This window comes from Archocentrus centrarchus, chromosome 11 (assembly GCF_007364275.1).
Source record: "Archocentrus centrarchus isolate MPI-CPG fArcCen1 chromosome 11, fArcCen1, whole genome shotgun sequence".
Classification (NCBI taxonomy): Eukaryota; Metazoa; Chordata; class Actinopteri; order Cichliformes; family Cichlidae; genus Archocentrus; species Archocentrus centrarchus.
This window is the reverse complement of record NC_044356.1, coordinates 25548461-25618632: the sequence shown is the minus strand read 5'-3', so window position 1 is coordinate 25618632 and position 70172 is coordinate 25548461. Positions and strand designations below refer to the sequence as shown.

At 41.7% G+C, this 70172-nt stretch overlaps 5 protein-coding genes across 7 annotated transcripts; 2 read left to right on the top strand and 3 right to left on the bottom strand.

Moving 5' to 3' along the window:
• Positions 1-10250: 10250 nt before the first annotated feature.
• Positions 10251-11950, bottom strand: LOC115788695 (uncharacterized). The gene is made up of 5 exons (XM_030741831.1): positions 11947-11950; positions 11782-11801; positions 11581-11695; positions 11313-11480; positions 10251-10945 (listed from the first exon to the last, which is right to left on the bottom strand). The coding sequence occupies exons 1-5, from the start codon at positions 11947-11949 to the stop codon at positions 10307-10309; spliced, it is 945 nt and encodes a 314-aa protein (XP_030597691.1). The 5' UTR covers position 11950; the 3' UTR covers positions 10251-10306.
• A 5071-nt stretch (positions 11951-17021) lies between these two features.
• On the bottom strand, positions 17022-18539 carry LOC115788738 (uncharacterized). The gene is made up of 4 exons (XM_030741895.1): positions 18526-18539; positions 18328-18439; positions 18060-18227; positions 17022-17693 (listed from the first exon to the last, which is right to left on the bottom strand). The coding sequence occupies exons 2-4, from the start codon at positions 18379-18381 to the stop codon at positions 17022-17024; spliced, it is 894 nt and encodes a 297-aa protein (XP_030597755.1). The 5' UTR covers positions 18382-18439; positions 18526-18539.
• Positions 18540-28829: 10290 nt separating this feature from the next.
• rpl14 (ribosomal protein L14) lies at positions 28830-31754 on the top strand. The gene is made up of 6 exons (XM_030741329.1): positions 28830-28889; positions 29432-29533; positions 29621-29715; positions 29912-30011; positions 31325-31378; positions 31659-31754. The coding sequence occupies exons 1-6, from the start codon at positions 28887-28889 to the stop codon at positions 31716-31718; spliced, it is 414 nt and encodes a 137-aa protein (XP_030597189.1). The 5' UTR covers positions 28830-28886; the 3' UTR covers positions 31719-31754.
• Positions 31755-34406: 2652 nt separating this feature from the next.
• On the top strand, positions 34407-51114 carry LOC115788329 (SNF-related serine/threonine-protein kinase-like). The gene is made up of 8 exons (XM_030741307.1): positions 34407-34636; positions 37851-38214; positions 38618-38836; positions 39572-39818; positions 44521-44662; positions 46203-46415; positions 46730-46864; positions 48379-51114. Exons 2-8 carry the CDS (start codon positions 38092-38094, stop codon positions 49709-49711), a joined length of 2412 nt encoding a protein of 803 aa, XP_030597167.1. The 5' UTR covers positions 34407-34636; positions 37851-38091; the 3' UTR covers positions 49712-51114.
• Positions 51115-60550: 9436 nt separating this feature from the next.
• abhd5b (abhydrolase domain containing 5, lysophosphatidic acid acyltransferase b) lies at positions 60551-65145 on the bottom strand. 3 transcript variants are annotated; one of them, XM_030741485.1, is made up of 8 exons: positions 65025-65145; positions 64262-64344; positions 63723-64131; positions 63213-63364; positions 62214-62325; positions 61940-62120; positions 61474-61589; positions 60551-61020 (listed from the first exon to the last, which is right to left on the bottom strand). In XM_030741485.1, exons 1-8 carry the CDS (start codon positions 65066-65068, stop codon positions 60987-60989), a joined length of 1131 nt encoding a protein of 376 aa, XP_030597345.1. In that variant the 5' UTR covers positions 65069-65145; the 3' UTR covers positions 60551-60986. The 3 variants fall into 3 exon arrangements, with proteins under 3 accessions (XP_030597345.1, XP_030597344.1, XP_030597346.1); XM_030741484.1 differs by having other exon boundaries at positions 61490-61589; XM_030741486.1 differs by lacking the exons at positions 60551-61020; positions 61474-61589 and adding an exon at positions 61600-61714.
• Positions 65146-70172: the final 5027 nt, after the last annotated feature.

Sequence of the window (70172 nt, the reverse complement as noted above, 5' to 3'; positions counted from 1 at the left end):
TCTCGGTTTCCCGAATAAAACATTTAAATAACTCTGGTGTAACTAGAAGGTCTTACATTCCCCAACGTCTGTGAAGGCAACATAAGACCATGACGTAAAGTTTTTACGCACTGATCAAGATACTGTGTTTTATTGGAGAAAAAAAACCCCCACAAAAAACATGTTTTATTCAACAGGAACTGGACTGACTGTGAATGGACAACACTGACAGGACAAACTGGTGCAAACGTTAGGAGAGGACTGTGGGGGATGTTAGGATGTGATTGTGTGTGATGTGTATTGTATGAGAGGGAGTGCTGTGTGAGTGAGTTAAACTTTGATCAGTCCTGGATCAAAGAGAGAAAAAAGAGACATAAAATCAACATGTCCATGTATAGCTTCTTTTTTTTTTTTTTAATTAAGGGTTACATAAAAAGACTGCACGTGTAGTAAATCATTGAAAGCTGCATGCTGTTTATATTGATCACTAACACATAATCTGACCAAAATGCAACCCAAGCTGTACTGTAATTTTTTTAGTTTGTAAAATTCAGTTTGCCAAATTAACCATCAAATGTTATACTTTACTGTGGAACAATTGAAGTACTGACAACTGGCACTAAGTTACATTAAGAAAGCTTAAAAACCAGAGGATTCAAATGCAGATTTTAAGAACACCCATCCATTGAAAGCATGTGCAGCTATAATGCCAAAACTATTCATCCATCCAAATAATTGACTTCAGGTGTTCCAATCACTTCCATGGCAACAGGTGTATCAAACCAAGCACCTGGACATGCAGACTGCTTCTACAAACATCTGTTAAAGAACGGGTCGCTCCCAGGAGCTCAGTGAATTCCAGCTGAGCTTCAAGAGTAGAGCTGCCTGAGAGAGTGTGAGCCTGCTGCAGCACTGACCAAGCAGACGCTCACACCTGGCTGCTTTGTTGGGTTCTACAGACACAGATAGCTGAATTTACAAGTGAGAAATTTAATTGCATGTGTGGCAATTATTGCCTTTGCTCACGAAACTGAATTATTTGCTCATGATTATGTTTTATCTTGCGCAGGACCTTTTGATATATCATTCCATAGAAGACATCCAGGATTATTGATGAGTCCCAGAGCTTCGTCCATCCATGCAGGATGTTGTGAGTGGAGAAGTTGTTAATTTCTGACTTCTATAAGAAGGAATAAAATGCTGCTCTGAACTCTTTGACAGCTGACTCCAATCAGCAATTAGGCCAAAAGTGCAAAAGCTTGTCCCTGGTGGCAGATGCAGTGAGTGTTACCTGTTGAATGTACCACTTCCCAGTTAAGTTAGGTGAGTGTCCAGCTGAGCTTTGAGTTCTTCCTTCGGACACTCCTTCTGTTGTTTTGCCTTTTTTTTTATTTTTGGAGTAATCCTGGGTGGGGATAAATTCCCTGTTGGGGGTAGGCAATTCAGAGCTCCGGCTGCTGAAGTTTTGCCTTTCAAGTCGCCTCGAACCCGGCACGCTCCAGAAGATAGTTAGGTAGTTTGGTGTGATTTGGGGAAGTGTGTATTGGGTGTGTTCTTGTGTAGTTCACTGTTTGTCACTGTGGGTCAGTTGTGTTAAGCTGTATAATGTGTTGGTGCACAGGTGGCTCCTGCACATTTGATGTAAAAACATTTGCTTGGTTACAGTTTTTGTTATAAGTGGATCGTGAGATTTATTTCACTGTAGCAGCTGCAGTCCACTGGCCACAGAATATGTGGGCCACTATGGTGCAGTGTAGGCTAAAGATATCAATATTTATATCTCTGTAAAAGATGGTTGAGGCTATAAGCTTAAAGTTGCCATCTCATGGGCATATCAACTTATGCCTGAAGCCTACAGGCAGCATTTGAGGGCTCAGTTGAGGGCTCAGGAGGACATCTAGCCAAACATACATGGAGTTTGCCAGTGGAAGAATTTAAAAACTTTGTGTCTGAGAATATGAGGGTTTATTTAAATGAGCAAAGGGCATCCACTTCAGAGCAGAGAAATTTACTCCAACTCAAAATAAATGCTCACTGTGACCTTAAACTCCTCCTGTGATTCCTTGGAAAATACTGGTAATGCAAAGATCACGTAGGCTGCAAGTGGTGATGCTCTAACAATTCTAGATACGGGGGATAAAGCACAAATGTCCCTGATAACAAACTTCCAAGTAATTTTCGGTCAATGCCCTTTTTGTCAAGTTGTAATGTCCTCAATTTCCTTTAAACTTCTTACATTTTTTTTCTTCTGAATTCTGTAAAGAACAGGGTGGGATATTAAAAGAATAAATCACTGAATCAAGATGGAAAGAAAACATACAAGTGGGCTACAAGAGCAAGTGCAAAGATATTCAACAAAAACACAATCACCATACACGTTACAGTTCACATTGATTTTTGGCTTAAAATTCTCCATGAGTGCACTCATCTCTATTCTTTCAGTAACACCAGGCTCAGTGTAACCAGAGATCTCCTTATTTCCCATGTTTAGTGATGGCAAAATGACTTTTTGAAAATCTGAACCTTTTTGAGCCGTTGTCAAAAACTGGTTCATTACTTTTTCATTCGGTACACTTGGGGGACATCTACTGGCAACAATGGTTGCTGCACAGCCAAATGAAGCCCAGCAAATGTGATGCACCTTTCACGTGTATAATCAAATCAGCATTTGCAGGATTATGAAAGCAAAGTGTTTTGAACTGTGGATGAAGCAAAGTTGCCAGTGTATTCACACTTATGGTCTCAGCACCAGACAGTTAATCAGTATTCTGCTTAGTCTGTCCAAGTTGTTTTGCCATGTCATTTGTGGACTGGCTTAACATTTCATTCAGTGCATGTCTGAGCATGTGGATCAGTGGGGGGGACTTTAAAGCTTGACACTCTTTGTTCTTGGGAAAGCTCAACAGTGGCTCCTTGAGATGGTGACCTTTTTATAAATTGTGCTGTGGCCTCATTCATTGGCTGTCAGAGAAGCCAAATCTGTATTTCCAGAGCTGTTGCCAATGCTTCCCTCTGCTCATGGAGGTGTTGTAGCATCTCATAAGTCCTGTCCCACCACATTTCCTTATCTAGTATCAATTTCATGACCTGGTGGCCCATTTGCACCTGCTGAAGTCACTCCTTTGCTGTGATGCTTGTGTTAAAGTAGGTTACAATTTTCCACTTACTTGACCTGATGCCAATACCAGGAGTTGCATCAATGTACCTGTGTTTTTTAAAAAAATATAAAAAAAAATAAAAAACAGGGTTAGAGAGGGTGCTATGCAGACAGCATGCCTAACTTTTACTATTTTGTCAGTGACATTATTTTATTTTTTATTTTTTTGGGCTGCATCTGTCAGCAAGCTTCTCATCTTTCCAAATTCCTCCATCAGCTCCTGCTGCAATATTTTCAGCGGTGTGACTGCTGGGGAAAGGACAGACCCCCAATAAGGTGGTTTAAAGTTGTTCATCAGTGCCAACAAAATAGCAGGTAACAGCCAGATATGCATCCATATTAATGCAGGTCCACATATCTTCTGTGAGGCTGACACTGTCAGTGGTCAGTAATTCAACCTTCTCCTTTTCCTCCTCTCCACCATGGCCTTAACAGCATTCCTACACGGGATGCGGTGCATGGGATCCAGTTTTGCCACAAATGCTCTGAATCCAGGATCAGTAACCACAGGGAGCATCTGAGAATCCTTCATTGTCCACAAGAGCCTCATCAAGCTCTTGCTTCCTGGTTTCTAAAATAGTGTATAAATAAAGAGGCTTAGCTTTCATTGTAAGCTTGGTGTTAAGCTGTATAATTTTAGTGCACAGGTGGCTCCTGCACATTTGATAAATTTTAAAAGATTTGCTTGGTTCCAGTTTGTTATAAGTGGATTGTCAGATTTATTTCACTGTATTTAGTTGTACTGTAGCAGCTACAGTTCACTGGCCACAGGATGTGTGGGCTGCTATGGTGCAGTGTAGGCTAAAGATATCAATATTTATATCTCTAAAGGACAATAGAGGCTATGAGCTTAAAGTTGCCATCTCACGGACATATCGACTAATCCCTGAAGCCTACAGGCAGCATTTGAGGGCTCTGGAGGATATCTCGCCAAACATACATGGAGTTTGCCATTGAGATGAGAAGGTGCTTTGATAGGTGGTTCTCTGAAAGGAAGGCTGGTTCAGCATTTAAAGACTGTCTGAGAATATGAGGCTTTATTTCAATGGGCAAAGGGTATCTACTTCACAGCAGAGAAATTTACTGCAAACTCAAAATAAATGCTCAATTTGACCTTAAACTCCCCCTGTGATTCCTTGAAAAATACTGGTAATGCAAAGTGTCACATGGGCTGCAAGTGGTGATGCTCTTGTCACAAATCTGGCCACTTTGTTGCTAATTGTGTGACGCAAAAATTAATGCGTCCAGATCTAGTGGAATATAGTGCGAATATCCCTGAATTTGCTTCCCAAGTAATTTTCAGTCAGTGCCCTCATGAGCGGCAACGAAAAAGATGTGAGCTGGAATTTTTACTATTTCTTTTAATTTTTTTTTTTTTTTTTTTTAATAATTTTACAGAACAGACAGGGATACAAAAACATCAAAAGAATAACTCAGTTAAGAAGGAAAAAACTTGGCTTCGACAGTAAGTGCAGAGAGAAACACAATCGCCGTACACGTGACAATTCACATTGATCATTTTTGGCTTAAAAGTCACCATGAATGCACTCTTAGTACAGCAGTAAAAACCAGGCTCAGTGTAACCAGAGATCTTATTGTTCTTTGTGGAGAGTAGAAATTATTTTTATTTTTTTTTTTCCCATTTTCATCTCGTCAGTTCACGTTGATGTTGGTCATGCCTGCTCTTCAATGTGTTTCTCACTTTTAAATGGGCTGTTCAGCCTTTCAGCTTTAGCACAGTGGCCTTTTCCAAAGATCAAGTGGCACATGACTGGTGAGGAGGCATTTCTCTTCCACAAATCAGGCTAAATGCTTCACACCTGACATTCTCAGGTAGTTTGATGGTTCCATCAATGTGTCGCTTCTGAAATGGACAAAATCACAAACTTGCTTCTTTTGGAAAATTGAAAATTATCTCTGGATAAATTGTCTCTAAATGATTTCTCTCTTTCCCAAAGAGGATCACACCACTTGTTTAGTGGTTCAAAATGTATCCCACTCAAAGTTCATCTCAGCCAGTATTCCTCTAAGATCTTATCTCTTGCATCCCCCACCTTATTCCACAATTGAGGTGCTTTCAGTTTTGCTCAAACTTTCAACTTCAGCACAGTTGCCATAGGGATAACCACATTGCTTGCCAGTTGTTTGCAATGAAAACAAAGTTGCACATGACTTGCAAGGAGACATTTGTACTCCATCAGTGAGGCTAAATGCTTCACACCTGACATCAGCGGGTAGTTTAATGGTTCCATCAATGTTCTCATCCTTATTTTTCCTTATTTCTTTGTTGTAGTTTGGAAGGTAGGTCATCGCTGCACCGGCTACATATTCATGCCAGTGACCCAAGCAGGAGGCAGCAATCATGATTTCCTGAGCTTTAGGACTAGCTTTACCTGGAAAAGTGGGCATGGAGACTCCGTAGTACCTGACAGACTGTGCAGGACCATAAAAGCTTTTTTGTAGGTGCATTTCTTCAGCTTTAAGATGAGCTCTTGCCGTCCACCGGTTATTTCCTCTTAATTCTTTTGTTCAATCAGGTGATCGATCTGCAAACAATCATTATCAAACTGTTACTGTCCCAACAATTCCAAGGATTTACTCAGTGATGCTTTGCATTTTTGAAATACATCAATTACAAACCGTAATATCTGAGAGTGTTTAGGTGAAGTTACAAGTCTGTAGTTGAGTTTTTTTTTTTTTTTTTTTTTTTTGCATTATGTAGAGCTACAGTACTGTCACGGTAAGGACTATGTGGTGGGAAGGGGAGGACCCAAACACAGAATGCGAGACAAACTAAACTCAAAACAGTTTGATTTGCTGAAGGCCCGAAGGATACAAAACACAAAAACTCGAAATCTCAACCAAGGCTGAACAAAAAGGCAGAACGCCAAGCCTGGGAGAAAAGGGGGGGACAAATCTTTAAACTGGACCACACAGCTAGGGAGGGAAACACTGATGCTGCAACAAAGAACAGAGAAAACCTGAGGGCTTAAATACACACAAGGAAATCAGGGAGAGTGGAAACAGCAGGGAAGAACAGGTGAACCAAATGAAACTAACAGAGGGGAAGCAAATCTAAGCACAGGGAACACGAGACTGTCAAAATAAAACAGGAAGTGACTCGCCACGATGCACACGCAGACTTAACAGAACACGAGGACTAGGATAGACAGAAAGGGAACCCAAATACCAAAGACAAGGAACCCACCTGAAGGGAGACTAAAACACAGAGGGGACAAAACACCAGAAAAACATACAAATAACTAAAAAACAGAATACCTAACCATAACAGACTGAGGATCTAGACTGTGAGAAAAGCCAAGAAACACAATACAACAAAACAGAACTTCACAAAACTCAAAACACTGGGCATTATTACCAGAATCTTTTGGCTTCATGGTCACTCTTCCTGCTATGCAGATTTTTTTTTTTTTTTTTTTTTTTTTTAGGCTTTTAAATACAGACAGCTGTTTGCAGCACTCATGTACTGTGATAACTTTGAAAAGTCCATAAATTATGAAGACTCAAACACTGAAAACATATTTGAGTAACAGTACTATCCAGAAATTTCCAGTAAACATTTCCTGTATTTACAAATGATACAATGGCTTCGTAGTTGTTGCAGTTTACCTGTGGGATATTAAATTCATAATAGTATAATATTTTTTTTTAAAATCAATGCAGTTTTGTTCATCACATTGTACAAATGACACAAACATCTGAAATGACCAAAATCACAAACTTACCTCTTTTTTGAAAAATTAAAAATGACCTCTGGATAAATTGTGTGTCTGAACGATTTCTCTTTCCCAAAGAGGATCACAACACTTGTGTTGTGGTTCATAATGTAAATAGTGTTCCCCAAATTAGGTTGACTAGCACAGTGGTGCAGGAGATACTCAATGATCATCTGCCTGTGAGGGTTTCCACCCGTTTGGTCCTGTGGACTTATTGCTTTCTTTTTTGCTGGACTATTCCTTATTTCAGTTTGTTCAGCTCCAACCTTTGAATCTGCATTTTGGTCTGCACGTTCCTCATCCTGTGATAAGTACCAACTGCTGCACAGAGCTTTTCTTTTCACACTCACAGCACAGATTTGTCTGCTGCAACTGTTGCATTTTTATCTTCCTTTATTAAACCAGCGTTCAGTATATTTACATATCCATGTTTGTGATTGGTCACTTGCTGCCAGCACCTGCACATCATGTGAACCTGCAGGGGGAGCCCCAGTTCAATTTAGTGAGTTGATAGACAGCTTCATGTGATTGCTTATCCTGACTGCCAGTTTCAGAGTGAATTCAGAAACAGAAAGATACCTGGGATATGTTCAACTTCCTTCATAGTTAAGGGCTCTGGTCTGCTGCACCATATACCCACAGATGGACAGCATACAGCCCCAGCACCAAGTGCTCCTTGCCATTTGGTCATCAGGGTCTGAGATGTGCATCAGGAGTTGTGTGGCCCAGCAAGTCAGAATGTGCCTTTAGAAAGTAGATAGTGCCAAATCTATGGAAGCTGTTTGTAAGACACTGGTACCTTGGTACGGGTTCTCAGCTATTAGCTTGGCTGTTTTGAAGAAAAAGTCAAACTATTGTCGGTGTCTGTTCCACAAAAACGTTAACATTGGTTGTGACATGAAAATGTGACCTAGAATTTTTTTTTTTTTTTTATTTAACCTTTATTTATACAGGTAATCCCATTGAGACTCAGTGTCTCATTTGCAAGAGAGACCTGTTTCCAAAACCTACTAAATTTACAACAATAAAATAAAACAATAAATAGTAAATAAAGTGCCAAATGTTTACATAGTCATACAAAACAAGAACAGGGTCCCAGTGATGATGTGACAAAATCGTTTACAAGTATTTTAAAGTCAGTGGGTGAGATCATTTCTGTAGTGTGTTCCATAAAGAGAGAGCAGAAAAGGAGAGAGCCTTTTTTCCCAGCTCTGTACGAACTGATGGAACAATGAAGGTAATACGTTTCTGGGAACGTAGATTGTGACTACTTTGTTTACATAGCATGTAGTTTGATAAATAGAAAGGGACTAAACCAAAAACAGATTTATAGATAAAATAAAACCAATGAACCATCCTGCGTGAGGTCAATAAGGACCAGTTGACCAGTGAATATAAGGTACAGTGGTGTGTTAGGGGTTTACAACCAGTTATGAATCTTAATGCCCCATGATAAACTGAGTCCAGCTGGCGGAGAGAATGAACAGGGGCATTCATATAAATGATATCACCATAGTCCAGGTGGGGTAAAAAAAGTGGCAGCAACAAGTCTTTTCCTTGCAGCAAAAGGAAAACAAGATCTGTTTCTGAACAAGAACCCCAATTTCAGCCTCAGTTTCTTTCAGCCTGGAGTGGTGGCCTAGGGGAGAAGAAGAGGGTTCGTCACTGAGAGGACCCTGGTTCAAATCATCGGGTTGGCATCACTGTGGCTCCCTGAGCAAGCCCACCCCCCCCAGGTTGCTCCCCGGGCGCCCTTTGGCTGCCCCCTGCTCCATGCTGTGCTGTGTGTACTACATACTCCATGTGTGTGATGGGTTAAATGCAGAGAATGAATTTCACTGCATGTAAATGTATGTGACAAATAAATAAAGCTCTTTAACAGGTGGTCAATATGTGACTTGAAGCAAAGACTATTATCAATCACAATACCTAAGTAGTTATAAGAGGTCACGGTTTCAATAATAGTACCCTGCAATGATACAAGAGAGGGAAGAACCGCCGGCACCCTCTTTCTGTTTGAGAACAACATGACCTTGGTTTTCTGTGTTTAAAACCAACCTGAGCTGAAAGAGCTGCGACTGAATACTGTTAAAGGCTAACTGCAAATTTTCAAAAACTTTTTCAATGGTACGAGCACAGCAATAAATAATTGTCGTCTGCGTAAAAAATGGGTAGATGCATTTAGATTTTGTCCCACACCATTGAGATAAATGTTAAATAATGTAGGTCCTAAGATGGAACCCTGTGGAACCCCATTTGTGACATTTAAAAATCCAGAAGAGGAACCATTAAATTGCAGACACTGCTTACGATCAGAAAGGTAATTAGAAAAACAACCAACTGCTTGCTCTGAAAGACCTATTTCCAACAGCCTCTGGCATAGGATGCCATGGTCAACAGTGTCAAAGGCCTTTGATAGATCAATAAAAAGAGCAGCACAGTATTCTTTTGCATCCAGTGCTTCATAAATGTCATTGAGAACTTTTAATGAAGCAATTGCAGTACTGTGCAGTTTCCGAAAACCTGATTGAAAGGGTGATAAAATATTATTTTGATCCAAATAGCTCTTAAGTTGTTTGTTAACCAACTTTTCCATAACCTTGGCTAAAATACAGAGTTTGGAGATTGGTCTGTAATTATTGACCAATGAGGAATCACCACCTTTCAGCAGGGGGAGTACGAAAGCACACTTCCAGATCTCTGGTAAAACATTCTGTTGTATTGACAGATTAAAAATATAAGACACTGGCTCTGCGATGATATTTGCAGCCAGGCGCAAGAAGATGGGAGACAGACTGTCCGGTCCTGCTGACTTTTTAATGTCCAGGCTTTTTAAGGCTTTACAGACCTCTTCCACCGTGAAAGGTCTAAAAGAAAAAGCATTACTAACCCAGGGACTATTGTTGGGTTGTATGCAAAAGGTTTACCATCCGCTACTGTGTCGAACAAAGAACAGGAAGTGACGAAGTGTTTGTTATTCAAATTCATATTCAAATTCACACTATAGATACATCTTCTAAGAAGTTTGAATCTGGGTGACCTTGACCTAAAGGTAAAGTTCATATGTCAAGTTTTCTGAAATTCTTGTGAATTCTATAACTCCAGAATGATGTGACCTAGGATGTTCAAATTCTGGACGTTTAGCCGAGGGTTCATAACACAGTAGCAGTAGGTTTTTGAAGGACCTCGTTTACTGAATCCAGAAAGAACTGCATGTGTGGCAAAAAAGGGTTAAAAAGGACGTTCACATCAACCTAATGTTTTTTTGGTTTTAGCATGAACAGAACAAACTGAGATGCACAGAATATCAACAGAATAAGCTATTTAATAAAAGAAATGGACACAAGCAGTTACAACAATTTAACTGCAGAGGATTGTTTTTGTTTTTTTGTTTTTTAAAAAAGGAACCAAAGGAGCAGAATGATGACTGTGACTAGTTAGTTTTCCTTGCACTTTTTGGCTCGTAGAAGTTTTCATCCCATTTAAAGTCCACAGTGTCCAGCAATCTCTTAAGCTCTTTCAAAACAACTCTTTTTCTCTTATCCTTATTCATCTCCGTCCACGACTCTGATGCTGGCCGTGCTCGCTGTTTGACTCGTCTGTTACTTTTGAACAAGTTGCTCAGACTTTCAACTTCAGCACAGTTGCCGTAGGGATATTTCCCAGTATCAGTGTTGTTCATGGGCAAAGAAAACAATGTGACACATGACCTGCAAGGAGGCATTGCTTTTGGATCACTGAGGCTAAATGCTTCACACCTCACATTCTCAGGTAGTCTGATGGTTCCATCAATGTTTTTGTGTTTGTTTGGAAAATATGTCATCACTGCACCAGCTACATATTCATCCCAGGCACTACAGCAGGAGGCAGCAACCATGATTCTCCCAGCATCACGACCAGACGTGGACATGGAGACTCCGTAGTACCTGACTGAATTCTCGGTGGCCTGAGAGATGCAGATGGTGAAGGAGAATAAACACTTTGATTTGGTATCTTTCCTCAGGTAACTGATGAGCACTTGCAGTGCACGTTTTATGTCCTCTTCCTTCTTGTGTCCAATCAGATGAACAAACTGCAGAGAGTCAAAGATTAAGCTGTTGTTAACCCCCCAAAACCCAATTATTTACTGAGTCATGAATTTCATATCCACAAACTGTAACATTTGATGTATTTTTCCTGAAGATTTATTTTTTGTATTCAGGCTTCATTTGATAGCACAGCATGTAGACAGTGGACAGGAAAGCAGGGGGAATGTGAGGGAATGACACACAGGAAATAGTCTGGAGTGGACTCTGTACGGGGCACCTGCAGGAGCCTTCAGCATATGGGCCACCAAATGCTGAAGGCATAAGCTAACAAGGTGAGCTATAGCAGGGCCCCACATTTGAGTGGGTTTAGGTGAAGTAGCAATTGTTCAACATTACAAACTAAATTCTTACCATGTCGAGCACACATGAAAATGGACTCCGCCTGGGTAGCTGAGAGGAACAGCGCTTAAAAGGCTCGGGGTAAAGCGCTCTCACTTCATCTGTTCTATCACCCAAAATCCTTTCTGGGGAAATAGGTGGCTTGTTGATCTTTCCCAAGAAGAAGATGCTGTGAAGAATCTGTTCAAACAAAGAGACTGTTTTCTATGTTGTATAAGAAGAATTATGTATTCAAGCTCACTGACAGCACCACATATTATGTCCCCATCAGATACAGTACCTCATCCACTAACACTGTAGTATCTTCTTGAGTCTTTTGCTTGCTCATTTCCAGCATTTCATCAATAATTATGTATGCGTTCCTTCTGAAAACTTTGCTTTCTTCAAGTTTTTCACTAAAATAATATCAGTTAATTAATTACAGGAAAAAAACAGAATGCAGTAATAAATTCTTGAGTTTCAGTAGATCAGTTGACTTTACCTTATGATACCTTCAGCAGCCTGAAGCAATTAAACATAATTATAAAATGACACGTCAGTGACAACAGAAACAGCAATGTGTAAAATATGAATAGAAAATATTCAATATGAAGATATACATAAAAAACTGAATGAAAAAGTAAACCGCTTGAAAGCATCCACTCACCATTGTAAATGCACAAGAAATGAAACTGACAATTCAGTCCCCTCCCCTTTAGTCAAAGCTTCCTGTCTCACTGGTTTCTTTGTCGTGACGTAAACTCAAAGATCATCTTTCACAACAGTATGGTGGTTTAGTGTTTTATACAAATGTAGTACTACTTTACTCACAGATAGTCAGAGCAGGAAGTCACTCTGGTTGTGTAACGCTGTAAGGTGTGGTTACAGAAACAAAACAGCAAAAAGAAAGTAAACCCTCTTTCATTCACAGGTTTTACACATCAGGACATAAAAAGTAATCTGGTTCTTAGCAGCTCTTAAAATTAAAGACAACCTCAGACGAACCAGAAAACAATAATATATTACATTGTCATTTATTCAACAAAAAAATAAGCTGACATCCAGAAGCAGTGGGTGAAACACTAAGTACATCTGATGAGTCAACAGCTTGTAGAGCCAACAGCAGCAATAACTTGAAGTAAGCATTTCCTGTGTGACTTTATCAGGCTCTCACATCACTGTGGAGTAATTGTGGCCCACTCTTCATTACAACGTAGCTTCAGTTCATTGAGGTTTGCAGGCATTCATTTATGCACAGCTCACAACAGCATCTCAATTGGGTTGGTATCTGAACTGGATCATTGAAACACCTTTTTATTTTTATTTTTCAGCCATTCTAATTTAGATTTGATGCTGCTGCTGTGTCCAGTTGCCATGTTCTTTGTAGAGAGAGACTTTCTTCTGGTAATCTGTCGTTGTCTAATTGTTCAGTCATGAACTTCAACATTTAACATGCTGAGGCTGTAAAATCTGAAATTTAGCTCCTGGGTCAGCTCAGCTTCTCTAAACAAGGCACGCTCTGACTTTGTGTTGAAGTTGCTGGGACGTCCACTCCAGTGAAGGTTGGCAGCTGCCTTGAATGTTTTCCACTTGTGAATCATCTTTCTTACTGCAGAATGATGGATTTTAAGTTGTCTGGAAATGCCTTTATAACCCTTCCCAGATTGATGAGCGGGAGCAGTTGCTTCTCTAAGGTCACTGCTGACATCGTTCCTATTTGGCATTGTGGTAACACACACCTGGATTCTCCAGACCAGCAAACTGCCAAAATTTCTGCTTTTATAAAGGTGCACACACTTGTTCATGATCAGTCAAGTGCATTTAATTAGCAACACCTGGCTGCTACTTAACCTCTTAAGTGTACTTAGTTTTCCACACTACTTTAGCTTAATTTTTAAGTAATATTGGCAAGTTGTAACATTATAATTCAGGTTGCATTTATTTAGTTTTAAGACCTGCTAAGGACCAGATTATTTTATGTCCTGAAACATAAAACCCTAGAACTGAAGGAGGCTCTACTATTCTTTGACCATGACTATTGTCATGGTCCTGGTCTAGGACCCAACGTTTTCTGTTGGACTTTAAAATTCTGTTTTATGTCTGTTTGAATTTTAGTTTATTGTAGCTAGTTATTTGAGTTATGTTGGTTAGTTAATATTTATTATATATTTCTCAGATGATACGGCCATCATCGGATGCGTATCAGATGGGAACGACCAGGAATACAGGGGGGTCATCAGTGACTTTGTCGGCTGGTGTGAGAACAACGCACTCCAAATCAACGCCAGCAAGACGAAGGAGATGATCATAGACTTCAGGAGGAAGCCACCCCCTACAGCACTGGTGAACATCCAGGGAAAGGACATTGAGACAGTGGTCTCCTACAAGTACCTGGGTGTTCATCTCAATAACAAGCTGGACTGGAGTACAAACACAGACGTCCTGTATAAGAAGGGCCAGAGTCGACTCCACCTGCTGAGGAGACTGAGGTCCTTTGGTGTCTGCAGGACTCTGTTAAAGACTTTTTATGACTCAGTGGTAGCATCTGCCCTTTTCTACGCAGTGGCCTGCTGGGGGGGTGGATGCACCGAAAGGGACAGGAGCAGGATCGACAAACTGGTGCGGAGGTCTAGCTCTGTGTTGGGATGTCCTCTGGAGTCTGTGATGGTGGTGGGTGAGAGGAGGATGTTAGCAAAGCTGACATCCATCATGAACAACCCCCATCACCCTCTGCATGAGACCGTGGGTGAACTGAGCAGCTCCTTCAGTCAGAGACTGAAACATCCTCGCTGCAGGAAGGAGCGCTTTCGCAGGTCATTCATCCCAACAGCAGTTAGACTGTATAACACATCATAATGTCTTGAGTCACTTGGACACTTTACCTCCTCTGCCATCACTTTATCCATACAGTCAGATACATTTTATTTATTACACTCACCCATATAATGCATACCGTGTATGCTGTGTACCTTACCGGCTACAAATGTATATAATATTTTGATATCTTTATATAGTGTTTGACGTGTGTGTATATGTGTGTATATGTAAATGTGGGTATTGACACTGATATATATATTTATGTATATAGTGCTTATGTATATGTGTATAGTTTTTTGCTATTTTATTTTATTCTATTGAATTTTAGTTTTAGTTTTTAGTTTAGTTATTTGTTCTTACTCATCCTTTTCATTTTTTCTCTGTATTGAGCTGCTGTAATGCACAAATTTCCCCGTCGTGGGATCATTAAAGTTTTTTTTTTTTTTATCTTTATTTACATGTATAGTTTATATTTGTGTTCTCTATGCCACTCTGTGTTTCTCTGTGCCCATTTCTGTTTTGTCTCTTTATTTTTGCCATTCCTTTGTTTCATGTGCATTCTGTTCAGCTTTGCCTCCCCTTGTCTTGTGTTTTCAGTTCACCTGTTCTCCCTGGCTGTTTCCACTCTTCTCTCATTGCCTCATATGTATATATTATCTTTCTTCCTCAGTTGGCAGCAGATTCCCTTCTTGCTGTGTATTCCCAGTTTCCTCCCAGTCTCCTCAGAGTATTTCTGACACATAGTTCAGAGAAATATATGCAGCAGTTTGAGCACACAGGTCTCATTGGTGTTGGAGATGGAGGTACCAAGACAGAAACCAGGAATCTCTCTGTCAGGGAGGTCCTGCATGCCTGCACCTCCACGCATGCCCCCCCCCCCAATATTACAGACAGGCACATTTGTCCCACCCAGAAATTACACCACGGAGGAGAAATTTTTTTTTACTCGCGTGCTTTTATTTTGAAGGCGCAACATAGCGTCATGCCACTGCGCTCCCCCGCCCCCCTCTGAACGGCTCCGAGTGTTTGGGAGCCGGAGACAGCGGCAGGAGTCAGAAACTCTTTGAATGAGGTAAAACGGTCTGTCGGGAATGTTTTTTTTTTTTTTTTAACTTTATTGCCAACCAAACATAGGCAATTTACATACAAACAGTTTTATCCTGAGACTGAAACTGGGGCTTCACATCATTATCCGTACACTGAATCCCCGATTTCCATTTACCATCATACAGGGTAAGGTAGGACAGGTACCCCAACACAATAGACAGAGAGGCAGGTCAGAGAAATATGCACCTTAATTAAGCAAAGTCACAATAGGCTTCCACAGTCTTTCAAAGCTCTGAGCTTTCAATTGTAGTTGGGCAGTTAGTCTTTCCATTATATATACATGCTTAATTTTCTGTGTCCAGTGATGCATATTTGGTGGGTCGGGCTTCATCCAGTTCGTTGTAATCATCTTCCTAGCTGTCATTAGAAGGATATGTAGCAGAGTTCTTTGGTCATGTGTGAGGTGATCAGAGAACACATCAAGTATGAAAGTTACAGGGTCAAAAGGGATGTTTAATTTTAGTATTCTCTCCAGTACCTCTTTAACATTTTTCCAAAAAGGTTGTATCTGAGGACAGTCCCAGAATATGTGGGTCTGATCGCCTACTTGGCCACATCCCCTCCAACATTTATCACTTACACTGCTCTTTGAGAGAGAGCTTTTGAGTGGAGTTTGAAAAAATCTTATTTTACACTTCCAATCAAATTCTTCCCAGTACTGACTCTCAATTCCCTTGTGGCAGCCGGTCTGTCGGGAACGTTACCATGAATATGGTATTTTCTGTCTCTCTCCACCATAGGTGAAAGCCGCTGTGGCCAAAAAATGAAAGAGAGAAAAAAAAAAAAAAACACCAGAGAAGTGGTGAAGAAGGCCCAGCAGAGACTCTTCTTCCTGCGGTCCTTCAGGAAAACTGGGCTCCCACAAAAATTCCTCACTAACTTCTACCAATGCGCCATAGCAAGGGTCCTGAGCTATGGATGCACAGTGTGGTTCTCCAGCTGCACCTCAGAGGAGAGGAAAGACCTGCAGCGGATCATTAAGATTGCAAAGATCACTGGTGCCCCTCTCCCATCTCTGGACCAAATTCACTCTGCCCAGCTGAGAAAAAGAGCCGGAAAAAATCAGGTCGGACTACACACACCCTGGACAATGTCTTTTTGACACCCTCCCCTCTGGCAAGCTTAATGTCATGAGGGCACAGACAGAAAGACTTAAAAACAGTTTCTTCCACAGAGTGTAAAAGCTCTGCTGTAAACCAGAGCATGGACTCACTGTACTTCACACTTTGCATCCCACTGGACTTTGCACTTCACACTTTGCACCTTACCCACATCCACACTTTATGTACAGTTAGGTCTGTATTACCTCGTTTTTGGTTGCCATTTATATTTATTATATTTCTATTTGTTGTTATTTTCTTGTTTCTGTTTTTGTTCTTTTTTTTATTTATTGATTGTACAATTTATATCTTGCTCCCACTCATATGCTGCCGTGAAAAAAGGGAGAGCTGTCAAACAATATTTTGTTGCATGGAATGTGCAATGACAAAGAATTTCTAATTTCTAAGGGACGGACCCTCCTTTCCAGCACCCTGGCATAGACCTTACCGGGGTCTATGCCAGGGTGCATAGACCCCGGTAAGGAGTGTGATCCAAAAGAGCTGCACGTGTGGTAAATAAGGGTTAGAAAGGACGTTCACATTAGCCTTATGTTTTTTGGTATTAGCATGAACAGAATAAACTGAGATGCAGAAAATATCAACAGAATAAACTGTTTAATAAAGATGGAAAGAAACAGACAAGGATGGTTACAACAATTTAACTGCAGAGGAAAAACATTTACAAATATACTAAAGAAGAAAAATTATATAAATGTGACTAATTAGTTTCCCTTGCTCTTTGTGGGCTGTAGAATTTGGTATCCCATCTAAAGCTCACAATGTTCAGCAAACTCCTAAGGTGTGTCAAAACATCTTTTTTTTTCTTATCCTTATCCATCTCCGTCCATGATTCTGATGCTGGCCGGGCTCGCTGTTTGACTCGTCTGTTACTTTTGAACAAGTTGCTCAGACTTTCAACTTCAGCACAGTTGCCGTAGGCATGCTTCCCAATATCAGCATTGGGATTAATATTAGTATTCCCAGTGTTATTCATGGGCAAAGAAAACAATGTGACACATGACCTACAAGGAGGCATTTTTCTTCCATCACTGAGGCTAAATGCTTCGCACCTCACATTCTCAGGTAATCTGATGGTTCCATCAATGTCCATGTTTTTGTGTTTGTTTGGAAAATATGTCATCACTGCACCAGCTACATATTCATCCCAGGCACTACAGCAGGAGGCAGCAACCATGATTCTCCCAGCTTCACGACCAGACGTGGACATGGAGACTCCGTAGTACCTGACTGAATCCCTAGCAGCCTGAGAGATGCAGATGGTGAAGGAGAATAAACACTTTGATTCGGTATCTTTCCTCAGGTAACTGATGAGCACTTGCAGTGCACGTTTTATGTCCTCTTCCTTCTTGTGTCCAATCAGATGAACAAACTGCAGAGAGTCAAAGATTAAGCTGTTGTTAACCCCCAAAACCCAATTATTTACTGAGTCATGAATTTCATATCCACAAACTGTAACATTTGATGTATTTTTCCTGAAGATTTATTTTTTGTATTCAGGCTTCATTTGATAGCACAGCATGTAGACAGTGGACAGGAAAGCAGGGGGAATGTGAGGGAATGACACACAGGAAATAGTCTGGAGTGGACTCTGTACGGGGCACCTGCAGGAGCCTTCAGCATATGGGCCACCAAATGCTGAAGGCATAAGCTAACAAGGTGAGCTATAGCAGGGCCCCACATTTGAGTGGGTTTAGGTGAAGTAGCAATTGTTCAACATTACAAACTAAATTCTTACCATGTCGAGCACACATGAAAATGGACTCCGCCTGGGTAGCTGAGAGGAACAGCGCTTAAAAGGCTCGGGGTAAAGCGCTCTCACTTCATCTGTTCTATCACCCAAAATCCTTTCTGGGGAAATAGGTGGCTTGTTGATCTTTCCCAAGAAGAAGATGCTGTGAAGAATCTGTTCAAACAAAGAGACTGTTTTCTATGTTGTATAAGAAGAATTATGTATTCAAGCTCACTGACAGCACCACATATTATGTCCCCATCAGATACAGTACCTCATCCACTAACACTGTAGTATCTTGAGTCGTTTGCTTGCTCATTTCCAGCATTTCATCAATAATTATGTATGCGTTCCTTCTGAAAACTTTGCTTTCTTCAGGTTTTTCACTAAAATAATATCAGTTAATTAATTAAAGGAAAAAAACAGAATGCAGTAATAAATTCTTGAGTTTCAGTAGATCAGTTGACTTTACCTTATGATACCTTCAGCAGCCTGAAGCAATTAAACATAATTATAAAATGACACGTCAGTGACAACAGAAACAGCAATGTGTAAAATATGAATAGAAAATATTCAATATGAAGATATACATAAAAACTGAATGAAAAAGTAAACCGCTTGAAAGCATCCACTCACCATTGTAAATGCACAAGAAATGAAACTGACAATTCAGTCCCCTCCCCTTTAGTCAAAGCTTCCTGTCTCACTGGTTTCTTTGTCGTGACGTAAACTCAAAGATCATCTTTCACAACAGTATGGTGGTTTAGTGTTTTATACAAATGTAGTACTACTTTACTCACAGATAGTCAGAGCAGGAAGTCACTCTGGTTGTGTAACGCTGTAAGGTGTGGTTACAGAAACAAAACAGCAAAAAGAAAGTAAACCCTCTTTCATTCACAGGTTTTACACATCAGGACATAAAAAGTAATCTGGTTCTTAGCAGCTCTTAAAATTAAAGACAACCTCAGAAGAACCAGAAAACAATAATATATTACACTGTCATTTATTCAACAAAAAAATAAGCTAACATGCAGAAGCAGTGGGTGAAACACTAAGTACATCTAATGATTCAACAGCTTGTAGAGCCAACAGAAAGCAATAACTTGAAGTAAGCATTTCCTGTGTGACTTTATCAGGCTCTCACATCACTGTCTCACATCTCACATCATTGTGACCCACTCTTCTTTACAATATAGCTTATACAACATAACAGCATCTCGGTTGGGTTGGTATCTGAACTGGATCATTGAAACACCTTTTTATTTTTATTTTTCAGCCATTCTGATTTAGATTTGATGCTGTGCTGCTGTGTCCAGTTGCCATGTTCTTTGTAGAGAGAGACTTTCTTCTGGTAATCTGTCGTTGTCTAATTGTTCAGTCATGAACTTCAACATTTAACATGCTGAGGCTGTAAAATCTGAAATTTAGCTCCTGGGTCAGCTCAGCTTCTCTAAACAAGGCACGCTCTGACTTTGTGGTGAAGTTGCTGGGATGTCCACTCCAGTGAAGGTTGGCAGCTGCCTTGAATGTTTTCCACTTGTGAATCATCTTTCTCACTGCAGAATGATGGATTTTAAATTGTTTGGAAATGTTTTTATAACCCTTCCCAGACTGATGAGCAGCAACAGTTGCTTCTCTAAGGTAACTACTGATATTGTTCCTATTTGGTGTAACACACACCTGCAAAATGTCTGTTTTCATAGAGGTGCTCACAACTTGCTGATGATCAATCAAGTGCATTTAATTAGCAACACTTGGCTGCTACTTAACCTCTTAAGTGTAATTAGTTTTCCACACACTGCTTTAGCTCAATTTTTGTTAAGTAAATAATGGCAAGTTGTAACGTAATTCAGGTTGTATTTATTTAGTTTTAATACCTGCTAAGGACCAAATTATTTTTCTGTCCTGAAACATAAAACCCCAGAACTGAAGGAGGCTCTACTTTCCTTTGACCATGACTATTGTCATGGTCCTGGTCTAGGACCCAGCGTTTTCTGTTGGACTTTAAAATTCTGTTTTATGTCTGTTTGATTTTTAGTTTATTGTGGCTAGTTATCTGAGTTATGCTGGTTAGTTTATATTTAATAATATTTATAGTTTATATTTGAGTTCTTCATGTCATTCTGGGTTTCTTTTACTGTTTTGTCCCTCTGTATCCTAGTCCTTTGTCTCTTTATTTTGCCATTCCTTTGTTTCATGTGAATTCTGTTGAGCTTTGCCTCCCCTTGTCTTGTTTGTGTGTTTTCAGTTCACCTGTTATCCTTGGCTGTTTCCAACCTCCTCTCCTTGCCTTCTATGCATATATTATCTGTGTCTTCCTCAGTTGGGAGCAGCTTCCCCTCTTGCTGTATAGCCTCCTGAGACCCAGGAAAAAAAATATATTTTGATTTTTTTCATATAAATCAAGCTTTGGGGTTGTCATGATCCTGGGCCATTGGCCCAGTGCGCCTTATGTTCTTTGAACTGTGTTGTTAGTTATGTATTAGGATTTTAGTTATCATAGTTTTCTGTTTAGTTATTTGTTGTTAGTTCCTGTTTCCCTCATGCTGTCTTTCCCATGGTCTTGTGTTCCATCATAATCAAGTTGCTAAGCTTCAGAACTAAAGAGACAATACTCCCCAGAGCATAGCAAAGAAAGGGGTTCAACTGGCAAGAAAATCACATGAACCACCTCTCATACTTAAAAGACGAAGGGAATATACAGAAGTCCACAAAATATTGAAAGAAAATAATGTCTGCTTCCAAACCCTCTTCCCAGCCAGGCTGCACATTAGATTTGAAGATGGAGCCAAAGTTTATGATACTGTAGAGGAGGCATCAGAAGATCTGCTGAGAAGGGGCTTCAACATGACAGCCATCAAACCTCCAGAGACACTCATGGAGCAAGTACAGCGGTTGTCCTGGAGGAGATTGGACAGACGATCAATAAAGGGTACATCTAAAGCTGGCCGGTTTTTTTTTTTTGGTACCTTTTTTCTTTCTTTTTCTCTATTTGCTCTTTGCAGTTGGGCTACTTTTTTCACCTTTTTTCTTTTGTTTGTTTTTTTTTTTTAACGACATACGATTGGCGCAGATGAGCCCCCCCACTCCCCCGGTTCGAGGAGGGGGATTTTTTTCCTTCGGGCCTCTTTGGGTGTCTCAACAGGGCCAGATTAATAGGTCCCCACATAGGAAGTCACATGGACAAATTGTGTTCAGTTTGATTTATTTTATCTTAAATGTTCATGCCCTGCCAGTTCATGCAGGGAGGGAGAAACGCACCAGGTTTTTGAGTGAGATGGAGGGGGGAATCACACAGATGCAAAGCAGATCTTTAAAAATAGCATCATTTAATATAAATGGAGTACTCAATCCAGTTAAGAGAGGGAAAATCCTATTGAAACTAAAGAAAGATAAAATCCAAGTAGCTTTTTTTACAGGAGACACACCTTAACAAATCCAAACATGCTAAATAGAAAAGACAAGGATTCAGACATGTCTATTTCTCATCCCATGGATCGGGGAGGAGGAGTGGCGGAGATTTCAATATTCGATTAAATCCGAAAATCGACTCATCAAACGAGAAGCCAAAAAATATTAGCAGAAGATTAAATACTTGGATGAATGAGGTAGGGATAGTAGATGTACAGAGAGAAACCCGAAGAGTCGAGACTACTCACATTATTCACACGCACACAATGTCTACTCATGCATAGATTATTTTTTTATGTTTAAGAGAGATCTTTTTAAAGTAGAAAGCTGTGAAATAGGACCCAGTTCTACTTTGGATCATAGTCCCATTTACATCTCAATCCACCTGAATAATAAGATGTCTTCTTTATGGAGACTGAACTCAAACATCCTAAATAATTTAGTTATTAGAGACAAATTGAAAAGTGAAATTAAATGGTTTCTGGAAGATAATGATAAGAAGTAACTCCACCTATACCCTGGGATGCGCTAAAAGCAGTGATCAGGGGTAAAATTATAGCTACCCTCCTGATCAAAATCTTAAGACCAGTTAAAAAATTGCAAGAATTTGCATTTTGCACTACTGGATCTTAAGAAGGTTCTAAGTAGAGCTTCACAATGCTAAAAGAAGAAATCGGCGCAAGAGACAAAAACTTTTGAGCAGGGAATTTTTGAAAACTGCGTTTACACTCAAACATGATTTTTTTCAGCTGATCAAAAGTTTAAGACCATAGGCTTTAAAAGCCAAAAGCTGTGCAAAAATTTGGATTCCATGTGATTTTCTGTCAAGTCTTTACACTGTCAAGACCTCCTGATGGCAAAAGCAAAAAAGCTCACTGACTTTGAACGTGGTAGGATTGTTGAGCTGCATAAGCAAGCCCTCTCACAACGTGCCATCGCTGCTGAGGTTGGACGCAGTAAGACAGTTATTTTGCATTTTTAAAATGATCCTGAGGGTTATGGAACCAAAAAGTCAAGTGGTAGACCCAAAAAAATTTCACCAGCGCTGAGCCGCAGGATCTGAGTGGCTGTCCGTCAAGACACTGGACAATCCTCTACCAAAATTAAGGCCATTACTAGTGCTGACTGCAGCCCAATAACCATCAGACGGCATTTGCAAGGGAAGGGCTTCAGAAACAAAAAAACGTCTTCAAGGGCCACGTCTTCTTCAATGGCACAAAATTGCCCGTTTGGACTTTGCAAGGGTGCACCAAACATGGCACATTGAAAGGTTGAAGAAAGTTGTCTTCTCTGATGAGAAAAAATTTAACCTTGATGGTCCTGATGGCTTTCAACGTTACCGTCATGACAAGGAGATCCCACCTGAGATGTTTTCTACATGGCACAGTGGGGGGGGGGGGGGGGGGGGGATCATGATTTGGGGTGCGTTTTCCTTCAATGGAACAATGGAGCTTCAGGTTGTGCAGGGGCATCAAAACAGCAGCTGGCTATGTGGAGCTGTTGACTGAGGGCCCTCGTCTGTGTGGTAATGACTGGGTTTTTCAGCAGGACAATGCTGCAGTTCACAATGCCCGCCTGACAAAGGACTTCTTCCAGGAGAATAACATCACTCTTTTGGACCATCCTGCATGTTCCCCTGATCTCAATCCGATTGAGAACATTTGAGGATGGATGGCAAGGGAAGTTTACAAAAATGGACATCAGTTCCAGACAGTGGATGCCCTTCGTGAAGCCATCTTCAACACTTGGAGCCACGTTCCCACTAGCCTCCTGGAAACACTGGCATCAGGCATGGCTAAACGATTGAAGTGATCAACAAGAATGGTTGATGATAGGTTCAGATCATTTTAATAAACTCAGAGAACAAACACACAACTCTTTTAAAACTTGCACAAGGAGGAGAGATCCGTTCCTTGAGCTCAGCTCTCGGCTGAGCGGAAGTTATCTGTCCTGAGGGACGGCTTCCTGCGCAGCGTTTTTATTGCAGACTTTCACAGTAAAATCACATGGGTTACACCAAACTTAGTTTACAGCATGTAATAAACAACACTCTTGGCTTCTTCCTTACCATATATGGTAGTAAGTATACCGTGGAATGTGCATGCATAACATAGCATACATGAGGCACGTATCCTATGTGTGTTCTGTAGGTTTGAAACAGCCTGTGGGTAACTACAACTTCCTCTTTAAGAAATGTCACCACGTGTTTCCATTTCAAACATAAAAACAACAGTATAATATGTACATGAAACAACTTATAAAAACATACAAACACAAGATATGATAATTCATAATAAACAGAATGGAATTTATATTATAATTCCAACAGTGGAGCTACTCATTACTGAGTCCTTTTTTTGACACTTTGATTTCTGTTTTGAGGGTTTTTTCTGTTTTTTTTGAGCTATGGTCTTAAACTTTTGATCAGCTGAAAAAAAATCATGTCTGAGTGTAAATGCAGTTTTCAAAAAATTCCCTGCTCAAAAGTTTTTGTCTCTTGCGCCGATTTCTTCTTTTAGAATTGTGAAGCTCTACTTAGAACCTTCTTAATCCAACAGTGCAAAATGCAAATTCTTGCAATTTTTTTAACTGGTCTTAAGATTTTGATCAGGAGTGTCTTTGGTGAAAAAATAATTTCAAAAAAAGAACACACAAAGGCAAAATTAACAGCTTTTAAGCATCTGATTTTGTTTCAGGTAGTCCAGTAATCTGGGTTTTCGTGTTGCCACCAGTTTTTTATGCTCTTCATCCAACCTCCTCCCCACAGGGCCCTTCCACACCTTCTCCCAGTCCTCCTGGGTCTAAACACAACAGATAAAACAAAAAACATCAGTGCTTACAGACATTTACAGAGTTGTGATGATAATCAATCATGGAACCTTGTTCATCCCCAGCAAACAACTGTCATTTCTTACCATGTCTTTGAAGGCCTCCCCATTGTAATAGGTCTCGGATGCTGGATACGTCATTCCCTCCTCACGTAGCTGCTCCATGCTTGAAGCTACCAGATGCAGCTCCTCTTCATCGTAGGCATACACCCGTTTGTCCTCACAGGTCATCAGAACAAGCTGGTCACACGGGCATGAGATGCCCTCCACCACACCAACAACTTGCATGGTTACAGTCTTTGGAAGGTAGAATTTTCCCCACCCGTTCACATCAGCAGGATAATCTTTGTAAACTGTGTCCTCAAGCCCTCCGATTCTCAGTATGGCACCAGCTGGCTTCTTCAAGGTGATACGCTGTGAAACATCCGCCAGGAAGTTCTCACCTGCAACACAACGCAGATATGAGGTGTTTGAAGATGGAAAACACATCAACTTGTTTTAAATGAGCCATTGTTTGATGATTGTTGTGTACCTTTCCTTATTTTGGATGGTGGGAAACGAGGCACATCATGCAGCTGATGTTTCACACTGTAAGAAAAGATAATAAGTTGATGAGAACATCTTACACTTTACCAAAGTCCTCAGTGAGTCATGCTGTACAGAACTTGTCTGTCTGTCCTCCTGAAGTCACAGCACCACAGTAACTTGAGCTTCGGTGTACAAGCTGCTGTCCCTGTACTGAACAATCTTGGGTCCGCACATCCTGTGTGTCAGTTTGGTTTGATCAGGCATCTCAGACTGAGTCAGGTCCTTATACTCGGCCACACAAACATTTGTAACTGTGTGCAAATATTACTGCATTATACAGGTATGATGTCGAGAATTACTTGTTTCATCCCGCTCCTTCTTGTCTCTCCTCCCTCTGTGAAAGTTGGCCTTTAACGAGAGGTTTTGTGCTCCACGTCCAATCGATGCCCGGCCCCTGGAAAGTGAGCTGCATCCTTTTTGATACAGTCGGAAACTTCACCTTTCAGTTATTCTAGTTCATGTCAGCTTGTGTCTATGACGTTTAGATTGTAAATCCTTCTCATACCAATTTGCCACTAAGAATAATTTATAAACATAAATTATTTTTGTTAATGTTTAAGCAGCACAAGAAGCAGCAATGAGGAAGTAAATAAACAGAAGTGAAAACTCTACGTTGTCTTAGTTCAACAGCAAAACTCCAGCAGTTGAATTAAAAATAAATAAAAATCCACAAACATTTTATTAGCTGTGCAGATCTTCTTCTTTCAGGAGACCCAACCAGTCAAGGCTTTAAACATCTTCATCCCACTTTGTCTCTGCTTGCTTAAAACTGGGATTTAAGATTTAGGTCTTCCCCTTGTAGTGGATCTTGGATGCTGGATGCTCCATTTCCTCCATCTTCATCCCACTTCGTCTCTACTTGCCCCTTTAGTTTTTCCTCCTCATGCAAGCCATCTTCAATTCCTTCCAGGTCTTCGTGGCATAGAAGATGTTTTGTGGTCCAACTCCAGTCCATGGCAGCCCCTGGAAAATGCTCGGCATCTTTTATGATTTATGCTCTTCAAACCAAATCCTTCACGCTCTATCCAAAACGTACAATCATTTATTTGTACTTCAAACTGTATCTGATGTCTGCACATCCCAGAAAAGGAATGTTTTCTTTTCCCAAGTGTTTCAGGGGTTTTTCATGACTCTAAACTGCAGCTCTAAAGTCATGTTACTCAAATTTCAAACCCCAACATTTCCAATCTGTAGCTTATCTAAATTAAACATTCACACTTTAAGCAGCAGAGAAAAAATGTTGTCTTGCCTCCATTGTACTGGGGCGGTGGTGCAGGTTTCACACCGAGATGTAAAACTATTTGCATGACTCACAAAAATTAGTGAGCAACAGAGTGGGAAACTTGTTCTTACCGGCTGTGAGTCATGGCAGGCATCCTGACTGTCCCCTACAAAATGAAATTTGCATTGTTAAAAGTAGAGTTCAATAAGTATTTCATACCTTTGTTGATGCACTGACTCTATTGACACAACAACAGAATAAAAACATTTTAAGCTTTAATTTTTTACCCTTTTTTTTTCCTTTGCTCACAGCGCTGAAAACAACAGCCAACCAAACGGCGGTAATGACTTCAAGAACACCTTTAAAGATGGAAAAAAAGTAAAAACAAACTGTAACCTGATAATATTCATCAAGATCCTTTTTTAGGATTTGAGTATTTTGTAATAAATATCTAACTTTTCAAACACAGACACGCTTCAGCCTTTTTATGTTTGAGTAAAATAAGTGTCATAAATCTTTGTTACATGTGTGAGTCTGTCCCGTGTTCACAGCACGTATGTCACGCATATTGTGCAAAAATGAATCATCAACAAAGACGGAGTCTAAACGGAAGGAGGCTGAAGTTTCAATCATGTCGTTTTTTGGGTTTTTTTAAATGTCACTGAGCAGTTTTTCCACAAACGACGGGCAAAAAGTAAATAGGTGCAGAATCAGATCAGACTCTCGTTCACCACCGTTTTAAAAAAAACAAACAATAAAACAAAGAAAAATAGTTACCAACAGCCGACGACCCGTCACTCTGCTGTCTTCACGGAAAACGAAACTTAAGGCTCATGTTATTTAATTTCCACTCAGCCACGCCCACTGTTGCCTTCAGAGACTCGTCAGATGTTGTATTTACCATTTTTGGTACATACTCACGATTCGATTTCACTCGAACATGAAACAATGCAATTCCCAAATTACTACGTTATCCAACTAATTATAATGTCTCCTTATACTGTGCAATGTTACAGAAACTGAGTGTGCAGAGCTGGGTAAAGTCCCAGCCAAAGTAAAGATCATAGCTCTTAGCTTTCATTAAATGTAATCTACTTGGGTAGCCCAAACCTCACGCTGCATTTGGGAAACAATACTTATAGCCCATTAAGAGCACTCTGTTCGTTTAAAAAAACAAGCTTTAATTTCGGCCATCTCTATCACACTGAAAAGTATTCCGCCTTATATCGATATTTCACAGAGTCCCTGAAGACAACACGGGGAGAGTGACGCAGTTTGTAACTGGTAGTTTAAAAAAAATTATACTTATTTCGGCTTCTATTATGATTGTTCTCTCAGTTTCCATATATTAGACTAAATTAACACCAAGTGGTTCTATGAAAATGATGCCAGATTAATATCCAAAGCTTATAAAGTATAAACAAGCTCCGCTTCCTGTTCTTCGCCTTTTATCAAAGCTGGCTACAGCCAGGGGGCGCTGCAGCGATAACCGGAGCTAATCAGCTAAACAAACGCTTATAACGATTTTTAGATAAAAAGCTCCCATTTTATTTTATTGTCCAAACATAAAGCATTAATTATATGTCTGAAGAAAAATGAAGCGGCAAAGAATTACGTTTAGGGCAACAAAAACAGGAAACTTACGAGTGTAACGTCGTGGTTTCCTGGTTATGGACAGCTTTTTCTTCTCCTTCTTCTTCTGCAGTTCAGTAGACAGAGTGCTGAAACATTACTGCTTCCTACTGTCCGCTGTATACAATATTAGATAGTCTAATAGCACATCAAAGTTACATAAATGTCTTAATGTTAGTGGGAAAAAGGGAAAACTCTTTCTCCAGCTGCTCCAAGATCCTTAAACAGCTTCTTCAACCCCATACAGCTCAAGCGCCTTGAAGTTGTACCTTAAAATGGAAAACCTGACAGTTCCTGTTCCAACTAGCAACTCAATAATGAAATGGATCGCCAATTGTCAATAATTAGGTGGTCTTTTTTAGGTTTTGGGATAAATGTAATCAGGCTTTTGTTAGTGGTGGAGGTAAAATTCCCTGTTCCATGCTTTCTAATATTACCTCATGTAAAAAGGGAACAAGATTTTCTGTAAGTGTCTGATAAAATTCTGCAGCGAAACCATCAACTCCAGGAGATTTATTAGTTTTAATATGTTCAGTATAGCATAAGTCACTTCTTGTACTTCACACCGCTCTCTAGCATCTTCAGTAATTTGAGTAATATTGCTCAAAGAGTTGAAAAACAGAGTTGCTGCCTGATGACAGTATAAATCTCTGTAAAAGCCAGAGCAGAAGTTTGTTGTTGTGTTTGGATCATCTGTCATAGCCCCACTGATGTTGAGTTGCTGGAGTAAGTTAAGTTTTCCTTGATGTCTTTCCAAGTTAAAGAAATGGGCTGAGTTCTGTTCTCCTTCTTCAATCAATTTTTCCTTGACCTTATGAAACCACCTTTAGCCATATAAAAGTAAATTTCATTTTGTTTATTTTCTTCTGAAATCTATTCTAGGCGTTCCTCTTCTGCCATATCAGCAGGGTTTTTCTGGGACTTTAATATTTTTATTTTATTTTTTTTTTTTTTAGAGATCAGCCTCTCTTCTTCCACTCTTTGATTTTTAATCAAAATGCTAACATAGTTCATGAACCCTAATACTGTATATATGCATTTTCGGAAAGCTATTTACAGCCAAAGCAGACTGCGCATGTGCGGGAAAGAACCGGAAGCCGTATGTGCGCCGGGCGGAACCTGTAACGTCCTTTCTGCTCCCAGACGGCCATCATGGTGAGTTCGCCATGAGAGTGTTGGCATTTTAAAGTCATTTTTCTTTGTAAATATGTTGCTGCTGGCAAGAAAACCGGGGCTATGTGTGCTGATAATGTACTCACACACACACAGCTGCGGAGCGCTCGCCCATTTTTATGTCAGTTATGCGTTTTAAACATGTCGGTTGTTCCCCGCAACACAACGTGGTCTGTGAGGCAGAGAGGGCCTGAGAGCGGGGAGGAAGCACTCCCGCTCCACGGGCTTATTCACATGACAGCAGAAGCGCTGTTAGGGCGCAGGGTACTAATGAAAACCCGGTTAAACGTCCCTTTGTGGGGTTCAGCCCACAAGCAGCGGCTAGCTGACGTTAGCTAATCCGTACTGTATGCTGCAGCGCTGCACGTCGCACAGCACCCTTAAATGCCCCAGATATAAACGCTCCCTCGTGTTCGGTTAAAGGCATGTCTATCAAACAAAGTTAGTGTAACCCAACGCAAAACAGCCAGCCTTCCTTCCAGTCTCTGATGTGCGGGGCTCCGCTGTCTCTCTCTCCCCTCCAGGTGTTCAAGCGCTTCGTTGAGATCGGCCGTGTGGCCTACGTTTCTTTCGGACCCCATGCCGGCAAGCTGGTGGCCATCGTGGACGTCATTGACCAAAACAGAGTGAGTGCTCTAGATCGCAGGTGGCTGGTCACTGGGGGCCTCGCCTTTGGCTCGTTGATATGAATTGTATCTTCTTGTGGTTTCCAGGCTCTTGTTGATGGTCCTTGCACAGGGGTGAGGAGACAAGCCATGCCCTTCAAGTGCATGCACCTCACAGACTACGTCATCAAAATACCCCACAGGTGAGTGTGGACACGAGTGAAATCTGTTCCACTACAGGTCTTTAAAGTTGTTTGAGATTTGTTATTTAAAATAAGACAAGTGTAGAAGCCTTCTTAGTGATAGCATATGCCTCAACAATGGTGACATTTTGCTGCAGTCTAGAGCTTGACTATAAAGGTCTGGATAAGGAAACTTTTTATTTATGGTGATCCACAGTGCTCGCCAGAAGTTTGTGAGGAAAGCCTGGGAGAAGGCCCAAGTCAATGAGAAGTGGTCAGAGAGCAGCTGGGCCAAGAAGATTGAGGCCAGACAGAAGGTAAGGGCTGTGTTTCACTTTCTGGGTCTTATTAACAAATTAGAAAACTTGCATTGCTGTTTTTTGTTTTGTTTTTGGTATTATATCACACAGAGTTGTTACTTAAAATGTAACACAGTTGATATTGGACATTTCTGAAATGTGGTTTATGGATTTTAACATTGTGTGTTTCATAAATGTAAGTAAAGTTTCTAATTTAGTGTTATGGGGGAAAGTGGCCATGCTTAACACTGAATTGAATTGTCTTTATTATAAAGTCTTACCATTGTCAAAGCCAAAGTAATTTTGGTGACAGTTGGTAATAGATGTGAAAACCTGTATGCAGGTGATCTGTTAGTTACTGGGTTATAGATTTAATTTCAATCTTTGTGAATTATTGGAGCTTGATGATGATGATGATGATGATATAAACATAGGACCAGTGTGGTCTAATACGCTGATTTTTGCTGTAAGATTACAGTTTCTTGCATATGTATTCATCTGTTCTGATGTGCCCTGTGGCAGTGGCTTTAGTTGGTGGTGGAAGCCCACATTGGATTCAGTTACCACACAGTTCACATTGAATAAGCTACCAGTAGCAATTTTTTTTACCTGGCTTTTTCCTGTCAAATACTTAAAGTATAAAATTTAACTGTACCGTGTACAACGTACTTGCTAGTTAACAAAAAATGATCACAGTATTTGGTGTAGTACCTGCCACTAGACAGCAGTGTTTCCAAAAGGTTTAGGTCTGAAGACCAACGATTACACAACTCTCCTTCACTATCCAATAAAAGGCAAAAATAAATTATTTTTTAAATTTTGCTGTTTCTACACTTCATATTCTTCTAGTCTAGTCGGCCACAGTAATGCAGAGACTGGAAGGTGGTGCCAGTAGCAGCAGAGGAAACTGAACTGACCTCAAATATGATGGATAAAATGCTGCAAGCGCTCAAATATTCAGAATTGTTCAGTAACACAAGCCCACCCACAAAGTCCATGCAGTCTCAGACAGTAACCGGAACAGACCAAGGATGTTGTGGTGGGAGCAGGAGTAGATGGTGGTACATAGACACTGGTACCTGTGATGGGAAAGGTTCCACGTCCCAGGTCAAAGTTCTTGTGCGGGAAAGCTGTTGAAGATTCGGTGTTAGTATTTGAGTGTTTCAGTTAAAGTTGTTTGAGCCTCTGCCGCTGCCAGATGGATTCTAGCCACTTTGTTCCCTTTACATCCCTTCTATGACTAAATGGGTCCAGATCTTGACACGGTTCCTAAAAAGCAATCCACTCCCAGGCTACCTCTGAACTTTGTTGTTTGGCTTTTCTTTTTGCAGAGGGCCAAGATGAGTGACTTTGACCGCTACAAGGTGATGAAGGCCAAGAGGATGGTAAGTGCAGCAAAAACACAAATTTATGCAGGACAAGTAAGCCAGCAAAGTGCCTTCAGATTAGTCCTGACTCTCGAGGTTCAAACAAACGAACCCCCAGACCTACTGAGGTCATCTGATATATCCTGCCTGTACTCTGTGAGGCAGGCCAGGCTGCACTTTCCACACATGGTTACACCTCCTGAGGTTAATGGGCACAGTTTGATTGTGCAGGTCAGTTGTTTATCCTCCAGCAGTCACTGAATATTTTTTTTAATGAATTCCCCTTTTGTCTTTGCAGAGGAACAAGATCATCAAGCATGAGGTGAAGAAGCTGCAGAAGGCGGCAGCAAAGAAGTGAACAGTTTCTACTAAATAAACTTCCTGTTCAATTGTTCTCCTGTGTCCTCACTTTTCTTTTGTCATCCACTTGAAAGTTAGACTTTTCTACTTTGAGTGTCAGTTAAGATTTAACCTGAGGGACCAGTATGTGGAAATACCCAATATTAGGAAAAATATTAGGACAAAGTGTGAAAACGATCAGCTGTGATTCAGTCTTGAGAAGTGTTCTTGTGACCAAGGTTATTGTAGCTAACTAAAACTAGATGTGGAAAAAAATTTAGTTAACCACAAAATGAAAACTAGACCTTTGAAAACAAAACTGATTTTGTGAGCATGGATAGAGGAAAGAAAATCCTGGCTTATTTGCTAACTTGGTCAAATGTATTATCACAGCTTGTCTGATGAGGCTTTGGATGTCTGCAAGGCCGGAGAGTCAGCAGCTTTTATTGTAATACCTGTGCTGACTTTCCTAAAGCTTTCCTCTGGCAGGTGACCTCCAAACAGTCATACTTAAAAAAAAAAAAAAATCTCAAACTGAACTGAGCAACCCCACTGAAAACTAACTGAATTAAAAATAAAATAGAAAAAACACACTATAATCCTGATTATGGCTGACATGTTCCTGGAAACAGGAGCAAATGATGGTAATAACATGAGCCAAATGCAGACTGTGCATGAGTCTCACTGTGATATAATCCAATATATGTGGAACTGTGAGCCAGTACGTGAGTTTGTGCTTTGTTAATAAATGCACAGTGGTATGCAGGAATGTGTGTGTGTACATCAATGACACAGATTTTATCTTTTATAGTAACACTAGTCACTATAAAAGCAATTAAAGGTGGAAGGTATGTCACTTCTAACCTATCCAGTTGCTTTCCACTGCACGAAAAGTATGATTTGCTGGTTTTAAGCTGCAGTGTTAAGTATCAGATTTTACGCTTATTGAATAACTGGGATGGAGGTCATTAAGTCATCCAACTGCATTGTAATGATTAGCTGAGCTTCAGTTGTCATATCAGTTATTCATATCAAACTATTTTGTGCTTCCACTCGGCATGTTACTTATTGTGATCGTGGTAGCAAGAGTATGAGTAACAAAGAAATCCTTACATAAAGCTGAGTGCCACATGCCCACTAGATGGCAGTCTTGGTTAATAGTGGAGCATAAACCCTTTGTCTCTGTATTAATAAAACAAATGATAGTTTTTCAGATATTTCAATTTGACCCTTCTGAGTGCAACACTACTGTGTCTCATTCAGCTCATTAATGCAAAGCTCTTTGAGAGACATGTTTGCTGCGGTGATGGAAATGATCTGGTAAAGCGGTGTTACTTATACACAGAGCAGAGAGCAGCTTTCCACTAATTCTTTTAAACATATGATCATTCCAAGGAAAAAAAAAATCTTTTTATAGTGCTCCCCAGTCCTGGCTGACATAAGCCACCATGGTGAGAGATGCTGTCATCAGCCAAACAGGTTCCACTTCAAACCTCAGAGAGGAGCTTGTAAATATTACATAAGAGCGCGCTTGAACGCTGCCCAGCTGGTTGGGTGCGCGGAGCAGGGACGCGGAGATGGTGCCAGCACCGCCTCTCTCACCAGCACCAAACAGGCGCTGGATCATTGTCTGGCAGGCCGGCAGAGTGAAGGAGGCCTGCGGGCTCTCAGGTCCGACTGACAGCTGCTCTGGTTTTTATAGTATCTGAGAACCACGAATAACAATAATGAGCCTTTGTTCGGTGTGCGGCCGAGCCCCATAAAACAATCCCGGCTCATATTCCAGCCTGAAGGCGCTAAATAAGTGAAGCTGAGCTGCGATGAAGGCGCTCAGGTCAGTTAATGAGATATGTGATAGAGTATATTCAGTGTTGTTATCGTGGGCCTGATAAACACGCTTTTCTCTGAGCGTAGCTCTGACGTCAGAGATGAATGGTACCAATGCGCAGTGATCACGGAGCCGTCATTTACCTGTAACAAGACCGGAAACGCTTGCAAATGCCCCTTCAAAATATAAGCAAAATAAAGCTCCATTTTATGTTAGGCTTCCTCTTTATTTTCAGCTTGAACAGCAAAATTGAGGCAATTTCCAACATTTGTAGGCTGATAACGAAAAGACTGAAGCTTTCTGTTACTAACAGCTTTTTATCTTCTTGAAGACACAGTGGAACTAAAAAGGAAAGAAAGAATTAAAAAGTAAATAGTCTTCATGTTTACTGTTTTGTTGCTGTTGTCATCCATCTTAATATATGCCAAATATATTTAATCTAAAATGGACAAAAGTTTTTTTTTTCTTAAATGTTTTTGTTGATTTATTGGCCCTGCAAAGTCATTGCATTTATCAGACCAAATGCGTTTTGTTGCCCTGACTCATGCTGCTACTCAAAATAATACCAATCCCTGTAAAATATAAAGACATAAATGCAAAAGGAAAATAAATAAAATAAATTTAAATGCATGAGAAAAATGTGCAAAAACAATATCCCAAAAAAATGTGATCAATAAAAAAGAAAGACACAGAACTGTTAAATTTATTGGCATTTTAATATTTTGCAGTGTTTGAAATTATATAAATGAGCCATAATTATTTTCCACAGCATGGTTTAAATAAATAAACGGAATTCCCACTGTTTTCCGCTTTTATTTTGAAAGCCAAACGCCGTGGATCGGCCTGGCCTCTGTGTTTACTTCACGCAGCTGAGAGCTCGGGAGGGAGAGGGAAAGAGCGAGGTTGAGTTGACAGTGTGACACATTAACACAGGGACTCACTGGAATGATTTGTGGCCGGTTTGCTGTCACTAGTAGCAGGTTTTTCACTGATCCGCGGCGGATTCTGGTCTCTTTAAAACCCGCAGCTCACCGTCCGGAGCTTCTTGCGCTCCCGCAGGTTTAAATGTACCAGAATGGACGCCTGGCGCTGCTTCAGATTCCTCTGTGGTAAGTAGGACTGGTGTAGCGCACACATGCACGCAGTGCTGGGCCCTTGTGTAGTAAGGTGTGTTAAGTTAGCTGGGCCCCTTTGGATTTGAGCGGGGGGCACTTTTTCGTCACTGCGCATCTTTCGGGCATCATTTTAGCATGCTGCCCGTGTCTGCTCTGCTTTCATGTGTGTGCTGTTTGCGCAGGCTGCTCTTCTTCTCCGCACTGTCATGTTATTGTGGATGCAGCCAGCAGGCATGTTGACAGTTGGCTGGTCCCATATGGGCAGTAGCACCTATGCGGGGGGAAAAATCTAAGTGATACAATGCAGGATGGTCATTTAACAGCTTGAACACAGAAAACCGCTGATACTGATGAATCCAGTGTGTGGGGACCTGAAGTGTTCCTTTGGTACCGAGCAGTGAGTTTACTTTATTATAGACCTTCAATAACACACAGAGGAGACAGTGCAGTGCATGTTACAGCACTGAAGGAAGCTAATTATATTTTTATATCTGCTTTTCATGTTATACGGGATTATTTGAAGGCTGTACATACAGTTTTAAGTGTAAGAACGCAGATTAATCATTTTAATATTCCTATTATTTCTGTATTAGTTTGTTATAAGATCACGGTAATTTACCGTAATATTCGAATATTCAATGATGTAAATGAGGGAAATAAAACTATAAATAAATGCAGTTAAAGTGTAACTCTTAGCTGGGTTGGGGGGTAAATTGCCTGCCTTTGTGCCTGAAGCATTAACTCTTCACTGTCAGAGAGTTTGCGTTTGACTATTTGATGACATATTTACAAATGTAATCAAATGTACCGGGAAACCTATTAACCAGAGATTTGATAACCCCCCCACCCCCACCCGCTCCCTGCCAGGTTAGATCCTTATCTTGAGTCTCACAGGCCGGGAGTGCGGAGCAGCAGTTTTTAACAGGTCCTTGACCTCGTATGTGTGTTTGTGTTTGTGCACGATTGCACACTCGCGCACAAACCTTGTAAATCAATATTCCATCATCACCTTGGAACAGTTACACAAGCAGTCTCCTCTCATGCATGGCTGGTACGCGATTGTACAGTATGTTCACATGTCACAGACACCTGAGGGATGGCTGGCTTTGTTGAGCAAACTTTGTTTCACCTGAAGTGCAGTTTTCTTAACTTGTAATTGTATCCATTACCAGGTTTTAGACCGATCACGGTCTGCTCAGGTCTAGATCAAGATGAGCTCATTTTAATGCCCGGGTTCGCTTATCAGCACACTGCAACGCAGAATGACCTCGCCTAACTTGCCCTATCATCAGATTACTGCACCGGTGTGTGCGCTCTTGCGAGAATGTGTGAGAAGACAAGTGTGTGTGTGTGTCTCCTTTCATTTATTCAGTGTCTTAACACCTACATGCTGTCATTGTCGAGGAGGCAAAGAGTTCAGCTCTGTTGATGTTACTTTGCGTGTCTGTGCATGTGAGTGTGTGAGTGAAAGATAAATCAGACAGATGGAGATGTCAGCCTCCTATTATAGGAAAAATGACTCAGTGTTTTCTCACAGGTACTTTCCTGCAAAAAGCCCAAAGAGCTTTTTAGGCTTTCACATTCTCATTTAGGCAACTACAGTTTCCTGCTAGGTTAGAGGGGCTTTTATTTTGATGTTCTTACTGTATTTTGTTGATAGGTGTGTCCCCTGGCAACACCTGTTTGGATCTGTGTTGTCTTTTAAATTCAGGTGAGTGGTGGGACACACCTAGGGTGAGGATCCCCATGCAGGAATGTTCTTGGCGTGTAAATTGTGTGTTTTGTGTCATCGCCATGCTCTTGGAACGCAGGTAGATTCTTGGAAGTGGAATGGCATGCCTCCCCTGCAGGCATTGTTTCGTAACCAGGGCTGTGAAGCAACACACTGTGTGACGAGGGTAACTATTGGCGACCCAAGGCAGGGGGCATGATGCGAGCATGCTGGAATTTGAGATGAAATAGTTTAGTTTGTCATCTTGGACGGGCATAAAGTGACAGGTAGAAAATCAAACCGTAGCCTGTAGCCTTGAATTCAGATGTGAAGAGGGACGGGAAGATCTGACAACTGCTCACTGGCCGTGCACTTGGCATTCACAAGTCCTTAGCCAGTGAGTGTACCTGTATGATCCTCCTTTGTGACTCTCATAGTAACCATTATTTACAAAGTGGGCTTAATGTAGAGACCAGAAACTAATCAGGAAAGCGTTCGCAGAGGTCACAGCTGAGAAGTTGTTTTGCCACCACTGGGTTCGCCCCTTCTGATTATTTGGTGCTATTTCTTAACATATGTAAATGAAGGAAAAGTGTAATAAAGATAAATAAATAATGTTTTTTTTTAAATACTGTTTAAACAGTAAAAAACATTATTTATTTATCTTTATTATATTTTCCCTTCATCTTCCTTTCATCTTTATTTAAATTATGTTTTTGTTTGTTTTGGACCCCTTAGAGTAACAGTCCAATGCCCTTTATCCTGCAGAGCTGTGTCACTGAGACAGCAGGATACAGCCCTGAGTAGGTCGAGGGTTATTCTGTATTGTGGCGTAAGAAATGTTTCAACTTTTGCTTCAAACTTTTGCCTCAAACCTAAACATATGTGAAATACAAGTCTGAGTCAAAACATGGTCAAATGTCAGTCTCCAAACACCCTCACAGAGCATATAAATATAAAGGTTCAGATTGGATGGGCTGTTTAACACTCATGGGCTCTACTGGATGATTTTTTTTTATCTTTGCTGCTCCACTGATTTTACATCTGATGTTACTATTAGTTATAATTTATCCAACACTGGTTTATGAACCTGCAAAACCAATGACACTGGTTTCAGTTGTGATTTGGTTTTACCAAAATAAGATGTTGACCATGACAAACATTATACTCACTGAAGATCAGCACACTGCACATGCACGATCTTAAAATTTGTCTCAAAGCACTGTTAAAGATAGCCTCACATCACTGGACTTTAGACTCTTGGCTCACAGTCTGCAATTAGAGCTCTTACTGTTATGACACTGCGTCAAGAACATTTGGCCTTGGTCCAACCAATGGTAAAAAATGAGCAGTAATGGTGAGCAAACATTGTCAGTTCATCAGATGGGTTCATGATCCATTGTTTAGCAGAGTAGCTGGAGTTTTTAAATTATTAGTATGAGTAGTTGAGTTATGATTCCTTGTATTTCTTACCATTTTTACCATTCTCACCCTCAGATCATAACAAAATGGGACTGAATTGAGTGGAGCAGCCAAAACTCTGTGAATATTTGCCACAACCAGTTGGGGGTCTTACCATCAAAATCTACCTTAAGGAGAGCAACAGCTCATCTAGAATCAACTGAAACAGCACCACCAACCTCAGCTAAGTTCAACCTAGTCAGGAGGAGATGGAGAACTGACAGCTGAAGACCAGCAGGTGACAGAAGGCAGCTCTGATCCACCCCAGCCAGCAGCCATGGCAGGGCACAAGCGTCATCATGATGGGAAGATTGCAGGGCTGTACGACCTGGACAAGACGCTGGGCCGTGGACACTTTGCTGTGGTCAAACTGGCCCGTCATGTCTTCACTGGTGAAAAGGTATACTTGTCCAAGTCTGTATGTGCAAGTGCAATGGTTTGATGCCAACAGCTGGATTTCTTCAGTTTGAGAAAGCAAGTTTCGAAATGCTTTTGAAGACTTCACCCTTGCTTGTAGAAACACACATGCGAAAGAAGGGTGACCGGGAGCAAAGATTTGAACAATCCTTTTAATCTCAAGTGGTCAGATTTTTCTTAATGTTGTTAAGGCCTCTCAGACACGATTAAACTAAATATTTCCAATTGTTTGCTTGACAGACATCAGAATAGCCGTACTATCTTTACTAAGCACCTCCTAGTGGAGAGAGTACAGTGTGGCTGCTTAAGTACAAATGCATCAACAGCTGCTGACGTTAACAGTGATGTTATTGTGCTTCTCGGTTCTAACGTCTTCTGTCTTTCAGGTTGCAGTAAAGGTGATAGATAAGACTAAGCTGGATCCGGTCGCACGGGGTCACCTTTTCCAGGAGGTGCGATGCATGAAGATGGTGCAGCACCCTAACGTGGTGCGCCTTTACGAGGTCATCGACACAGCCACCAAGCTCTACCTCATCTTGGAGCTGGGCGATGGAGGAGACATGTATGACTGCATCATGAAACATGAAGGAGGCCTCACTGAGGAGGTAAGTGGAGCAGAGGTGTCTTTCACTTATTCTAACAAACATGAGGTTAGTCCTTTATTTCTGCACCTGACCTTGGATTTGCCTCCAGATAAGACAAGAGAAAGAAGGTAAATATATTAATTCTGTTTATCCTGAGATGGGAAGGGAGTCATTTTTAAAGAGCCGAATTTGGCTGCATCACTTCTTTTTATTTCTAGTTAAGATGTGAGGAAATATAGTGAAGGACAGTTCAAAGGTAGTTAGAAGCATTACGCATACAGATGCTTTGAAGTTAATAAATTCTAGAGATATGTAGGCAACAGTGTGACATTGAAAGCAGTAACTTTTAACTAAAGGAGGGTAAAAGGATTGATGTACTGTCTAACACTGCAATGGTATAAGGACTTTTTATGATATTAGGGTTTTTTTTGCCATGTCTGCAGCATTTTTTTTAGACATGAAAATCAAAAGAACTGGGATTTATAAAAAGCATATAGATGTTAATAATGTGTGATGATGTTCGTGCAATGCTTCGTTCTGCATAATATTTGTCTTGTCAATTTAATCAGGGAAATTAAACTGGAAAAACTCTGTGTCTTATCATGTTTCCTGTGATTGTTGATTAGCTATTTTAGTCATCATGCTAAGTTAGCTAGCGTCTCTTTCTCTTTAGGGGTGATCTTTCTTGCAGTTTTAGGATAAAGCTCTTTCATTCGTGGATTATTTTTCTTAATTTTTTTGTCTCTCCTCTCCAAGGTGGCCAAGTGTTACTTTGCCCAAATTGTCCACGCCATCTCCTACTGTCACCGGCTGCACGTAGTGCATAGGGACCTGAAGCCGGAAAACGTGGTGTTCTTCGAGAAGCAGGGCGTCGTCAAGCTCACCGACTTTGGCTTCAGCAACCGGTTTCAGCCTGGGAAAAAACTAAACACCTCCTGCGGCTCGCTGGCCTACTCAGCGCCTGAAATACTGCTGGGGGATGAGTACGACGCCCCTGCTGTGGGTAAGTCTGAAGAACTGAAGAGAGGGACTGCTGGGATATATCTGTGGTGATTTATTTTAGTTCCTACAGCTTTAGCTGTACTAAAACAGGACACTGTCTGAGTCTTTAGGGCAGTGCTGTCCAGCAGCAGAAGTTAGTTCATGCTGTCTGGCTAACTAATCCTTTCACATTCATTCACCCTCTCAGCTGTTATAGCTCTGACCAAGTTATATGACCTGCAGTACTTTGGAAGGAACTTGTAGACCTGCTTGGCACTCTGCCGGCATTATCAGGCAGCTCATATAAAGACAGGAGCTGTTCAAAGTTCAGAGCATGATAGGATACCTTAAACCCTGGAAATGAGATGATCCACAGCAGTGCAGTCCTGCACCTTCAGTTTATTTTTGCACTTTATTTTCATTTGCCTTTTTGTGAATAATAAAATCTGATATCAGATCGGGCTGAAATTGGTTTCTCAGCACTCTCTTCTTCTGTAATTGGATCGTGCACTCACCTCACCATCAGCGTCACCGCCACTCCCCCGCCGTCTCTCCCGTCAATAGTGCTCCCAGTTCTCGCTGAGGTGCAGTTAAGGTATTGAATTATATTGTAACGGAAAAGAAATCAAACATAATTGTGCAGATTGAGGGAAAAGAGGGCAAGAGAAGCGAGGGGGGAGGGAAACAAGAGGGAAACAGACAGAGCGAGAATAGGCATCAGGAGTCCCTCTGTCTACCCAGAGGCCACTGCGTCAGGAGCAAGAGAAAAGCATTTTCTGCTTTTCTGACTGAGTGGATTTGCAGTGGCTATTTTCTTCTCTCTGTCTTCGCTCTCTCTCACTCTTTTGTGCCAAGCAGCATCCATATTTTGAAAGTAATAATAGTCTTATTTGACTGCGTGTGTGTTTTTGTGTGAATAATGTGTGAGCGGCTGAATGTGTGGGGCCTGTCTGAGCACTTGTTAGTGGACATTTTGCAGCGTGTGTAGTCTGTTCTGTGGACCGTGCATACTGCCTGTGCACTATTGCTCATTCAGCTGAGATGATGATGTTTTGATTGCGGGGATTATCCACCCAGCCGGGATGTAATATTGTGTGATTGTATCGGCGCTGCAGTCTGATGGGCGAGCAGGCTAAATGGAGGCCAGCAGTCCTGACGTTCAGGTCTTTGAGGTAACCTGGGCTGGGATTACACCGCTGCCAAGGCACCTGCTGTAGGGCACTGAGCTTTTTCGGTGACTTGCCACCTGGCGGGCGGCCCAGTTTGTTGCAGAGATAAGAGGCTGTCCTCGCTTGGCTTTCTCAAGTCGGGCCTGCTTGGCGTTTGTTTTCTTTTTTTCTTTTTTCTTTTTTTTTTGAGGAAGCGCTGAAAATAATTTGAGATTAGACGTGAGTCAGTCCTGCAGATTGTGTAGAAGGAGCCAATTTGCAGGCGGCAAACACTCCAAACTTCAAGATCGCAAGCAACAAAAAAAAACTACAATTATTTATAAATGGTGTCATATTGCATTCCCAGCAGTCAGATTTAACTTCTTCATCTCTCAGCTCTCACACTTCTGTCTCTAGACCAGAATAGCAATTCACAAGTATTTTTATTAGCGGTTAGCATGCTTTTTATTGTTGCGTATCATTTAATAAAGTATCTAACCATAATGCCCATCAGACTTTCCCTGTTGTAAATGTGACCTTAAACCTGAAGAAAAACTTGAATAAATAAGTATTAAAATTAACAGTCACATTAGAAAGCATCTCAAAGTATCTTTTAACGATGCTTTGAAAATGTAACTGACAGTCACTCGGTCATCAACATACTTGTGTTTTTCACTCAGAATAGAGATGATTGAGAAATGAATGGGTCATGGCAAGTGAAATTAAAAGGGAATTTAAGGCCCAAACGTGTGTGTGTGAAACTGCATTCTTCCATGAAAAGCTTAAAAGGAAACGATGATAATGGACAAATGAGTGCTTTCTGTTGATATTCTTCAGTGTGTGGGTTCCCTCCTTTTTGTCTTCAGTAAATGGAAAGTTAATTATAGATTTCCTCTTCCTCTTCATGAAGCACAAGCTGCACTTGAAAAAGAAATAACTTACCTAATAGCGATTACAAAGAGTATATCATGGGCACATGCATAATTCAGAGCATATCTGTGCATAATGACTGTGCACACATGGAAAGTGGGGGGAGTGTTAGAAAAGATGTTGTATAAAGATGAGCAGGACAGGATGCTTGAGTTGGCCCACTCAATGTTGACGGTCAACAGTGTGAAGACACGAGGGGCTGGTTAGCCTGTTGGTTATTGTTGTTAAAATGCTGTGCAGGGCAGCAAAAAGGGATGTTTACATTGCCAGCTGTCTCCAATAAGGAGTCGGCGTTGTTAGCGAGAGAGATGCTGATGTGCACTGACGTGAACAGTGTTATCCAGAGATGTGTGAGCCATCTGGTTTATAAATAAAGTTATCGAGGAAGGAAGTTTGGCCGACTGCTGACGCAAGTAATGAGGGAGCAGGGTCGCGGTTGCTAGGATACGTTGGCTGGGGGTAAGGTGGCAGTGGGGACTGCAGCAGCATTTGCTCCCTCCATCAGCAGTATGAAGCACTCCTTCACTGCCTCAGAGCAATAAATCCTCACCACCCACAGTAAACTGCCACATTTATTCTACCAGATTGAAATCTCCTGTGTATCCTGGCAAGCTGGAGTGATATGAAGATACATCACCAGGGGTCCTGAGCACTATAAACCCACTTACAATCTGTTTACCTCCTTTTTTTAACGTTCTCAAACTTCCAAGTTATAAGAGCATGGATTTTGTTCAGATAATAACTGCAACATGCGGCGCTCTTTTCAGAAAACCACAGCCTGTATATTAAAGATGGATATAGTTACGGTGACATCACCCATTGCTTTGTGAATTTTAATTTCTCTCTCTCTTTTTTTTTGTTTTTGTTTTTAAAGCATTGCCTTGCATTCTTTATTTTTTATTTTTTTTGAGACAAACACGACTGTATTTGGGCGAGAGTGCTACCAAGCTTGGTTAGGAACATGCTTGCTAACTACCTGCTAATTTGTGATACGTAATGAGCTGGTGGTATAATTAGCTGCACAGCAAGTCATATTATTTGACCAATGTTAGTATTAAAAATGCTCAAAAAGGCACAGATACCACACACACAGTCAAACTGACCTGATCAGTGACTCGAATTAGCCTAACCTAGCACACAGCTACCTGCTGAGATTGGCACTTGGAGAAAAACAGCTTTTATTTCTGTTTTGATTTTGATTTTTTGATTTTTTTTTTTTTTTTTTTTGAAGTACAGGTGGGTATTTGGCCTTTCCAGTTGCCACTATATGGTAGAAAATGTGGTGCAAAGAAAGAGAAGTATCAGCCACGGGGATTGTCGGATTTGCTTAAAAACACTAAAAAAAGAAGCCTAAAGAAATTTTAAGGCTACACTACTCTGTACTGAAGTGACTGTGCATTGTTAAAGATGTTATTAATAAATTTATCCTCCCTACTCTCGTAAACGCTGCTAGATTGTCCATGCACTACCAGTCAAAGTTAGCTAATGAACAAAGTGGACCTCTTAGCTGAAAAGGGCCCAGATTTATTTCTCAGGAAAGTCTTAAAAAGTCTCTCAAAAGAGTGAATAGTGTACTTTATCATTCAGCTATATCAATCGTGGTACACCCCTGACAGGTCGCCAGCCTGTCACAGGGCTAACACAGAGAGGCAGGCAACCATTCACACTCGCATCTATGAGCAATTTAGAATAACCAGTTAACCTAACCCCACTAACTGCATGTGGGACTGTGGGAGGAGTACCTGGAGAAAACCCACACAGACACAGGGAGAACAGGCAAACACACAGAAAGGCCCTGGCCAAGGTGGATTTGAACCTAGGACCTTCTTGTTGTGAGGCAGCAGTACAAACCACCGTGCTGTCGTCATCAGCTTCCACAATACGGAATATTACAGATTTATGGATATTTTACTAGATTTTACTGATTGTGGATTTAGTATATTTTGCTGAGCCGGTTTAAGAACTGGGTGAACTGGGTGGGTTTTGTGTTTTTTGAGTCCATCTTAAGAGCAGAAAAAGCTTACTATGAATTTTGCTGAAAAGGGGTCAAAATAGTGACTAAGACGCAGTCTCTTTGCTTTTATGTCACAGCCTCTGCTCGCAGTCTGTATGTGACAGCAGAATGTGTGTCAGTGGACCATCCTGCTGACCCGGGCAGCAGTGGAAGCCCTGAGCAATAAAGTTGCTCTTTTGAATCAGACTGAGAGAAGCGTTCCATAAAATTAGCATTTGTATGAAGCTTTGAGGGATGAACACGTTAACCCACTTTCCTCAGACCGCGAGTTTGTGTGGGAGTGCGTGCACGAGTGTGAGTATGTGTGAGTGCGATGCTGGCGGCAGTCAGCGGCGCAGAGCTTCATCTCCGGTTAGACAGATGTGTCCTAAGTTTCATTCGTGGAAATGCTCTGATCGAATATGATTCACGCTTCATTTGAAGTTGGGGGAGAGACAGCTCTTGTTTTTTTTTTTTTGTTTGTTTTTTTATCTAGGTCACTAAGCAGACAGAACAGACGGGCTTCACTTTGTTGAGCAGTCATCTTTATTTTTTGGCCTTCTTCCAAATAAAACCACACTTTGTTCTCCTTTTTTCTGACCATAATGACTCTTTCATTAAGAACAGACCGCATTCTCTCTGTGTCTCTGCAGATATCTGGAGCCTGGGAGTGATCCTCTTCATGCTGGTCTGTGGTCAGCCCCCCTTTCAGGAGGCCAACGACAGCGAAACGCTCACTATGATCATGGACTGCAAATACACGGTGCCTCCGCACATCTCCCGTGCATGCAGAGAGTGAGTAACAAGCGCGCACACACAGCCGCAAAGATGGACAGAGTACTCTGCAGGTGCTGCATATTTCATGTTTGTAGATGTGTGAAGAAAAGAGAGCAAAGAGAGAGGTGCGGTCTCCCTTCGTTGTCCTGCTTTCACTCAGTGCTGCAGTCAGCTGCTCCACCAGAGATGCAGAGCTGCGTTAAGTGTATCTAATGCACCCTTTAAAATTGGACTTCTATTTTTAACATTGTGAGGGTTTAACGATGAGTCAAGGCAGAGCTGGGCGAAATAGTTGCAGAATACACTTTGAATGGCTGAAGCTTTGCAAACACATATTGTTACTGGTTATGACTTCATGTGGTCAGGTTGACTTTCACAAAGCATTCCAAATATTGGCGCATATCCCGGTTCATGTGATGTTTATTTGAACTCTTCCACAAATCTATTGCCAATGTGGCCCTGATAAAACAGCACTTCTACCTATTTGTTTGACCGATTGTGGATTTAGTATATCTTGCTGAGCCAGCCTGCAAAAAACAAACACAGGCCCAGACAGAGTTTTTCAGTGCAGATAGTAGTATTTTTTCTTGATTTATGCTGCTGAGAAGTACTTATATTTTGCTATATATTAAAACATTTGACATGCCAACATCCAGTTACTTGAAAGAAATCCAGCAGGAAGAGAAACACGTGCAGTCCGATATCATAAGCCCTAACTTCTAATCAGAGCTCCAGATTAGGTACATTGATATTTGCAAGAGAAAACAGATTGCTTCATAATCTCCGGCTTATTAATTATCTATGCAGCTAACAGCCGAATAGGCACAACCTGTGCTATTCATGTAGGTGTACACCACGCAGAGTTTGTTGGAAACTCTGCGTGGTGTACACCTACTCGTTTTACAGGTCTGGAGGCTTGAACCCACGCCAGGGGGTTAGTTGCTGGGTAAGCTATAATATATCTTATTAGCATACTGTTGCTATTACGCAATTGGATAAGTGGAAGAAGATGGATGGAAAAATATAAGAAGTTTGAAAAAGCAAGGACCAGACAAATGTGATGCCGTAGTTCTGTTTTGCCTGCTCAGTGGGTGTCATGTTTACATCTCTGGGTTTTGATCATCTCACTGCACATGTTTCTTTCCCATCTGGGACTGTATTTAGTGATCTGGCCAGGTTTGGACAAAAACCTGAAATTCAGATATTCAGAGTCTTTGCAATTTTACACTTTATCCTAAAATTATTCCGCAATTTATAGACGCAGATCAGTGAATCTCTGCCGATCTTTACATCTGAGAAACTCTGCCTCTCTAAGATAGTATTTTTATACCCAATTATGTTACTGACCTGTTGCCAATTAAACTAATTACTTTCAAAATGTGCTTCCAGCTGTTTCTGTTTAGTACTACTTACTTTTCCAACCTCCTGTTGCTCCCATCACAAAATTCAAAATGGCCTAATTTTTAAATGAAATAGTAAAATGTCTCACATTAGAGGCAATAGCCAGATGTTTCTTAAGTGTATCAGGAATACTTATTTCCGCTGTGACTCCCTCCAGTCTTATAGGCCACATGCTGCAGAGGGACCCCAAGAAGAGAGCGACCCTAGAGCAGATCGAGAGCCACCAGTGGCTTCAAGGTGTCGACCCCTCCCCGGCCACAAAGCTGTCTACCCCTCTGGTGTCCCATCGCAGCTTGTCGGAGGAGGAGCATGGCTCCATCATCCAGCGCATGGTGCTGGGGGGCATCGCAGACAGAGACGCCATAACTGAGTACGTGTCCCTCTCTTTTACACTCACATACTACGCAAAAATAAATGTGAAGCCGTTCTATCCTGTGCAATCTCCAAAAATTCGTCATGGTTCACTCGTCCCACTGAAGTGTAATTGACTGTCTTCAACAGTTTAATTGGCATTAACAAGCAGCTGGCAGTCAGTCCTGAGCTGTCAAATTAAATCTCCACTCCCGTCACTTCCTTTTTCACTCACGGTCTGGATTAGGTGCTGATCTGTGTGTCGATTATATGCGTGTGCATAGTTTTTGTGCATTTTGGACCTCAGTTTGATTTCTCTCTCCTCCGTCACAGGGCTCTGGAGTCGAACCAGTACAATCACATCACAGCCACTTACTTCCTGCTGGCCGAGAGGATGCTCAGGGAGAGACAAGAGAAGGAGCAACACAGCCAGACACGATCACCCAGCCCCAGCAAGGCCCAGTTCAGGTATACACACACACACACACACACATTCACACACACATTTCCTGAGACAGACAGAATGCTGCCTCTGCAGTGCTTCATACTGTCAGTTTATGAAAAACAAGTCTGACAGAGGATGGACAGACGGAGCCCCTTTTCCAGCAGGGATTGAAGGACACACTGAGAATAGAAGAGAGGCTGCAGATCAGCAACACTGTCAGAGAAGTGCTACCAGAAATACCCTGCAGTAGAGCAAACCCAGTGTCTTCATATTTTCAATTTTGTGAGAGTGAATCAATGTAAATTTAGAAGCTTTAACTATGAAGTTATGCTAAAACTTTTGAACCGTTTTAAAAAATAAAAGAGGATTTGATTCAATGGTATAAAAATAGGTAATATCTAACAGTCTTTATAATATAGTACAAAGCTCTGAGGTAACCACCTGAGGTAACAGACACAATAAGTGCTTCAGTTTAGAAGGACTGCACAGAAACCCAGCTTAAACACTGTAACTAAAAAGAGATTGGAAAAAAAAAACCCTTTGAATCAAACTTTAAGCACTCTAGAGCAAAATGCTGAAGTTCAATTTCTAGCAACGAGTCCTAAAGATCTCAGATGAGCCCCCATGTAAACCAGGGTTGTGTGCACTGCAAAATGCAGATGGCACCAGAGTTGTGTAAAAAAGCTCATTTTGTGGACTTTGTGGAGATCGTCTTGTATGGCAATTGAAAGGCCAGTCAGCGTTGCAGAGGGGCATCGTATTTCCCAAAGTGGATACCATAAATTCTAGCAATATAGCACTGAACTTAAATTCAACCACTCAAACAGAATTAAATATTAACAATACAGTCATTTAACACTCTTGTTCTAATGTAGCTTAAATGGATGAAATAATATGGCTGTTACTGTCAGCGAAATAAATAATTCAGCATTTTGGGAAACACGCTTTGTCATTTTCTTTGAGTCTCAGAACAAATCGATAACTCATTTATGCAGAAAATAAGAAACAGTGCTAGCAGCCAGTTAGCTTAGCTTGGTGTAAATACCAGAAACGAGGTAAAACAGCCAGTCTGGCCTCTCCCGGCAGATTATTAACCAACACCTGAAGCTCACTATTTTGCACATCATATCACCTTTTTACATTCTGGTTTTGGTACAGATTAAAACGCAGAGCTGGAGCCAGTTAGCAGTTAACACAGCTTGAACAATATAAACATAAAAAAGGTCTAACCTGGTATAGTTTTGGTATAGTTGTGTAATTTTATATCTTTGTTATAAAATGCATTGGTAAACTTCAGTGTTTTATATAGCTTTATGTTTTTAGCTTTATACAGAATCAGGCTAGCTGATATAATTTTTATGCTAAGCTATCTGACTTCTGATCCCAGGTAGGTATTTACTCAATTTATTTATCAGGCTTCCCTGATAAATCAGTCCCAGAATTCTTCAAGTCTTTCCTTTGTCACTATTTAACTAAATAACTTAAAAAAAACATATACAGTTGGTTAATTCTCAGCTTTGTATTTGGCCCTTTACAGGCAGTCTTGGCCCACCAGAGTGGATGTTCACCAAGATGTCAGCGATGGTTTAGGGGGTCCAGCTATCTCCCACCCTGGAGGGCCTCAGTCTCCTGCCCGTAGTGCTGAGAGCCTCCACAAAGGCCCCAGGCCCAAAACAGCTCTGCTGGATGTTAGCCAGCGGCAGGAAAGTCACACTCCAGCATCCAGCCAGGAGCAGCAGGCTTCGCAACAGAACCAGGAAAGAGGGCTCAGGCCTCTGACAAAGCCCCACTCCAACCCCCTTAGGCTGGGCTCTCTTTCTTCAGTGGGCCCTGGAAAACCTCGGAGCCCCAGCCTTTTCAGTGTGGAAGAGGATGAGGAAGAAGACGGGGCAGAAGACAAATGTTTACCCCCCTCTACACTGCCTTCTCAGGTGGTTCTTCGTTGCAAAGCTTCCTCCTCATCATCTACGTCCTCTTCTGGTAATAGGCTGACATCTCGTATGAGCGCTCCAGTTCTTAACCAGATCCACGAGGAAGATAAAGAGGATGAGGAGGAAGAGGAAGAAAGAAGGGAGTTGCAGGGACTAGGCCCACCCAAACCCAGCCTCAGCCTCAATCTGAACTCTAGGATACCTTCACCTTCAACACTCATGTCTTCACCTAAAACTGTTGGTGTAATGGCACCAGTTGCAACTTTCACTCCTAGCTCAGAGACCAGTGATGATGACACAGAAAGTCACTATAAACATGATACAGCAATTCGAGGTGAACATGGGGTTGAGAGAGAAGGGAGGAAAGAGGATGGAGAGAAAACAGGAGCTGGACAGGGCAGTCCCTCCAACTGTGCAAGTCCTGGATCAGGGTCAGGCCAAGGTAAAGGCACAGCCAAAGCTGCCAGCGGGCTGGTGGAAAGCCTAAAGCTGATGAGCCTGTGCCTAAGCTCTCAGTTCCACAACTTGACGGGGGGAGGAGGGGGAGGCGTTGGTGGTGGTGGTGGTGGTGGTGGTGGCAGTGGTGCCGGCAGTGCCGGTGGGGATCCCCAGGACCGTCCCATGTGGAGAATGTGCATGGGCGGCTCCACTGGCAGTTTAGATAAGGTCTCGCTCCTGGGCGGCCCTTCACCCAGGGGCAATTTATACCACCAGCCCCCGCTGGGAGACGCACTGGGCGACCCGCTGCTGGAGGGACCCTGCTCGGGCCGCCTGAGGCTGGGAGAGCTGGACCTGGCCCGGGAAAACCACAGGAACATGAAGAACCGTGTGTTGCAGATGCCTCTGAGCGACAAGACACTGTCCGTCAACATTCACCGGAGCCCCAAGGAGGGTCTGCTCTGCACCCCCACCCCACACAGCTGCTGCCAGGTCATCTAGGGCGCAGCCAGCCACTCCATCAGCTGCTACACCTTCGCTCATATTCCCACAACCATTATTATTCTGCTTTCATTTCAGTGATGTCACCACATGAGTGCACATTGTTTTTTGCATTTCTATTTCTTCCCTTTTGTTTGACACATAGCGGTGAATAACTGGGAGAAGGTCCAAATGCCAAAATTGCACATTTAGAGACAATAGGTCTCCATGGAGGACACCGGGTGCAATGCCAGGTATGTGAAGCACTTTCAGCAGATTCAACAAAACACTGAGGGGTCATTTGAACCTGCAGGTGTGTTTAAATGATGATACAGAAGGTGCTCACAACCCTGCTTTTACACACTTAAATACCATATGTGCACAGTGTTCACACCTACAGCACTCTGATGAAAGGGAAAGCTGATGATTTTTAGTATCGTGTTACATATCATCTTTTTTGTTGTACTTTGATGCTGTTTTTAATATAATTTTTAAATTATATTTTGGACATTTTATCTTTTTTTAAACTTTGACTGAAAGAGTTAAGTGTTTTCACTGAAACGAGGACCAATACAGGGTGAAAGCGAACAGAAGCACTTAAGGATGATGGAGGCGCACGATATTTTGTAGTCTATCACTGTTTTATTTTTCTATCTTGGAACATGCTCTACAGAAGATGCACACTCACTTGTCAAGTCTCTGCAGGTGGACGGCAGAGTTTGTACATATGTGAATAACTTAGCAGTACTCTGTACCTGTAGTATTAACGGCAAAGTTGTATTGCAGTAGAAACCCGAATACTAGACCCTAACGCACCATTACTCGTCATTCCTACTGGATATTCAAGGTTTTGGTTGAATCCACAGCTAGAAGGTAAAGGTGTATAAAGAGACCATAAATCTCCACTGACACATAACCAAATTATTAAATGTGCAATGGCAGCTCTTTAAAGTCAAAGTGGCCCTGTGTTTATGTTCAGTGGAGGACAAAAAAAAAACAAAAGAAGCTGGGTGGAACCCAAACCGTGTACATCCCGTAGCTTTCCAGGATCACAGTAGCCACTATTGTAGCGTATTCCAAGACGATGAAGACAACAACAACAACAATCTAGGGGTTTAAATGGAAAATAACAACACCACCCCTTAAAGTGTCGATCTGTGTAACTGGATGTGTGACCCACCCCTAGCGGAATATATAACTTGACAGTGCATGTGTTTTGCTGTAGCAACCTTATTCCTAACCCACCGAGGTCAAGCCACCTGTTGTATCTACCTAAGTAACAGATTCAAATGGTCACTTTACTGTAACCTCACAGCAATACCAGCGACTGCAAAATGTACAACAATAATATATGTGCCATAAGATCTGTCTTGAGCATATTGTACTGTATGTATATGATAGAGATCTATTAAAATAAAATGATGTGAATGAAGTCTGATGCCTGTTTCTCCACTTTTGGTGATTGAAAGTTGATGCACGCCTCTTTAAAGGTTTAAAGCACAAACTCTATAGATGGATAGATGATTGCCACTGTGATGTCATTCCTTAGTGAAGTCTGTATATTGTCTTTATTGCCTGACGTAGTCACTGTAAACCTGATATAGCAAATATAGGTGAATATAGTTTCTGCATTCAAGAGTACAGTCGTGAAAAAGAAAGTTTTCAGTGGACTCTGTGCAGTCCTGTGAAACACTTTGCACACCTGATGACTGCAGAATCACCTTTAGCAGAAAAATCTTGAAGTAAGCGTGTTCTGTATGACTTTATCAGTCTCTCATGTTGTGGAGGATTTTTTTTTTTTTTACATTAGTTCATTGAGCTTTGTGGGGATTTGTTTATGCACAGGATTTCAGTCAGGTTGAAGTCTAGATTTTTACTGGGCCATTGCACCTCCACTTTGGCCTCGTCTGTTGAAAGCACATTGTTCCAGAAATCTTTTGGTTTTTTCAAATCCAATTTTGCAGTCCTAAGCTGTGCTGCCATGCTCTTTTTAAAGACAAGAGGCTTGTAAACCCTGCCAAACAAGTCATACTTGTTCAGTCTTTTTCTAATTGTACTGTCATGAATTTTAACATTTAACATGCTAACTGAGGCCTGTAGAGTCTGAGATGGAGCTCTTGGGGTTTTTTATGTCTGTGAGCATTGCACGGTCTGACCTTGGGGTGAATTTGCTGGGTCATCCACTCCTGGTAAGATTGTACCATTTTGTTAACACACACTTGAACGCTCCAGACCTACAAACTGCCAAAACTTCTGCTTTTATAGAGGTGCTCACACTAATGATGATCAGTTAATCAAGTGTTTTTGATTAGTAGCTCCTGGCTGCCACTTGCCCTCTTAATTCTTATGGAAGCAGTAAGAGTATACTTAGTTTTTCACAGGACTGCACAGAGTCCCATGAAAACATTCTTTTTCACATGGCTGTATACAAGGATCCGTTTGGGTCAGAGTGACAGAGTGTGGATGTCCTTTTAATGTCTTTGCAGACTTTCTGTTTTACAGTGCACCAATTGCACATGCATCTTTCAGGCAGACTAAAAAAATATAAGAATATTACTCATTCATGGTATCCTTAGCCTCCCTAGTGCATGTCTGCAAGTATAATAACTGTCTAATTTGCTCTCTGTGGCCTCATAAAAATAAACTGTTGTGTGAAACAGGGCTTGGAACAAACATTTGATAACATACAGTCCTGAGTAAAGTGTTTATGCAGATGATAAATCAGCAATGAACAACTGGGTAATTTCTCCATTGGCCTCTATACAACCATCATCCTCCAGTGCTGAAAAATGAAGCCAACGCAGGTTGTGGTAAAACTGTAGTTCTTCTAATGGCCACTTGAGTCTGGCTCCAAAAAGAAACAATCCCCATGGACTTCCATGTTTAAATGACCAAATAAAGCTTTAAAAACACATTAACAGCCTGATATAAAGGCTTAGCTACTGATAGGACTTAAAGTTTTATTGATTTATTTTATTCCAGTCACTCAGCTGGACCTCTGCCACAGAGCATTTTAAATGAAAATTACCTGAAAAAATAATATGGCTTGCTTTGTGGTACAGCTCGTCCAGGAAGTCTGTGTTTGAGTCAGTCAAATTCTAACTTTTTTTTTCTTTTTAGTTTATAAATAATATTTTGCTTGAATAATATTTTGCAATTGTGCCTTCCTGGCACTTTAGACTATGCCATCTACCTAAGAGCAGTTATGTGCCTTAGCTGATAACTTAGCTCTGCCCCCTGGCACCACCCAAAATGCGAAAGTTAAAGCTTCAAAATGCGAAGTGATGTCCATCTTTTATCTACAGTCCATTCTTCTGTGCAGTCTTCTTCCAACAAGACTTGTCGACCCCTGCTGGCCATCAGAAGAATTACATTGATGGTGAATGCACTGTTTGGCCAGTGCTGTAGAAACTGTTCAGGACACTGGGGCCACTTCTGACATATTTGTTTCATGTATTTCTTCATTGTTGTAACTTTTGCCTCCAAAACCATCAGACTTAGTCAGCTATTGTTAAATATTTTAATTTAGTGCATTTGTTCCCCTTTTCACACATAACTGCTCTTAGGTAGGTCTTAAGTGCCAGGCAGGCACAATTACAATGCCCAGGTTCTTTGAGAAGTGATGATGTGACATGTTTGGTGTTTCTTATCTAATATCTGGAAACAGAAAGAATAGGGATCATCTCTGTGGAAGAGACTTGATTCAGCAGAGTGGGCCTGTGTGTGCTAAAAATTGTCCCATTGTGTTTATTTTCCTGAATGGTCACAACCCCTCCATAAACACTGCAGGGAGTTGTAATCTCTGCAACATCTGGGCTACTGTTCCACATCAGACAGCTGTGAGGAAATCAGATCAGACCAGATGAGCTTTCGGGTCGATGCGTGAACCTGTGTGACCCACAGGCTTAGACACACAGAAAAACACGCTCACTCTGGGATGCCAAGTACAGCAACGGCTACACACAAACAAGTCGGGACACAGCAGCCATGTCGGATAACACACACACACACACACAAATGAGCAGGTGACAAAAATGTCATATGGGTTTGTTTTTCTTTTTTTAATTTTTTAAAGAGTGAATGGATCAGCGAGGATAGTGTGGCAGTGTGAGGATGTCACGTGTGCACCGAGGCACGTGCTGGAATCAGATCCTGTCATCTGCCCACATCTCACAGCCGTGAGAGACATCAGTGCCATCTGAACTCAGTCTCTCTCTGTGCATCCTCACTGTATTAGTTAATTTAATAGTTTTTTAAAAATATATTGAAATCACTAAGCATTTTGAACATAATGAGCATGATGTACAGGGCAAACCTGAATCTGTTTTTGTGGAGTATACAGGGGATCAGTCAGGCCGACTTGCAGGTAGGCACCGTCTACACTACCAGCAGCAGACAGATTATCTGGTTCTGGCAGGCCAGTGCACACGATAACCCTTACTCTGACTCTTTGTAATGATAGTACACCCTCCCCCCCATCCATTAAAGCTGCCATACTAAACATATTGAAGGGGAAACAAATCGAACGGCACTGCTCCTAATAATAAACAGCACTGCCAGAATAAGCACATCCCCTCTGTCATTTTCTAGCACATTTATTTCACCGCTCTCAGAGTGTCATTTTTTTGGCTGCAGCAAGCACTCTAAGAGCCAACTGTACTCTACCCGCACAGCACTAAACAGCAGTCAAACACAGTTAGCAACCAGCTTGGGAACAGTGTTAACTTAGTGGAGCATGCAGCTACTAAAAAGACACATATTTCCCACTAAAACAGCGAAAAGGGAGTGAGAGTTGAATTTATAATCAATCAGATGGACGCAAATTCCACTCTGAATGTGTGCTCTGTATCTGCTGAAAGTGTAAATGAGTGCATTTTTGATGATATCCTTTCACAGCAGTGTTGGAATACATAAAGGTGCTTCCAGCTTGTTTCCACAGAGGTAAAATGAATCTCATTGGTATTAAAAATATGGTGACGTCTGCTACAGTTCACATTAATGCCTACAGTTTGTCACTGAGTGACCTTTAACATCAGTACACCACAGTGTACTGATGGCCACCTCACCAGTCACAACTTGATTTTGAAAGTTTCATAATTTGTTGGACAAACACACAAATTTTGTGGTTTTGCCTCTGTACACCTCCACAGTTAAATGACACATTCAAGGTGTTCACAACCAGCTGAGGCCTGTTTCCCTGTTGTGTTGAATTTGTATGTTATAGCTTTTCACTGAAATTTTACAAACGAGGCCCCGAGACATGTCAGTGCAAGTGAAGGAGGCCGTCATTGGGCTGAAAAACTGATATAAACCTATCAGAGGAAGAGCAAAAAATTTAGGAGTGACCAAATCAATGCACCAACCAGCTCTGCAACACCAAAAGGCCTGAAAGGCCACAGAATACAGCTAAAGTGCATGATGACAGAATATTTCCAACTTCACAACACTTAAACTCAAAAACACTCTCAAGGAGGTAGGAGTATGATTGTCATGGTCATGTCTTCATGAATGGAAATACAGAGAGTTTACAACAAGGTGCAAACCTCTGGTTCCACTCAAGAACAGAAGATCAAAGCGTACTGCAAAAAAGCAACCCAAGAGTTTCTCAAGGCAAAGAAATGGGATATTCTTCAATGTCCAAGTCGATCTCAGTTATCAAATACAAAAGTGAGGGTAGAGAGACCCACAAGCAACCAGCAACTGAAGGTGGCTGCAGTAAAGGCCTAGCAGAGCATCACAAAGAGGAAGTACTGCATTTGGTGACGCCCATGGGTTCTAGACTTCAGGCAGCCACTGACTGCAAAGGATTTTCATCTAAATAGTATAAATAATTCTGTTAATTTATCCAGTTACTGATGAGCCTCTGTGTATATAAATGGCTGCAATTCCTCAACAGTTAATGTAATTTTTTTTTTTGTTGAACCTCTCAAATTAAAGCTGAAAGCCTGCACTTCAATCACATCTTGATTGTTTGATTTAAAATCCACTGAGGTTTACGGAGGCTCGGTTCCAAAAACTGTGTCTTTGTCCAACAAATTATGGACCTAACTGTATAAACTGACAGACATTGCGGAGTTCTTGATTCAAAGCAATAACAACAGAAGACAACAGCTTTGTAAAATGCTGTATGTTATGAACACCATCAACTGATTTCTGATTTCTAATCTATTGATTACTTGTTCAGTTTGGGCATGGCCCTGCGTTTACGGCTCTGTGCAGTTCAGCTGCAGACTGAAGGATGTATCTGTCAGCAGAACATTTAATCTGACTGTCAGAGGAGCTGAATGGTGAGGCTGAACTCCTGCCACCAAGCTGTCAGCAGAGCTGCTGATAAACTACTGCAAGTTCCTCAGTGTGCACACACACACACACACACACACACACACACAGCGCACAATTTCTGTGAGCCAGACGGACACCTCTTAGGCTAAATGCAGCCTGCAGAGACACCTCGCACCTTCCTCTGTTATTTTAAAACTTAATTTCTTTGTAACTATTACCAACCAGCACCACACACACACGTAAACATGCAGTTAATCGTTGAGTACACACAAACTGTTTGGCCATCTTTCTATATCTGACATTGAGAGTGGTGTTGTTTGCTTGTGTGTGTGCGTGCGTATATCAGTCAGTGTCCTTACAAAACCAGCCATGCAACCATGTGTGTGTGTGTGTGTGTGTGTGTGTGTGTGTGTGTGTGTGTGTGTGTGTGTGTGTGTGTGTGTGTGTGTGTGTGTGTGTTCAGTTGATAAGCTTATTCACAGTTTTGCAGTTTTGTTTGCTCATGTCATACCATGCAAATTCAAGGACTGCCAGGCAGGACAGGCAGGCGGGAGGGAGAGGAAAATTCAATCTGAATCAATTAAAGGCAAATTTCATTAGCTGTGACAGCGTGGAAAAGGGGAAACAGGAAGGAAACGCTACTGAAAAAGAAAACCTATCACAGATATTACACAGAAGATGCCAGAGGCATTTGCAGTTTAACAACAAATAAACCTGTGAAACTCAAATTTTATGAGGAAGAAACAGAGGAGCAAACAGGATCAGGGCAAATTCAAGGATATTTATGTGGGGGGGGAAAGCTACACTGGAAGCAGAGATGGAGCAAAACTAAGTGATGGAAGTGTGGTCTAAAGAAGCGCATAGTTGGGTTGCTAATACAGATGTTACTGTTTTCAAGGACATCAGTGGGGAGACCTCCTCTCGAGCCACATCCTGTTGGTTCTGAAAGCTTCTTTAATTGATCTTAACTATGACAAAAGCCTGCTGGATGTTACCCAAACCCACTGAGAATTCTCAACCTGGAGGCAGAAATTCTGGCAAGAAAAGCCTTTGTTTCTGAGCATAATTAACAACAGTAGCCTGTGGTCTGTTTTCACACATGGTTTAAAGAACCTGCAGGGGAAAAATAAACACTCATTGTTCAGTTTTAAAGTAGGACTCCACTGATTTTACATACCCAGGGCAATTTCTAAGTCATAGTGAGAAATAAACTGCACATGAAAAAGATGTATAATGTCTCATGTGTACCATGGAAGTGCACGATATCTGTGCTTGTGCTAAGAATAAAACTATTTATGAGCACAATGCTTATTTAGGATAATGTTTGGGAGCATAAGGTGTTAGTGGATTCATAGGCTGTGTATGAAAGATGGCTGTATCCACTTTATTGTAACCTATTGTTTGTGGACTCAACTGAAACTATTCAGGCCAGTTTTTACTGAGGTATTAAATCAGTGAAAAGGCAGTGCTGTTTTCACTGCCAGAAGACACTGTAAACCTACACAGGTTTGTATGTTTTAATCTTCTGTGTTAAGCAAATGGAGTTTAAGTATAATGAAATGAGCTATATAAATACAATTGCCATTGCTGAAGTTAAAGCTGAGGAGAAAAGGGGTGATTTCAGTGCATTTGAAGGTGGCATGGTGCTGATCTGCTGGAATTTTCCCGATCATCTCGAGGGTTTACAGGGAATGATCTGAAAAAGAGAAAGAGCTCATCAAAATTGGACATCAGAAGATTGGAAACACGTGGTCTGATGCGACCATTATTTAATTCAATTAAGGCACTTCTGAAGGCAAAGGGGGTCCAACCTGTTACTAGCAATGTGTATCTAATAAAGTGGGCAGTGACTGTACACACATGGGGTTGGCAGGTTAATTCAGGGGAGGGCAGATGCAGGGGTGTATTGTGGTCATGTCCCTCTTCTTATTACACAACAGAGAAGCAGAGCTGCAATATGATCAGAATAAATAAATGTTTACAGCTTTAATATGAGATTATAAATTATCAATCTATAATTCAATATTATGATTAAATATGTAACTACAGAATATGTATAGATAAGCTGTGCTTTAAAATCAAAGTAAACAAACAGCTGGGACACACATGGAAATTCGCTTGGTGACAGGAAGCAGCTCAGAGGCCAAATTTAGCTCTGCAGGATCAATAGTTTCAGTGAAGACAGGATTTTATGAATCAGTAACACTTCTCTTCACCATCAGCCCCAGTGATGTCACTGCTGATGATTCTTAATGTAAAAGTTTCAATGCCTCTTTGGATTCATTTCACTCCTTCTGCGAGATGAAGAGAAGTCATCACATCACCAGCTTTTGTGCCGCGCGTGTAGAGAACAACCATCCAGATGGCAAACTCGGGGCCCTGGCTCTGTTAGTCTTTCCTGAAGCGCTCAGTCAGAATTTAAATGCTGAGATCATTAGACTCCGGCGCTTTCGGTGTAACGTGAGAGCTGCGAGGTGCTGTGAAGTGCTCTCGCTGCATAAAGACCGAGAACATTATGGAGTTCTGGGAAAATCACAGTGCCCTTCAGATCTTTGATATTTTAACTCTCTGGATAGACAGAATGAAAGAAAGGAGGATATTACTTTTTATTCAACAATGATTTCCCTTCATGGAATCTTTTCTATTGTGCAAATGTCTGTCTGGCTGCTACTTTTGTGGCTAAAAATAAATCTCTGGACTGTAAATATCATCAGTCACTGATGGGCAAACTATTATTGTTCAGATCAGACAAGAGGGGAGTGGAGCTGCCTGTGAATGATGCATGCATCTAATTACATTGTTTGATTGCCACATGATAAATTTACTTAATTGTCTGATGCTTCTGCAAGGTGATGATGGATGCATTTAGTTAAGCAGATGTTTAGACTTTAAAAAATTATCCTTACTCCATATATATATATAAAATCTATAGAAAAAGAGTGTTTGAGCATTAATAAAACTTAAACTTGTACTACCCAGAGTACCCAGAAAGAGTCAGAATCATGTGCAACATTACTGCAGTCTTGTAAATAAATGAGACACCAATTTTCCTGATGCTTTGGCAGCACCGACCTGTATGTGTTTCTGCTGATTAAAGCGACACTAAGAGCTGATGGCTGCCGGCAGCAGTGCCACACTGTGTGTTTCTGTAGGCACACACCTTTTATGTGCAGTTATTTCAGGCCCTCAGGCTTTCAATTATATCCAAACCCAGTATGAAAGCTCCTGTCACTTTTCTCACTTGTTTCCCTTTTTGTAATGAAATGATTTCATGTCCATGTGACTGAGTGGGTGACAGAGAAAGAGAGAGACATGATGAGTAAGCCTGCAGGCCTATTAAGCAAGTAAGGACAGTGGTCTGTGCACAGTGTGTGTGTGTGTGTGTGTGTGTGTATGTGCAGGGACGTTTTCAGACCCCCACCTCTAAAAAACCCACTGTGCACATGGAGCCCCTGCTGCATGTTCCTCGCTGCCTTGATGAAGAGCCAACCAACGTCTTCAAGAAAACAAACAACCCATAATCACCCTGTCCAACCACAGCATCGCTTCCTGCAGGTCCACAATCCAGACTCAGTCTCCGTGGCTACCCTGTTGCCAGGAGACAGTTCGGGTGGGCCGGGTTGATGTCTTAGTAATGATGGAGACGGGCAGAGCTAACAGAGAGGTTACACTGGTAAAGGCCGCGGTACTCGAAGCTAAAAAAAAACCCCATTAAAATAATCTTGTGTTTGGTTTACCTTGATTGATTTACTGAACTGCAGCCAATTTTTACCATCAGCATGCTGCTACAGTATTAAAGTTTTCTTGCAAACAAAACTCAAATTATACTTTATGTTTAGTTTCTCCTTAAACCAGATTGTGTATGCCATAAAGGTCAAAAAATAAGGCATTATGATAGGCTGAGGTTTCTTGGGGATTTCCCATGACGCACTGAGCACCTTAACTCCATTCTCCATGCACTTGTATCTATCCCATTGTGTGCATGTCATTAAATGTTGACTTCTCTCTCCCATAATTTGTGTTTTGTTCTTGTCTCTGCGCTCTCCTTTTCTCTCCTCTTGCTGCTCACAGCAGACGGCTGCTTCTCCCTGAGCCTGGCTTTGCTGGAGATCTCATCTAAAAATGGAGTTCTTCCTCCCCACTGTTGGATTCACTCACATTGTATGTTACAATTCAAAGTGACTTGAGAAATTAACTACATAAATGCAGCTCAGTGCAATTATATTTAACTTGGTGTGTTTTTTTTTAAACAAAGCATTTCCCGAATATTTCTTACAGTGCAGCAGGCTGCATTTTCCTGCTGGGGAGGCCGTCTCGTTGCCATAGCTGGGGGTTAGGGGATAGGGTGCCGGGTCTGGAACAGTGTTTTGGTGGGTTGTACATGTAACATCCACACGTATGTCAGGACTAAGGTTTCCAGGCAAAACACTGGATCATAACAAAATAATCAATGTTCACTTCGCCTCTCAGTGGTTTTAATGTTGTGGCTGATGGGGATATTTTGAATTGTGCAGTGCTTATTGAGGTGTTGAAATTAACAATAAAAACACACACAAATATGAAGGCTTAATTGCTCAAATTTATTGAGTTAAACAAGAAACAAGGTTCAAAATGGATTTAATGGAGTGTACAATGCAACCCGAAATTCTGCAACAAAAGGACAGATATCTAATTAAAATAGCATTTTTGCACACTCACATATTCACAAAATTAATGTCTCACAGAAACATGTTTGCCTCATGCTGATGCCTCTTTGTATAGAAGTCCTATTTTTAGTCCAGCACACATCTCTGACCCTATTCTGTCATTGCAGTTGTGACTTAGCAGCAAGCCGAGTGTTGTACTGCTCTTAGAGCATCACTGTCCAGGTCTCCTGAGTAGGTCACTCAACTCAATATGCATGTGAGGCTACTCTTGTTTGGGATTTGCTGGCACTATCCTGCAAAACAGAGAAGAGGTGACGCATGCATGCAGGCTGTTACTGTGCTGCCATCTGCTGGCCACTTTCACACAGTCACACAGGCTGTTCTGAGAAGTGAGGAGGCTTCCTAAAAAACAAAAACAAAACAAAAAAAAAAAAATCACATCCAGCCCTTTGCCCCACTTACTTCTCGCTCATATCTCTCACAGAGTGGGTGAGGGGTCAGAAAAGGAACAGTCTGTGTACTTTGTCTAGATCTATACAGAAAACAACAAATTCCCTTGAGGTGGAATTTCTTAATTTTTATAGATAAGAGTTTCCCAACAGTTTCTAAGAAAGATTAAACTCAGCTCCTCACCGCAAGGTCAAAAGCAACACTGGCTGCATTTCAGTTTACAAAATTCATATACACGAGGCAGGATAAACAAACCCATGGCACCATCTGACTTTAAACCCCAAGCCTTAGGGAGTATTAGACTGTGGAATGATGAGTCCTCGATCAAGCATTGATGAAGAGTCTTACAGTATAACAGCTGTGGCTGAGTAACTGGTCTGGGCTCTCCTGTGTGGCCACACTCACTGCTTTGTTCCTTCACCTTCACTTTTCTCCTCCATCCTGGTGAGAATCTGAAGCACCGTCTGGTTGAAGTCTTCTGGCTGGTCCGCGAAAACATAGTGGCCCGCTCCTCTGATCACCTGACAAGCACGCACACACACTCAAACTGAAATAGTTTTGAGATAAGGGTGCCACTGTTGCAAAAGGCAAGTCAAATTTAAGCTGGCGTACATGCAGAGAAGCGTGGATTTAATCATTCTTGCCCCTATTAACAGACATGAAGGAAGATTTAGAGAAATGCTAAAAATCTTAAGAAGGAAAATCGGTGCATTCCCTACATATCTGTCACAGCAACCCAATGTGGATTTTTATAGATCTAAAAAATGCAACCTTCACATCATTTTGGAGTCACTCAAACAGAGCAGATGTGTCTTTTGTTACTGGCACTGACAACAAAGTTAAGCTGCACAATGTAAAATAGGGAACCTACTCTGATCTCCACGTCTGGCCTGATTTTCTTGAACGCATATCCAGAGTCGCAGTCAATACTGGAGCGGGATCCATAAATGAAAGAAATGGGAATGTCGGCTCGGACCTGGCCGATCCTGTCTAGCATAGGCCTCTTTGCCCAGCCGTAGGGAATGGTCATGTTCTTAAAGGCCGTCTCCCCACTGAAATGGAAAAAAAAAAAAAAAATGCACAAGCTCGTATGAACCTCTGACAATTTACACATTTGTGTGTATTGGTTTTAAAATGTTCACCACCTTGGAGTCTGGGCATTCAGATGGTAGATGTAGTCGCACACAGTGTAGTCACTGAACACGGAGGAGTATTTCTGCTTGAAGTCTGACCTGATGGTCTGAACCAGCATTGGGCCTAAGAGATATAAAAATCAGACCTTTGAATAGAACAGTGGCACCTGAAGCAGATCGTAGGTGCCTTAGAGCTCAAATACCTAAAGCAGCTCTCCTGTAACCCAGAGGGAGAATTAACCATAGGTATTTATGGTAGCCCTATTATAACTACTTCTTTGTTCTTGGACTCTTCTAGCATAATATTGCATTTTTCACTGTTAAAAATAATCCTTATGTATTTCTTACTGGGCCGAGTTCATCCAACAGCTGTTTTAGCACCTTTAAACAGCAGGTGGGTGGGGCTTCTTGTGCTCAGCTGTGTACCTGACAGGTACACAGGTGCAGGACACGGTACTTTCTAATGGAGTTCAAAGTAGAGTAGCTACTCCTTCCTGGAGGAAGCTGGCAGTGGTATGTGCATTTAGATTGGGATGCCTCCTGGGCACCTTCCTTTGGAGATTCTCTGAGCGTTCCCAGATAGAAGCCCCTGAGATAGACTCGGAACTTGAAAGTTAGACTACATATCTTATCTGGCCTTGAAATGTCTCAGAATTTCCCAGGAGAATTGGAAAACATTGCTGGGAAGAGAAACATCTGGAATACCTCCGTAGCCTTCTACCAATATGACCTGACCTCATGTAAGCATAAGGAAATGGGTGGATGGAAGCAACAAAATGATTTTTCATTTTCAAAGCCAAAAGTTTTTACAGGAATTAATTTTTTTCTGGGGGTTTCATTTTAAGTGGTGTAGCACGGTTTGGATAACTGGGAAATTTTAAGCCAACAAAACCCCATTGTTGTGGTTAATTATGACACTTAGAAGTGAAAATCATTCAAATTCTTATACAGAATATGTAACAGACACAAAGATACATGTGCTCAAGTGCAAATATGTGTGTGTGTGCTGACCTAAAGGTCCAGCCAGCCTAAGACCAGCCAGAGGGTTGAAGGGGCTCACAACGGCACCCATTGCTCTGATCCACATAGGGATGGAGCTGTGGTTGGTGTTCTCTGGACGTGCTGGGAATCCCCACGGCTCCACCAGCAGCAGATGCTTCACCCTGCGTGTGCACACACATACACGCACACACACACTTTTTTAATGGGGATAAATGCAGATAAAAAGTAGTAGACAGTGTGAATACAACTCTTTTACAGTCTGTTAAGGTTTTTAAAAAAAACAGGTGCACTAAGTTACTAACTGGAACAAATATTGAACCACATTATTATTTTTTTGTTAAGTCTATTAATATATCAAGAAGACACTGAGTCACCTGAGGTGCTCGAAAAGATAAATATATAATTATTTTGATCTGTGAATCATCCAAAGCCACTCTATTAAAGTCCCCCCCCCCCCCCAAAAAAAAAAAAATTGTGCACATCTGAACCACACACAGACTCACACACAAACCAAAGCACCTGTGTGGGTATTTAAGCGCGTAGGCCGCAGACAGGTAACCTCCGAGGTTGTGTCCCAGCAGCACCATCTCCTCGAGTCCCACCTTCTCTCTCCACTCCTCCAGGGCCACCACAAACTGATCCTCAGCCTCCCTGGGGTCGGTGCTGAACTGCGGACGGCTGCTCCTGCCGAAGCCCAGCAGGTCTAGAGCGTAAACCGGTCCGCCGATGGACAGAGAGTCCAGGTTGAGGGCCCAGAGGGCAACTCCGCCTCCAAAGCCATGCAGTAGAACCAAAGGGGTCCAGGGCTGGGCTGGGGGCTGTGGGACAGACACGGTGGGTGACTGCTGCTGAATGGAGAAAGCTAAGGTCCACAGATAGTTGCCGCTGGATATCCGAACATGTTGCCTGGAGAATGGGCGCTTCACAGCTGCAGAGGACGGGAAAGATTACGGGTCAAGGACGGAGAAACCACATTAGATTCATAACATGGATTTGCTGCTATGACTTTATGAAACACAAACTACAGACTGAAAAACACTTCCATTAGACACACTTACTCTTGAGGATTTTTTCCTCTGCATCTTTCAGCTGAGAAGGAGAAGTGGGGCACCAGGAGGGAAGCCAACTTGATATCCAGGAGCTGTGACTCAGGCAGAAAGCATGGACAAAAGCAGGCACACGGGACACATAAAGCACATGCAAACCTGGTCAAACTATAAACTGACCTTTGACTCTAAGATATTTCTCTTATCAGTGCTGCCGGTATGCAGTACTTAACAACAACACATAATCAATGTAGAGAAAGAAGCCCAAACCCTTCTTTGTTCTGCGTATTTGGGGACCTTTATGATCAGTGACATTAAGAAAATATATTGTGTTACTTTGAACGTATTTGGAGAGCCCTGTTGTCTCTTAATGCATTCAGAATCAACACGATTTCACTATTTGGAACACCAAAGCAGACGGAGATGACATTAATATATGTATATATTTTTAAGAATAAAGTTCAGTAAAGGAAATCACTCACACAATAGCCCAAATTAAAAAGATTAGCACTCGTAAACTATTCAGTTTGGATGTTTGCCAGCAAGCGGCTGGCCTATATATTAACATGACACCGTTTTCACATAGGCTTGTGTGGAGGTGTGTATTTATTAGAGCTACCTGTGAATAAGTGAGTGTGGGTTCACAAAGAAAAAACACAAAGTTGTATTTGTTGTCGAACAAACGGGCAGCATTCACGTTACAGGCGGAAAAAAGAACAGGGAAACACTAGCAAATCCAACACGAAGAAGAAACAAACCAACGAAGACAGCTCACCTCTGCTCCCTGGCAGGTTGTATCTCCTCCGCCATCCTCCGCATGCTGTAACCCGCTGTGAGGGTCTCCTCCTGAGCCGCGACCCCGCGATAAAGTCCCGTCAACAGTGCGTGGTGATGCGTTCAGGAGCATATCGTGAAGGCTTAAAAATAGCTGCCAAACATACTGACTAGGTGTTTCTAGCGTGCTGCTTATTTGGAATGTAGTACATTAAAAAATAAGTTAAAGCTCAGTTATTCTTAAGCTCATTTAATTCTTTGGCTCATCGTGGAATTAGCGATTTCCAGTTCTTGTTATTTGTTTTTCCAACTGCACGTGAAGGTGTCAGAGTGGTTTGGACCTCCCTGTTCAGGTTAGCTTCCTCACCTTCGCTCTTTTCGCACCTTATATTGTTAATGTGCTGCTTTTGCGCGACTGGCCGATAATTTAATACAACATAAATAATGTAGGCTCCGAAATGCTTAAAATAAAGAAAAAACATTTTAATGTTGCGTGTAAAGAGTTGCTAGCAGCCCCGGGGTTTTGTCAAAGCTAGAGTTATCATCTAATAGCTAATGAGTAACTGTTTATTTAGTTTGCATACATTTTAAAAAATATATATTGTCCTCTAAGAAGTTTATTCCACTAGCTAAGCATGACTATTATGCTATGATGACTATAATCTAATTATGTTAGTGTTGCCCTCTTAAAAAGACAGGATTCCATCTTCAGTTCAGCAACTTTTTTTATTCCCGATTCTCTGAATGACTCCACAAAGCAGGCACAAACATGAGCACAGATGAACGAGAGAAAGTAACAAAAAAAACATTCACCAGAGGTTGCACCGCTCACCAACCTCGCGATAGTTGATGACATCACATCCTGAACTCTGACCCCATAGTAGCAACATCAATCACAGTAATATTTGGCATAACATCAAAATAAAATAGAAACGTAAAATATTTACCTATTGTTTAAATCTGTTACTGCCAACTAAATAATTGAAAATACAAATAAGATTAAAAGGGATATTTCAAGGTCGCAACACCCTCCCCCACTAAAAAAAATGTTGCAGAACATTTTCTTAATTTCTTAACTGAACATTTGATGCAAAGGTACATAAACAGGTGAGTATCATACACATCACATTTTTTCTCTTTTACAGGATGATGAGGCTGTGCTATCTTAACAGTCCATTCTTCATTTTTTTTTCTTTCTAATGGTCTCTCATGGCCACAATACAGGATCAAATGTCTACAGTCCATAAGTATTGTAAGGTGCATAGTCCATAGAAGCATTGGTGGGCCCCCCAAATCTTCACAAATGGGACAAGGAAATTACCATTTACACCCAGAACTGTGTATTCACACATTTCATAGCCATGTGTTCTGCATGCCTATCAGTAAGTGTACACATTACTAGTTCTCACTTTACAGTATGTACCACACTACTGCCTTAACTCCAACATGTTAGCTTAGTTCCCCATTTTCTGTACTTATTATTGAAATAAATGTTCAGAAAACCTGTTTTTATATTCTGTGATGCATTTGAATTACCACATCCCCGTGAACTATAACTGTATAACAAATCACAAATAAACTAACTTGTAGTTGTCTTGTATATGTGTGTGTGAGCCTCTATTCAATGTAAAAAGGATACATGGATTATGGTCTGGTTAGCAGGCCATGGCTGGTTCTGGAGGACTCCCTCATACTAACAGGGCAGGTTTCCAGCGGCTGAAAGGTCGGCTGCCCCAGCTGGTCATAGGTGTAGACACGCCTGGGCTGTCGGACTCTTTTAGGCCTTTCTCTCCCTGTTTCAGCATCACTCTGTTCATCCTCAAGTTCCATAGATGGCACTTCATGTTGTTCCTCCGCATGTTCCTCTTCAGAGTGCTCCTCAGGTATGAACACCTCCTCAGGTTCACCTCTGGGCATTTCACTCCGGGGGCAAAACTCTTTTGCTTCTATATTGAGGGGTGGATTTGCCCGCCTCACTGCTGCCCACATGTGATTTTCCTCATCACTGGAACTGCTTGCATCAGTGGGGTAAGTGTGCTTGGCTTTATGCCGTCTCCTTGTTCTCTGCTTTGTTTTGTCTCCATTGCTTTTCTCTTTCAGGCTGGGCTCCTCTTGCACCTCAACCAGGTAAGGACACGGCAGGAGTAGGTTTCGGTGTAACACCCGTTGTCTCCCTGTTCCTTGCAATGGCTCAACTACATACACAGGGCTATCAGGTCCTTTCCTTCCCTTGACAACATAAATCAGATCTTCCCAGTAGCTGCGTAGTTTTCCAGTGCCACCTCTAGGCGTCAGGTTTCTCACCAGGACATGGTCACCTGACCCCAGGGTAGAACTCCATGCGTTCTGATTGTAGGTTTTCTGTCCTTTTCGTGCATTTTTTTTCATATTCTGCATCGCAATCGCATAGGCCTCCTGCATGGCTTCTCTCCACTTCTCTGCATAGCCAGTCTGTGACTGGTTTCTTTCCCTTCCCTTCCTGGGGAACATCAGGTCCACTAGTAGTGTTGGTTCACGACCAAAGAGAAGAAAGAATGGAGAAAACCCTGTTGCCTCATGCACAGTTGAGTTATAAGCATGAACCACTTTGTTCAGGTGCTCCTTCCACCTTGCCTTCTGAGACTCTTCCAGTGTGCGCAGCATTCCTAGCAGCGTCCTATTGAAGCGCTCTGCAGGATTAGCCTGGGGGTGATATGGAGAAGTGCGGGAGTGGCGGATACCACAGTAGCTTTGGAGTTTGTGAAAGAGAGTGTTTTCAAACTCTTTTCCCTGGTCGTGGTGTATCTTGGATGGGAAACCAAAACGCATGATAAAGTCATCAAAAAGCTTTTTGGCTGCAGTCTTCCCAGACTTGTCTCTCGTTGCATATGCCTGTGCATATTTTGTAAAATGATCAACAACGACCAGTATGTATTCTTCACCTCCCTTACACCTGTCCAGATGTAAGTAGTCAATGCAGATCATCTCAAACGGTGCGGAGGTCTCTATACTCTGTATAGCTGTTCTGGTTATTCTGTGAGGCTTCTTTCTCTTTATGCAGCAACACACATTTGTGACATAGTGCTCCATCTCCTGTCTCATCTTAGGCCAGAAGAAGCGTTCTCTTGCCAGTGCTACCATTTTATCTGCACCTAAGTGTCCCATCTCCTCATGCAGGAGTTTGTACACAACTGGCTTCAGACAATCAGGAACAACTAGCTGTTTTCGTGTCGCCGTCTCCCTTCTGAGGATACCATCACCATCCATGTGTAGGCGGGGCCACTCTCTGAGAAGCTGTCTGACACCTTCATTCTCTGCCAGTTTGTCTTTATGTTTCATGTGGGCGTGTGTCCTTTTTAAGGCCACCACTCTGTTTATGATGAGGTCTGTGTTTTGAGCTGTCCTCATGTCCTCTGCTGCAAGAGGCTGAAGTGGCTCAGTGATGCTGCACCCTTCTGACAGCACATCTTCGTTACAGGTAACAGCTGATATCCAATTCACCTCACCTATTTTGTCCAGGTGCGGAGCTTTCGTGATGCATTCAGCAGCTTCCTGTGGGCATTCCTCCGTACATTCTTGGATGAGCTCCTCGATGGGCTTTGGTCTGCGTGACAAGAAGTCTGCATCTCTATTTGCTGTTCCAGGCCTGTATTTCAATGTGAACCTATAGTCTGCCAACTCTGCAACCCAGCGATGTCCTGCTGCATTGAGTTTTGCTGACTTGGTGACATAGGTCAGAGGGTTATTGTCACTGTAGACTGTAAAGTGAGGTGCGTGGAAGAGGTAATCACGGAACCGTTCTGTGATAGCCCATTTCAGCGCGAGGAATTCCAGTTTACCAGAATGTAGCTTGTAATTTCTTTCTGCTGCTGTTAAGGTTCTTGATCCATATGCTATCACTCTGAGTACCCCCTCTTGCCGTTGGTACAAAACCGCACCTAAGCCATCTTCAGAAGCATCTACGTGAAGCACAAAGGGCTTCTCCAAATCTGGGTATGCCATAACAGGTGGGTTGGTCAGCTGATCCACAATTTGGTTCAGTATCTCTTTGTGGGAGGAGGTCCACTGAACTGGATGGGAAGGTGGTAACTGGGCTGATTTGCGGCTACACCCCTTTTTCTTTTGGTTTTGCTTCACCTCAGATTTTGGCTTGGCTAACAGTTCATAAAGGGGCTTGGCTGTCCTGGAGAAATCTGGGATGTAGGATCTATAATAGCTAAGGAAACCCATTAGTTTTCTCACCTCTCGCACAGTGGTTGGTGTCTCGTGCTTCAGTGCTTGAACTGCTTCTGTTTCTTTAGGATTCATCCTGTATCCCTCTGCAGAAATCACACGACCCACATAACAGACCTCACTTTTGAAAAAGTCACATTTTTTTTGGTCTCAGCTTTATGCCACACTCTCGCTGCCTCCTGAGCACCTGTCTTACATTTTGGATGTGTTGATCGAAGTCAGGACTAAAGACCAATACATCATCCAAATACGGGACACACACTTCATCTCTGAGGTCTCCCAAGCATCCTTCCATATAGCGTTGGAAACAGGCAGGGGCATTCGTAAGCCCGAATGGGATCCTCACCCACTCGTAGAGTCCCCATGGCGTTATGAATGCAGTGCAGGGTCTGCTTTTCTCACTCATGAAGCCCTGATGGTATGCTTTTCCCTGGTCCAGCACCGTGAACCAGGAGTTGCCTCCCAGGTTTTCCAGAATCTCTTGTATCCTCGGGATGGGATGACGGTCAGGCAGTGTTTTCCCATTCAGTAGCCTGTAGTCTATACATAGCCGCAGACTCCCATCCTTCTTCCTGACACATACCACAGGTGAAGAGTATGAAGAACAGGATTTCTGGATCCAGCCTCGGTGGAGTAGGTCCTGTATGTGCGCTTTAACTTCCTGATAGAGATGTCTGGGGATCGCATTATATGTTCTTTGAACAGGCACATTGTCTTTTAGCTGTATCTCCATCTCCAAATCTTTAATGCACCCTGTATCCCAGTCATCCTTAGCAAAAACATCACACTCTTCCCTGAGCATCTGCTGTACCTGCTGTCGTTGGTCCTCAGATAGATGGCTCAGGTCCACGGGTGGGTCCCATGGCTCACCTCGTAGCTCTCCACTTGACTGCTGTGTGGGTGGAGCAGCACAGCTGTGTGGTGTCTGCGGAGTCTG

What these genes read in the sequence shown, in the direction of transcription:
- LOC115788695 (XM_030741831.1), bottom strand. An exon ending in CTACAGTGTTAGTGGATGAG is followed by an intron (nt 11,481 to 11,580) that starts GTACTGTATCTG and finishes TTGTTTGAACAG; the next exon opens with ATTCTTCACAGCATCTTCTT. An exon ending in TTTCATGTGTGCTCGACATG is followed by an intron (nt 10,946 to 11,312) that starts GTAAGAATTTAG and finishes GACTCTCTGCAG; the next exon opens with TTTGTTCATCTGATTGGACA.
- LOC115788738 (XM_030741895.1), bottom strand. Translation starts at nt 18,381, where the DNA reads ATGCTGGAAATGAGCAAGCAAACGACTCAAGATACTACAGTGTTAGTG. An exon ending in CTACAGTGTTAGTGGATGAG is followed by an intron (nt 18,228 to 18,327) that starts GTACTGTATCTG and finishes TTGTTTGAACAG; the next exon opens with ATTCTTCACAGCATCTTCTT. An exon ending in TTTCATGTGTGCTCGACATG is followed by an intron (nt 17,694 to 18,059) that starts GTAAGAATTTAG and finishes GACTCTCTGCAG; the next exon opens with TTTGTTCATCTGATTGGACA.
- rpl14 (XM_030741329.1), top strand. An exon ending in AGATTGAGGCCAGACAGAAG is followed by an intron (nt 30,012 to 31,324) that starts GTAAGGGCTGTG and finishes TTCTTTTTGCAG; the next exon opens with AGGGCCAAGATGAGTGACTT. An exon ending in TGATGAAGGCCAAGAGGATG is followed by an intron (nt 31,379 to 31,658) that starts GTAAGTGCAGCA and finishes TTGTCTTTGCAG; the next exon opens with AGGAACAAGATCATCAAGCA.
- LOC115788329 (XM_030741307.1), top strand. Translation starts at nt 38,092, where the DNA reads ATGGCAGGGCACAAGCGTCATCATGATGGGAAGATTGCAGGGCTGTAC. An exon ending in ATGTCTTCACTGGTGAAAAG is followed by an intron (nt 38,215 to 38,617) that starts GTATACTTGTCC and finishes TCTGTCTTTCAG; the next exon opens with GTTGCAGTAAAGGTGATAGA. An exon ending in CCCAGCAAGGCCCAGTTCAG is followed by an intron (nt 46,865 to 48,378) that starts GTATACACACAC and finishes GGCCCTTTACAG; the next exon opens with GCAGTCTTGGCCCACCAGAG.
- abhd5b (XM_030741484.1), bottom strand. Translation starts at nt 65,068, where the DNA reads ATGCGGAGGATGGCGGAGGAGATACAACCTGCCAGGGAGCAGAG. An exon ending in CAACCTGCCAGGGAGCAGAG is followed by an intron (nt 64,345 to 65,024) that starts GTGAGCTGTCTT and finishes CCTGAGTCACAG; the next exon opens with CTCCTGGATATCAAGTTGGC. An exon ending in GGCCAGACGTGGAGATCAGA is followed by an intron (nt 61,590 to 61,939) that starts GTAGGTTCCCTA and finishes CGTGCTTGTCAG; the next exon opens with GTGATCAGAGGAGCGGGCCA.